We start from the raw sequence: 72,089 nt of genomic DNA on the forward strand, positions 1-72,089 counted from the left end.
GCTAAACCCCAGATCCGTGACGAGCACGGTTGTCCCCGGCGCCGAAATAGCGCTCGAGGTACGTGGTGAGCTACTGGAGCTCCCCTGAAGGGGACTCTTAAAATGATGGGGAAGCATCCAACAGGGTTATGTGACTGTTGTCAGGTGGAGGAGACAGTGGAACATGTTGTGGTTAAGTGCAGGGAATATTCATCAGAAAGGGGGGACATGATGGAGGTAATGGAAAGAGCAGGATTGACAGGGGCAGGGTTGAAGGGTATTGGAGTGTGGAGGAAGTGGACAAGGCAGGAAGTGTTTGATTAGCTTCAGTGGATTGCACTGTGCAACATCTGCATTATAATCTGATCAAAGTTTGTTTCGTGTTTGATATATATTTTGTGGAATTTTGACCTAAATGTTCAAAATAGCAGTTTTGCTCATCAAAAATGTGTTTGGTTTTTTGATGTCCGTGGCAAGGTTGTTTTGGCTTTTATTCCATTGTAATAACCTACTCGATGTCACCGAGCGGCACTGCAGATCTACCCTCCTCTTCGAATTATGAAAAGTGCATTACCGGCCAGATCCTCTCAGGGGCGCTGTCTCGATAATGCAGTGTGCCTTGTGGCAGAACGGTGCATTATTTTTTTTTACTTTCAATGTAGTTTCCAGTAGCTGGATTCTGGATGTGCAGCATAGTAGCTTGGAATACCTTTTGCAACGCCGAATTCACTATGCAGTAAAGGAATATATCATCAGCCAATGGACATATCGATCTACCAGATGGCGATCGATAACTGAGAAATGCTCTGGGGGATTATTACATGCTGATCAGGGCTGGTTTTGATAGCCATCCACCCGATCAGCGAATGAGGCTAATGAGGCTAACGCGGTTATTGGTAATCAATAATCAGAAACGACGTCCCCCGCCCCCCCCCCCCCCCCCCCCCTTTCATGCATTCGTGGTGGACCATCATACCGATCATATGCAGGTTGAGTTTTAACTGTAGCTTCTGTATATCTGAAATGCCAGTGGATTTAACGTTAGTAGCTATTAGCCCTGTATCTCACGTTCCAGGAAATATCCCAGCCGAAATCCCTTATAACGCTTATATTCAAGACGCTATAAAATGAGAACGTATTGATGAAAAAATTCTTTCTTTACGCCATTTTGAAGGGACGGTTTATGGTCTCAATTGACAATGGGTCTCATTCCCGAACGAATTTACGACCAAAAATTTCCTCTTAGGCAGATTTCTGCCCATTTAAGACATATTAGGGCTGGTAGCGCGAGTCCCCAAATTTTCCTGAGATCAGATTTGAGCGTGGCTGAGAGCAGATTTAAGAGTGCTGAGGAGCACACTTGATTGATTGATTGATTGAAAAGTTTATTAACAGATTGCAGAATGGGTACAGTACAGTACAGCTCAATACATACAATTGTTAAGGGCATGCAGACCAGAGAAAGACTTTCGTCTGGTTTACATCAGGGTCCCCCATTTTCAATTCATCATAACATATATGACACACACGACATACAGATAGACAGTACTGTACACTGTACATTGGAATACTGACAAAGCCATACTTGGTCATTTACTGTACAACTGGGTTAGGACATTTGTAGGGGCCAGTTTCTAATTGCAGTCTCCCGTATAATTGATCGACTAATATAACATTTTATTAAATTGACAGACTGTGTTCTCATAGTGATTCCTTCATGTTAACGCTACAGGCCTCCTTGGAATTAATTACTTAATCATAATTAAAATAAATATGACAATATTTGTACGATAAGAAATTACGCATTTGATGTCGGAAAAATAAATAATATGGATTCATCTGATCACAGGGCAGCTGCTTAACCATATCTGAACCAGCTATTTTGGACAAATGTATAATTACTTTAATTACTCAGATATTCAAACACAATTATGCAATTATTGAAAATAATGATTATTGAATGCCTTCTGTGGAATTTGTATTTCTTATTTGTTACACATCTGTTTTAATGATTAATTATATACATTTGAAAGAATGCAGGTCAACATGCAATATATCCCATTGATTGGTATACAATGAGACAGACCTTTGTTTGATTGATTGATTGATTGATTGAAAACTTTAAGCAAAACTGTACATTGGAATATTGACAAAACCATACTTGGTCATTTACTGTACATTGGAGGGGGTTGATATAGCTATAAACCTGCATTCCTTCGAATATATTAATCAATTAAACTTATATTGAAATACACTATATAGCCTATACACCAACACTGAAATGACAGTGGATAAATAAATAAATAAATAAGAACTAAAGCTAATCGCATGGAAATAGACTGCATTAATATTCCATAACAAGTCTTGTGTGCGCCAGTATGGCCTACGTGTCTAATGAACAGTATAGGCTTAATATATTTTAGTTACTTGTTTCATTAGGATTTAGTAGATACTATATATGCTCTGCCTCTACCCTACGTACAGTATAACTACAGACTGTACCTATACTGTACATAGGGCAGAGCATATAGTATCTACTAAATCCTAATGCAACAAGTCATTAATGGAATAATAAGACTATACTGCGTTCATTCATTACGCCGTAGGCATTAATGGAATAATAAGCCTATACTGCGTTCATTCATTACGCCGTAGGCTACAGTATACTGCGTGCGCGCACGTGTGTGTGCGAGCGGTGTGGCAGGTGTACCACGAGCTGTATATGATGACAATACATTAATCTAATCCTATTTCGATGGGTCGCGCAAGACTCGCAAGGCACTTCCGCATCCATTTCCACACAGCTGCGTCATTACTTTGCCTTATAAGGGGCTCTGGAGGCGTTGTTTTGTATGCAAATGACCTGAACAGGAACGCGCTTTCGAGTTTAAGACAGAATAGACTCCAAATGCTCCCAATGTACAAATGGGGATGAAGGGACATTTATGCACATGTACTGGGACTGCCCACCAGTTAAGATATTCTGGAAAGATGTGACCCAACAATTATCAAATCTCTTATCTTGGAATATACCTGTACACCCCTCTGTATTACTATTGAATGATGTTTTTGAGTTTGCAGTACATCCACAGCTAAAGAGATTGGTTTTATCGGGTATCACAGTAGCTAAAAAGCTGATCGCATCACGCTGGTTTCAACCGGAAAAAATGTGCCGGAAAGTTTGGTTTCTTACATATCTCGATGTGATTTATCAAGAAATATCTACAGCAAGAATTCTGGGTCTCAATGAATCCAAAATGACAATGTGGTTAGAAGTGGTGGAGAGAATAAAAGCTATATAATGGTAGTGTCTGGTTAGGAGCGAGGGATAATGGAGGTACTATCCAAAGAGGGGTCCGGGAGGGGGGGGTTCGAGCTGGAGCATATGTGTGTAGGTTTTTAGATAACAGGTATTAGGGGTATATCCTGTATAAGACATTGGTATAAATGGTAATTTTGTTGGATATACACTGTGTATTAATGCTTGTGTATCTTATCGGGTGTTGTCATGTTTGTTTATATGTGTGTTTAAAAAATAATAAAAAAATTAAATACAGTTTAAGACAGAATGCCATTCTCCAAGCAGATATCAGATCATATCACAGCTGTGACCGTTTCAGCCCCTTAAGACATATTACCAGCACGTTCGGGACTCAGAGTGAACTTGTCATTGATTCTGTCTCAGTCGGTTCCAAGATAAGTCTTCCAAGAGAACTCTTTGAAACATTTTGGAGAATGAGACCCAATGAGAATGGACAGATAGCAATACTATAAAGTATAGATTTAGCTCTACAAACAGCCACACGGACTATGCAAGTCTATTATGATATGCTGGCCGTCTACAGTGATTTTAGACGGATCCAAATGGCCATGAATGTGTTAACATTCAGTATTCAATATTGTCTGATTCAATATTAACATTCAGTATTCAAGTAGAACAGCTAGCTAGCCGTTGTGGACACCCACCTTTCCACAGCTAAACCAAGGCATCTTGTTTGAGAAATGCAAGCTTCAGTCTAAGTGTTCTTTAGTCTATTAGTCAGGACTGTTGTTCAGTCCTGTTTCAAGATGCACAATGAGATGTTCGGAGAGAATTGTTAAATATAGATACAAATGTTCTAGAATGTTTTATTATGACATCATACTGTGACATCACAAATGTTTTAGAATGTACTATTATGACATACTGTGACATCATTCATAATTTTCTTTTACATCCTCAAACTAAATCCTCAATTTGAATAAAGTGATTAATCTGATTAAACGGACGTTCGAACCTTCGTTTTTAATAAAGAAATATAAATATTATATATACTCAAATAAAGTGATTAATCTGATTAAATTAGTCTTTTTTCTTTTATGTTTTTGGGATTCAAACTTCGTCAGAGTTTTTCGAACAGACGTTCGAACCTTCATTTTTAATAAAAATAATAATAATAATAAATATTATTATTTATTATTATTAATTTCTCTCCCATTACAGAAGCCGAGACCCTGACACTGGTAACATCGAACCGACTACATGCCAGCTGGACCGGCTACCCTCCCCACTCCTCCAGACCATAGCACCAGACATCCTCCCATTCCTAACTGCAACCATCAACTCTCACTCAACTCGGGGGTGGTCCCCACCTCCCTAAAACAAGCCAGAGACACGCCGCTCATAAAAAAACCAACCCTGAACCCCACTGTCATAGGCAACTATCGTCCTGTCTCTCTTCTCTCCTTCCTTTCTAAAACACTTGAACGTGCTGTATCCAACCAACTTACTGCTTATCTCTTACAGAATGACCTCCTAGACCCTAATCAGTCTGGCTTCCACAGAAACGGCCCCCATTGCGGTCACAGAGGCACTTCACTTAGCAAAAGCGAAAGGCCTCTCCTCTGTCTTTATTCTCCTAGATCTATCTGCAGCCTTCGACACAGTCAACCATCAGATCCTCCTCGCGGCCCTCGCAGGAATGGGAGTGGCTGGCTCTGCGCTGACATGGCTGACACCGCTCCTACCAAGTGTCATGGAGAGGGACCCTGTCGGCCACCCGCCCCCTGCGGACGGGTGTCCCCCAGGGCTCGGTCCTAGGACCCCTTCTCTTCTCCCTCTACACTAAATCACTGGGTAACATTATCAAGTCTCATGGCTTCTCGTATCATTGTTATGCCGACGATACTCAACTCTTCCCCTCCTTCCCTCCCTCAGATATCCACGTCTCTGAGCGGATCTCGGCCTGTCGCTCTGACATCTCCGCCTGGATGACGACCAACCACCTCAAACTGAACCTAAGCAAAACAGAATTGCTCCACCTGCCAACCAAATCCTCCCCCCTGACCGACCTTTCCATCACAGTCGAGAATGCAGCTGTGACCGCGTCCCCGACCGCCAAGAACCTTGGTGTTGTCCTCGACGAACAGCTGAACTTCTCTGCTCACATCGCAGAGACAACCAGAACCTGCAGATTCCTCCTGAGCAACGTGAGAAGGATCCGCCCCTTCCTGACAAAAGAAGCCACCCAACTCCTCGTCCAATCAACAGTCATCTCCCGCCTCAACTACTGCAACGCACTGCTCGCTGGCCTCCCGGCCACTGCCACCAAGCCTCTTCAACTCATTCAGAACGCACTTCTTAGGGACCTGCACTGGCTCCCCATTGCTGCACGAATCCGCTTCAAGGCCCTCGACCTAGCATACCGTGCGGCAAAGGGAACCGCTCCCGCCTACCTCCGGTCAATGGTCTCCAACTACACACCCTCAAGACCCCTACGCTCTGCATCTTCTGGCCGCCTCAGACCTACTCCTATCCGAGCTCCGGGAGGGTCATAAAAGAGAAGCCGCCTATTCTCAGTCCTTGGCTTGCCCCACAATGGTGGAATGAACTACCCACCCCAGTTAGAACAGCCGAAACCCGTCCAATCTTTCGCCGTCGACTAAAGACGCACTTCTTCAACCATTATCTGAAATTAAAATAAAAAATAAAAGAAAAATATATCTAACCCTAACTATAACCTTACTGTCATACACTTGTCCTAATAAACTAACCTACACTGTAGCACCCAACACTTTGATCAACATTGTTACTCAGCTGGGCCGGTCCAGTATGTGGTGACTTGACATCTTTAGCCTCAACGTACACAGGAATCTGAGTAGATACTGACATGTCCTGAAAGAATATAAGCTGCTGATATCATCTTCAGTCGTTTATTGAACATGTCTTTCCATTGTGTATATTTCACCTACTGTATAATGGCCTTGATCCATTTTTCTTTTGTTGGAGGTTCTTGGTGATACCAGAGACGTGTGATCGCTTTCTTACTTGCTGCTAAAAATATTTTTATCAAATATCTGTCTTCTCCTACTAATTCCTCAGGTAAGTTACCCAGGTACAAATAGGAGAAGGTCTCCGGTATCTTAAAACTCAATATATCCTGCATGGTGGAGTGAATATCTTGCCAATAACGTTGAATACCTGGACAATTCCAAAAGATATGAGAGTGGTTTGCCTCCCTCTGGCCGCACTGTCTCCAACATGGTTGCTCTATGCAGGGCCGCCTGGGAGAAATGCGAGGACCTGTGCGAGATTTAAACGCGAGCCCCCCCCCCCCCAAAAGGTAAAAAATAAATAAAAAATAAATAAATAATATTATATAATTTAATTTTAAATTTTTTCATACAGTCAACATATTCTTAAATAATAGCGCTGCCCGAGGCTGGGCATGATACAGTCAACATATAGCAAGAGAGAGAGCGAGAGAGAGCTCCCGTTCTATAGTCAATATACAGTGTTATCGCTGCACAGACCCGGCAATGCCCCTGACCCTCCACCAGAGCAAGGCCAGAGAGAGAGAGAGAGAGAGAGAGAGAGAGAGAGAGAGAGAGAGAGAGAGAGAGAGAGAGAGAGAGAAAGAGAGAGAGCGAGAGAGAGCTCCCGTTCTATAGTCAATATACAGTGTTATCGCTGCACAGACCCGGCAATGCCCCTGACCCTCCACCAGAGCAAGGCCAGAGAGAGAGAGAGAGAGAGAGAGAGAGAGAGAGAGAGAGAGAGAGAGAGAGAGAGAGAGAGAGAGAGAGAGAGAGAGAGAGAGAGACACATTGGAAAGAAACAATCCAAAACCAGAGCAAATTGAAATGCTATTTGGCCCTAAACAGAGAGTACACAGTGGCAGAATACCTGAGCCCCTAAAGGATATTCAACTTTTAATGGAAGAACAAAACAGAAGGAAAAGATAACTTCACAAAGGCAACATGAATATACATAGATCCAAAAGGACAAAGATCAACACTTAAATCCAAAGAGAAGAGGGTCTATCCCAGAGAAAACAAAGTAACAAGGAGCCAACGGCCGACATCAGCTAAATAGGCTAACTGCAAATAGAGTAGCCAGGTACTGACACCAGGTACACACCGTTAGCTACCACAGCTAGCCGGCCCGTTTGTCAATATAACGTTAGCTATGTTAGCTAGCCGGCCCGCTTTGGCTCAATATAACATTAGCTACGACAGCTAGCCGGCCCGTTTGGCTCAATATAACGTTAGCTACGTTAGCTAGCCGGCCCGCTTGGCTCAACATAATGTCTACGACAGCTAGCCGGCCCGCTAGCTCAACATAACGTTGGCTACGATAGTTAGCCGGCCCGCTAGCTCAACATAACATTAGCTACGATAGCTAGCCGGCCCGCTAGCTCAACATAAGGTTAGCTACGATAGCTAGCCGGCCCGCTGGTCCAACAGAACGTCAGCTACGATAGCTAGCCGGCCCGCTGGCTCCACATAACGTTAGCCAACATAACGTTAGCCATGATAGCTAGCCGGCCCGAGAGAGAGAGAGAGATATCTCCACGGCGGGAATAGAATAGAGTGCATTAAAAACTCACCAAACGTCCAAGAGGATGGAGACAACCGAGTGGAGTTGACGAAGTTCATCTGCCGAACGACCGTCCTCTTCATCTTGGCATAACAATGCTGCACACGCTCTCTCTAGGTTAGCTAACGCTAGTTCAAGTTCAAGTTCAAGTTCAAGTTCTTTAATAGTTGTCATACAGAAGTACAGAATACTTTCATACAAAATGCTTCTTACTGTTACGCTCCAGAGACTGTGCTAGACAAGATAGTATCAAATAACATAATAACATAATATAGCATGAATTTAGAAGAAGAAAATGAGGTCACAGTGTTCGGTATAGACATATGTACAATGTTCTGAGTTACCATATAATATACAATACACAATACTATGCAGTGTACTAATGTACAGTACTATCTAGTGCAAAGCAGAAATGGGATGAGGTACAATTTTAGGTACAATTTACAGTAAGGTGTACGAGTTGTAGTGCAATCCTTCATCCATAAATATAAAGTGTGGGGAGTGGGTGCTACAGTGTGTTTGTTTAAAGTGGGTGTGTGCTATAAAGTGTGTGTAGTGGGTGCTACAGTGTGTTTGTTTAAAGTGAGTGTGTGCGTGCGGATGTGTGTGCTATGTGTGTTTGGTGGTTGTTGTTGTGTAGTGTTCATTCATTGTTCGTTTAGCAGCCTGATGGCCTGGGGATAGAAGCTACTTCTGAGTCTTTCTGTGCTCGCCTTGAGACTCCTGTATCGCTTGCCTGACGGCAGCAGTTCAAAGAGGCAGTTGTTCGGGTGGCTCGAGTCCTTAATAATTCTCTTAGCCTTCCCCTTGCAACGCTTGTAGTAAATGTTCTGGAGGGTGGGGAGCCCCCCTCCAATTGTGCGTTCGGCTGAACGTGTCACTCTTTGTAGTCTGCTTTGGTCTTTTGCAGTGCTATTCCCAAACCAGGAGGTGATGTTGCCGGTCAAGATGCTCTCTATTGTACATGAGTAGAAGTTCTTAAGGATCTTCTGGCTGACTTGGAACTTCCTTAGGCGCCTGAGGAAGTAGAGGCGTTGTCGTGCCTTCTTCACCACACTGTTAATGTGTGTGGTCCATGTCAAGTCCTCGGATATGTGGGCTCCGAGGTACTTGAAGCTGTTGACTCTCTCAACCGGTGCCCCGTCGATGCTGAGGGCGCTGTAGTCCTTGACCCCCGACCTCCTGAAGTCCACAATCATCTCCTTTGTTTTGCTGACGTTCAGGGAGAGGCTGTTTTCCTGGCACCATCCCGCCAGGACCTTGACCTCTTCCAGGTAGGCCCTCTCGTCGTTGGCAGAGATCAGGCCCACCACCACTGTGTCGTCAGCAAATTTGACGATTGTATTGCTACTCTGCTGAGCCACACAGTCGTGTGTGTACAGGGAGTAGAGGAGGGGACTCAGAACACAGCCCTGGGGGGCCCCTATGTTGAGGGTGATGGATGAGGAGGTGCAGTTGCCTGCTCTCACCACCTGGGGTCTGCCAGTCAGGAAGTCCAAGACCCACTGGCAGAGGTCATAGCCCAAGCCCAGGTCCCTGAGCTTGGCTATGAGTAGTTAGCCTTTAGCTAAGCTACTAGCCGACATGGCTATCCCGACTGAACCACACGTTAGCACTCGATATTATAACGTAGCTAAAGCTAACTAGCTGTCCCTGCCTTTAGCTAAGCCGACATGGCTAGCCTGACTGAACTGTCTAACATGCAACAACTTTCATCTTCAGTCCATCTGCTGAACGACCGTCCTCTTCCTCTTGGCTGGCATAACCTCCAATGCTGCACGCGTGAAATAGTCAGACGCAGCTGACGCACGCCGGCCGACTGTACACATGTAACCCCTCCCTTCATTGAAACCAATAGTATGTCTGCTGCAGAGCCCCAGAGCTCCAATAGTGTATCTGCAGAGCCGCAGAGCCAGGAACAAGTCAGACACATTCTACAAACGTGTCTAATGTGAAATATATAAGCATATAAGCAAAACTAGATTTTAGGTCTGTGATGAAAAAGGGCCTCGCGGGAAGGGGGGCCTCGCAATTTTTTTTTTTTTTTTAATTAAAAAAATTAATAACCCCCTGAGGCGGCCCTGGCTCTATGCCTACTTGTCGGGATTTGATTTTGGGGGTTATGAAGAATCTGGTCAAGTTTTTCCAGCAGAATTCTCTCCATGTTTTTGAATTAGTCTAGCTACATTTAGTTCTGCACATGTTTTCCCATTCGTCTTCAGTTATTTCAATGTTTGATTCATTTTCCCAATTTGTTCTAATGTAACTTATGGAGTCAGTTCTGGCCTGAACAAAGCTATTATATAATTTAGACACAGTTTTACTCATCTTGTTTTTTGTATGCCTGAATAAATATAATAACACTGTCTATTGGGGTATTGGACTCAGACACCTTTACCTCTTTTAGAAAGTACTGGCGTAGCTGTAGGTATCTGAAAAAGTTGTGTTTTTCCAAACATTATGTATCTTTCAAGGTTTGAAAGCTCACAAGTTCTCCATTTTCTAACATTGTGCAGAATGAGGTAATACCTGAATTGGACTTGATTTAATTTTTATTTATTTGTTCAAGGGGGACACAGTACATTAATGGACACTCAAAATTTAATTACATCAGGTGTAAATGTACCCAATTATAGCTGTAACTGAGGGGTACAATTCCCTGACTGTATTGTTAGATATGATACTTACTACCACTACCTCTTGTACTTTAGACTCTGGCCACCCAGTACTAGGTATGAATATGTTGAACACTCCCACCTGATAAACGGATCCAACACAAATGTACCAAATCGAAAGTTTGAGTTTTAATACATAGCAAAAGGTATGTACAACGATCACTTAATTACATTTATGATTTGAAATAGTATGCACTTTTATGGCAAATGAGTATTCGTAGGTAGATCAATATCGAATGTCCAATCTCTGATTGCGCAGGAAGCAAATATACAACCTGGAATATTTAGGGAACAATAGCAATGATACTTGAATGATTATATAGCTGGATACACTAGGGGAAGGTTCCGACTGCTTGTAGGACAGCTGGAGGGGGGGGGGTAGAGTCTGGCTGTATCCCGTCTGGCCGAGGGTATCCTGGGAGAGCCCACAGTCGTGCGACCCGGTGCCCAGCGATCCTCGATCCACAGATGAAAGCAGTTGGACTCTCTGTGGCCGGCGTCCTCCGGTCCACAATGGAGAGACGTGAGGAGACCTCGTCGTGTAGAGCGTCTTCTCACCTGTCGTCCTCTCCGGGGGGGGTATTTCCAACACACCGCAGTGTTGGCCTTTATCCATAGAATAATCAAAGTACTCAAAGCATAATCCAAGCCGGGGAAGGCTAGCCGTCGTCGGTAGAATAATCCAATATACAGGTCCACTCGCTCTTTGGCCTGGAGCTCCTCGGGTGCAGCTTCACGTGGGGTCAACCACCCTGGATAAGCGTCCAGCTGATGCCCGAAACGATGGGGGTGCTGATTACTATAGAACTCTCACCGCACGAGGCACTACATATGAATAGACTATTATTAGCTTAATAGAATACGTCCAACTCGACGATATAGTGCCAAATATGACTATTCAAATATTAATATACACGATGTCTCAATGCCGATACTGGGCCGAATTGGCCTTACTGCCCACACGTGGTTCGCGGGGAGGCTTTTGCGTCTGTCACTCTGTTGGAGGGTAAGGAACTGGACTAAAAGAAAGCTCTACTTTAATAGCGCAGTATATATACGCACTATGAACAAATAGTACCATTAGTGGTGCGGTAGACATATTCCTACGCGGAACTAGGACTTGTCCATACATGTTGAGCGGTACGATTGAACCTGGTCTGAGGGGTATGGCGACCTGGCACCAAGGTCTCGTCCAATGGTAGAATGGAGACTATTATGGGATGTTCAGTAGACTAGAAGGGATATTCAATGCATATTGTACAAGGAATATACGAGGGATATCAGGGGATATACAAATACAATTAAATATATATATATAAATAAATATATATATTCGGTTCAATCTGATCCTTCAGAACAGCCGCCCCCTAATTGGTCCCAACCCAATTAGTTAAGCAGAGACAGATTAACCGCACTGTCTACCACTCAAGGGTTCGCTGTAAGGGTCAGTCAACTCACAAAGTCATAGGGTCATGGTCATCATCGATTGTGTCTGGGAGTCGGGGCAGTTCTATGAGCCTCGCCACAGGACGGGTGTAAATGCGCCCCTGGACGAGTACTTCAGCTGCTCGGACCTTGCCATCGGCACCGGTGATCACTTTGCTTACGCGGCCAGCCGGCCACATAGCTCTGGGTAGTGACTGGTCAATAATCATGACGACTGTTCCTTCCGTCAAATTGTCTCTCTCTTTTACCCACTTCTGGCGGGTCTGTAGAGACGGTAGGTAGTGCAGTAGGAAACTGCTCCAAAACTTGTCGGCTAATACTTGGCTGTACCTCCACATTCGTCGGCCGTTCGCTTCTTCAGGCCGGTACATTGTCTGGGGTAACGCGGGATCTAGCCGCCCCATCAGGAGGGTGTTGGGGGTGACTGGGTCGACATCTGCTACATCACTGGAGACGTAACCGAGGGGCTTTGAGTTCAATACTCCCTCAATCTCCGTGAGGACTGTCATTAGGACTTCTTCCGCCACAGTCTGGGCCCCAAGTACTGCGTACAGGGCTGTCTTTATAGAACGTACTTCTCGTTCCCAAGTTCCACCGAAGTGGGGTGCGTTTGGGGGGTTGAATTGGAAGTCAATCTGGGCTGGAGCGAGGTGGGTCTTAAGTTCTGGGCCCATAGCTTGGAAGCTCTCCCTCAGCTCTCTTTCTCCGCCTTTGAAGTTTGTCCCGTGATCGGACAATAATGTAGACGGTTTTCCTTTCCGTGATGTGAATCTTCGGAAGGCCATAAGGAATGAGTCTGCGCTCATGGTCGGAAGGAGCTCGATATGTATCGCTCTGGTGGTCATGCATTTGAATACAATACCCCACCGCTTCTCGGTGCCTCTTCCTTTCTTTATGTGCAGCGGGCCAAAACAGTCCATGCCTGTTGAGTGGAATGGCTTGTCGCCGAGTCGGAGGCGACATGGAGGTAGGTCAGCCATCCGTGGTATGCTGGGCTGCGCGCGCCACTTTCGGCAGTCTAGACAGGTTCGCTGGAAGCGTCGCACCGCCTCTCTTCCTTGAAGTATCCAGTAACGACGTCTGATTTCCGCGAAGACTCTCTCTGCTCCTGCGTGGTGTACATCCTCGTCGTATTTCTTTATAATCAGCTCTGTGACCTTGTGTCGGCTGTTCAATACGATCGGGTACTTAATGTCATCCGGTAAATTGGGGGCTCTCCGCAGGCGACCACCCACTCTGATGAGGGTATGTGTGTCACTCTCGGGGGGGGCCAGATGAATCAATCTGCTGTCTGATGGGACGGGCTTTCCTCCCTGTAGACAGTCTAGTTCATCGGGGAACGAGTCTCTCTGGGCTCGTTGCAGTAGAAGCAGTTCTGCTTCCTCGTAGTCAGCTGCTGACATATCAGCGGGGGACTTAATCTCTGGGTGGTGCCGCAGGAATGTCCGTTGCTGCGCACTCTCTATGGTAATGCAATCGTCTATGTTGGGGTCTGCGGAGACAACAGTGCTCAATCCACAGAACATGGGTTTCTTATTCTCAGCCTCCTCGTCACTTGCTTCCCTCGGGGTGGGCGTGGGCCAATCTCCTTCCGGGAGCTTGAGGAATGCTGGTCCGTCACTGTAGATGTTATGACGGGTTAAGTCATCTAGGGACATTCCCCGGGTGATGACGTCAGCTGGGTTGTGTTTTGTATCAACATAGCGCCAGTTTGCTTCTCCGGTTAACTCTCCGGTTAACTCTTGAATCTCAGTGACTCTGACTCCCACGAAGACTTTGTATTTGCATGAATCCGATTTGATCCAGGCGAGTACTGTCGTGGAATCTGACCACAGGATTGTTCTATGCACCGGAATGGTGAGCTCACGTTGGATGAGCGTGGCTAGATGCGCTCCTGCGAGGGCTGCGCAGAGCTCTAGACGTGGGATAGACTGTTGCTTGCGTGGGGCTATTCTCGAGCGGGCGAGGATGAATGCTGTGTAGATCTCTCCCCCCTCTTCTTGGGCCCGCAAGTAGGCTACTGATCCGTAGGCGACTTCGGAGGCGTCACTGAAGACGTGTAGATCCATTTTACATGTCTCTGGCCTCACCGTGGTTGGGAAGTAGCTTCGGCGTATATTAACGCCTGGGAGTGAGTGGAGTTCCATCTCCCACTCTCTCCAGGTGGATGCAAGGTGTGCGGGAATGGGGTCATCCCAGCCCTGGTCCTTGTCCCACAATGCTCGTACAATCATCTTTGCCCTGGTGGTGTACGGTAGTATACATCCTAACGGGTCATATTGTCGGGCGAGTGTTCTGTACACACTCCGTCTGGTGGTCGGTATTGCCGTCGACCTTCCCTGCTCCGTGGTCAGGGGTTTGTGTCTATAGTGGAGCGAATCTGTTTTGAAGCGCCACACTAGTCCTAGTGTCATCTCTTGGGCTTCTCCTGGGATTGTGGCCATCCAGGTCTCGCTGCTCGCTGCCTTGTCCTCGGAGGAGAGGCTGCGCAGTACGTGCGGATCGCTGCTGGCCCACTGCCTGAGATCAAAGCCGCCTTTGATCAGAGAGGCGCGGAGTTTATGTAGGAGAGCCTCGGCTTCTTCCTGGGTCGAAACGCTTTGTAGACAGTTATCTACGTAGAAGCTGTTCTTCACACTGTGTCGGACCTCTTCGTCCGCTGCTGGGTCCTCTGCGACATGTCTCTGTAGTGCAAATGTAGCACAGCATGGGCTGCATGTAGTTCCGAAAGGGAGGACTTCCCATTGGTAGATGGCTGGGTGCTCATCTCCTGGCCTCTCTCTCCATAGGAACCGCAACAGGGGCTTGTCCTCCTCTACTAATCTCACCTGCAGGAACATCCCTTTGATATCCCCGCTGATAGCCACCTTGTCCTGGCGGAAGCGGAGTAGTACGCCTAGTAGGGAGGGGCCGAGTGTAGGACCGGGCAATAGCTCTTTATTCAGATTTTGGGATCCGATCTGGTAGCTGCAGTTAAACACGATGCGGTCTTTGCCGTTGTGATGAACCTTGTGGTGGGGCACGTACCACGATTCAGTCGTCTGGTCGGCCTCTTTAATGTCAATCTTTGTGACGTGTCCCGCTGTGATGAGCTTCTCAATCTCAGCGCGGTATACACTTTCTTGGGCGGGGTCCTTGGCTAAGCGCCGCTCTGTGTTTAGTAGGTACCGCTCTGTGGCGTCTTTCTTTGCGTGAAAGGTAGGCATCCCTTCCCGCCGCAGGAGTGGCGTGGCGTATCTCAACACGCCGCTGACTGGGACTCTCTTTGTTCCCGTCTCGAGGAGGTTAATGGCGTAGATGTCGTCTTTAGAGCGAATGTCTTTCTTTTCGTTCTTAAAGGGCATTTGTTCTAAGGTCCATAGCCTCTCTACATGCTGCAGGAGTGCGGTGTCTCCCTCTGTGACTCGGGAGTGGAGACAGCTAGTGGCTGTGGTTCGGTTGAGAGATTTGGCGAGTGGGCCTTGGAGAGTCCATCCTAGGCGGGTCTCGACTGCTGCAGGACAGCCTCTGGGTCCGGTATGAACCCGGTCTATCGGGACAATGAGGTCTGCATGGTCGGAGCCTATCAACAGTGTCGGGGTAGCACCGTCTATGAGTGGGATCGGTAGCTTGCGTAGATGTACATATTTCTCCATCAGCTTGGCTACGGGGTATGTGTACCGCGAGAGTCCTATTTCTTGGCTGGTGAAAGCGTCTGTAATCCTGTACCGTCGCTCGGGCTGGCCGCTTGCTGCGATAGAGAATGAGACATTCTCGCCCCCCTATATCGTTTTCAAATCTCTTCTTATTGTCCGAATTGTCATTTGGTTTTCGCTCCCCCGCAGCCCTAGCTGGGCCGCAGCGGACGCGAGCAGAAGGGTCTTCTCTGACCCGTCATCAAGGACGGCGTAAGTGTCCATGACTTTATTCTGGTAGCTCAATGTCACACGGACTACCTTTAAGAGCACTCTGGCTCCGCTGCTGCTGGCGGGGTCGATGTACATGACGCTTGCTTTGCTGCTTGATGGTGCGGGTGGAGGCCGCCGTCTGTTACTGTCGTGGAGTATGTCCAGATGGGCTCCATCGCACCGACTGCACTTTTTCTTTAAGCGGCATTCGGCTGCCATGTGTGATCGCGCACAGCGAAAACAGCGTCTGTTGGACTTTATCCATTGACTCGCTTCCTCCGCATTCATCTTGGGGAATGAGTCACATTGTGACAGCCAGTGTTCTTTCTCACAGTAGGGGCACACTATCTTCCACTTCTCCTTTCTTGAGGGGGTACTGTGGCTCCGACTGCTTGGCACTGACTCCGATTGGTGCATGACAGTCACCGATCTTCTTCCATCATTTAGTCTCCTGGTTCCTTCTCTGGAGCCAGGGGTGCTCCGTCCGAATGTATCTAGCCGTAAGCTGCTGACTTCTCTCGCCAGGAAGTCGGCTAGATCGAGGAGGTTCGGTTCGGGGCCATTAGGGTCTCGGTGGTCTCTCTGCCGCCTAAAGCGCTCCTGTCGGGCGGGCGGTAGCTTCTCCAAGATCCTCTCTACATTTGAGTTGGCGTATAGTTCATGCCTACCCTTTTCCCTCTGCGCTCCCAGCATCCCTACTAGGGACTGCACTCTGATGGACAGGTCGTCCAGTGCTCGATTGTCTGTTGCTGGGGGTAGGCGGTCGATGTGCCTGATCTCCTGGATCACGTAATCCCATATACGTCCATATCTCTGGTCCAACGCTACCAGCGCTGCGGTGTATGGGGTCGTGGAAGTGGCGTAGGCGAGCGCTATGTTGTGCGCGCGGGGTACCTTTAAATGCTTCAGTAGTATCGCATATTTATGGCGTTCATCAATGACATCCACCAACATTGTCTCAAGACACATGCGGAGCTCCGTATACTGGGCCCGGTTCTCCTGGGTGAAGTCTGGTACCATAGGTGTGCCAATGTATGACGCGGATTGTTGATACATCGGCGAGCGTTGGGGGAGAGGCCTCCTAGGCGAGTCTCCTCCTGCTCCTTGGCGTGGGCTGGTACCGGCTGTGTACCATGGCCCGCTGGTCCAGGTGCTGTTCCTCGGTGCGGGTCGTGCGTCGTGCTCACCCGTGAATAGCGTCGGGGGTCTGTAGCGCAGCTCCGCGGGGGTATAGCCTGGGCTGTACTGGACCTCCTGGTCCGGTAGAGTACTGTGCTGTCGTCGGGCGTGGTTCTCCTTCTCTTCCTCTTCGTCTTCCGTTAGGTCATCCAGGGCTTGTAGTCTCTGATTTAGCCTCTCCGCAGTGTATGCTGCTCCTTCCCGGTGGCTGGGTCTCGCTTGGACCGGTTGGGGAAGGGGGTCTGCGGGGGGTATAAACCTCGTCTGTTGGTCAAGTTCAGGGTTGCTTACTCGGCTAGGGGATGCCGCCCTGGAGTGATGTCTAGACGAGTTCCTGGAGCCTCTGGTGGAGGGAGGGGGTGTTGTCCTTCTGATCAGCTGTTCTATTAGTTGCGCTTGTGCTCTGTCGCGCTCGGCTTCGCGCTTGGTGAGATCCGATTCTCTCTGGGCACCGGTGGCGGCGCGCTGGGCGTCGGCCCGGTCTCTTGCCATATTCTCTTCCATCTGAATGCGTCTTATTTCCAGGCGTATGTGCTCTTCTTCGCTCCGTTGCTGTATCTGCAATCGATCGCGTTCACCCTGGAGTCTATCGCGTTCAGTAGAGGCTTTCAGGCTGACGAGGAATGCCTGCTGTAGTGTCCTCTCTGCCTCGCTGGGAGAAGACGGTTGTATAGGGGAGCCGTCCCTTGGGGTACTCCGTGCGGAGTCTTGGAGCTCTATCTCCACGGTGCTCTCCTCATCTTCTTCCGTGCCGAGTTCTCTCTCGGTAGTGTTGTCTTCCTCCCGGGACTCGTCGGGGACTACTTCTTCGGTATTGGCGGGGTGTAAAGTCATGTCTGGTTCCCCCTGGTCCCCACCGTGAGCTGGGTCAGTTACGTTAGAACCCATAGGGGCCTCTATGGTCGGGGTAGCCTGGTCGTTAGGGTTAGACATAATTTTACTTTCTAGTTTTACCGCGTTTACTGTTGGTAGAAGACTAGGTTGTTGACTGACAGCGTAAGCCTCTAGGTACTGAGGGAGCTGTCGTTTGCGCCGCGGGCGTTGTTGGTTAGGAGGATCGTTTCGTGGAGTGTTCATCATAGGCCATTTTAATATTAATAACACTATATTAATATTACACTGATTACCCTCCGGCTCGAAGGACCAATTGTAACTGAGGGGTACAATTCCCTGACTGTATTGTTAGATATGATACTTACTACCACTACCTCTTGTACTTTAGACTCTGGCCACCCAGTACTAGGTATGAATATGTTGAACACTCCCACCTGATAAACGGATCCAACACAAATGTACCAAATCGAAAGTTTGAGTTTTAATACATAGCAAAAGGTATGTACAACGATCACTTAATTACATTTATGATTTGAAATAGTATGCACTTTTATGGCAAATGAGTATTCGTAGGTAGATCAATATCGAATGTCCAATCTCTGATTGCGCAGGAAGCAAATATACAACCTGGAATATTTAGGGAACAATAGCAATGATACTTGAATGATTATATAGCTGGATACACTAGGGGAAGGTTCCGACTGCTTGTAGGACAGCTGGAGGGGGGGGGGGGTAGAGTCTGGCTGTATCCCGTCTGGCCGAGGGTATCCTGGGAGAGCCCACAGTCGTGCGACCCGGTGCCCAGCGATCCTCGATCCACAGATGAAAGCAGTTGGACTCTCTGTGGCCGGCGTCCTCCGGTCCACGATGGAGAGACGTGAGGAGACCTCGTCGTGTAGAGCGTCTTCTCACCTGTCGTCCTCTCCGGGGGGGGTATTTCCAACACACCGCAGTGTTGGCCTTTATCCATAGAATAATCAAAGTACTCAAAGCATAATCCAAGCCGGGGAAGGCTAGCCGTCGTCGGTAGAATAATCCAATATACAGGTCCACTCGCTCTTTGGCCTGGAGCTCCTCGGGTGCAGCTTCACGTGGGGTCAACCACCCTGGATAAGCGTCCAGCTGATGCCCGAAACGATGGGGGTGCTGATTACTATAGAACTCTCACCGCACGAGGCACTACATATGAATAGACTATTATTAACTTAATAGAATACGTCCAACTCGACGATATAGTGCCAAATATGACTATTCAAATATTAATATACACGATGTCTCAATGCCGATACTGGGCCGAATTGGCCTTACTGCCCACACGTGGTTCGCGGGGAGGCTTTTGCGTCTGTCACTCTGTTGGAGGGTAAGGAACTGGACTAAAAGAAAGCTCTACTTTAATAGCGCAGTATATATACGCACTATGAACAAATAGTACCATTAGTGGTGCGGTAGACATATTCCTACGCGGAACTAGGACTTGTCCATACATGTTGAGCGGTACGATTGAACCTGGTCTGAGGGGTATGGCGACCTGGCACCAAGGTCTCGTCCAATGGTAGAATGGAGACTATTATGGGATGTTCAGTAGACTAGAAGGGATATTCAATGCATATTGTACAAGGAATATACGAGGGATATCAGGGGATATACAAATACAATTAAATATATATATATAAATAAATATATATATTCGGTTTAATCTGATCCTTCAGAACAATAGCTGTAACTGAGGGGTACAATTCCCTGACTGTATTGTTAGATATGATACTTACTACCACTACCTCTTGTACTTTAGACTCTGGCCACCCAGTACTAGGCATAAATAATTATGGTAAACACTCCCACGTAGATGAAACGATCCAACACAAATGTACCAAGTCGAAAGTCTGCGTTTAATAATAATTAATACATAGCAAAAGGTATGTAGAGCAATCACTTAATTACATTTATGATTTGAAATAGGATGCACTTTTATGGCAAATGAGTATTCGTTGGTATATCAATAGAGAACGTCCAATCTCTGGTGGCGCAGGCGGTAAATATACAACCTGGAATATTTAAGGAATAATAGCAATGATACTTTAATGATTATAGAACTGGATACACTAGGGGGGAATTCCGGTCGCTTGTAAGACAACTGGAGAAGGGGGGGGGGGGGGTAGAGTCTGGCTGTATCCGTCTGGCCGAGGGTATCCTGGGAGAACCCACGGTTGTGCGGCTCGGTGCCTCAGCGATCCTCGATCCACAGATGAAAGCAGTTGGACTCTCTGTGGGCCGGCTTCCTTCGGTCCACGATGGAGAGACGTGAAGCGACCTCGTTGTGTAGAGCGTCTCCTCACCTGTCGTCCTCTCCGGGGGGGGGGTTTCCAACACACGGCAGTGTTGGTCTTTATCCATAGAATAATCACTGTATACAAAGCATAATCCGTGCCTGGGAAGGCGGGCTGTCGTCGGTAGAATAATCCGGTATACAGGTCCACTCGCTCGTCGGCTCTGGGGCTCCTCGGGTGCAGCCTCACATGGGGTCGGCCACCCTGGATAAGCAGCCAGTTCTCTGCCCGAAACGATGGGGTACTGACTACGATAGTATTCTCACCGCACGAAGCACTACATATGAATAGACTATTATTAGCTTAATAGACTACGTCCAACTCGACGATATAGTGCCAAATATGACTATTCAAATATTAATATACACGATGTCTCAATACCGATGGTAGGCCGAACTTGGCCTTACTCCCACACGTGGCGTCGCGGGGAGGCTTTACGTCTGTCACTCTATTGGAGGGTAAGAAACTGGACTAAAAAGGAAGTCCTACTTTAGTAGCGCAGTATATATACGCACTATGAACAAATAGTACCGTTAGTGGTGCGGTAGCCAGATTCCTACGCGGAACTAGGACTTGTTCGTACATGTTGAGCGGTACGTTTGAACTGGGTCTGGGGGGTATGGCAGCCTGGCACCAAGGTCTCGACCAATAGTAGAATGGAGACTATTATGGGATGTTCAGTAGGCTAGAATGGATATTCAATGCATATTGTACAAGGAATATACAAGGGATATCAGGGAATATTAGAGAATATACAAATACAATTAAATATATATATATAAATAAATATATATATTCGGTTTAATCTGGCCCTTCACAACAGCCACCCCCTGATTGGTCCCAGACCTAATCAGTTAAGCAGAGACCGATTAATCGCGTTGTCTATTTACACATAAGGGTTTGCTGTAGGGGTCAGTCAACTTCACAAAGTCATAGGGTTATAGGGTCATGGTCATCATCGATTGTGTCTGGGAGTCGGGGCAGTTCTATGAGCCTCGCCACGGGACGGGTGTAAGTGCGACCCTGGACAAGCACTTCAGCTGCTCGGACCTTGCCGTCGGCACCGGTGATCACTTTGCTTACGCGGCCGGCCGGGCAGTGATTGATCAATAATCATGACGACTGTTCCTTCTGTCAAATTGTCTCTCTCCTTTACCCACTTCTGGCGGGTCTGTAGAGACGGTAGGTAGTGCAGTAGGAATGTCCTTTGTTGTGCACTCTCTATGGTAGTGCAATCATCTATGTTGGGGTCTGCGGAGATAACAGTGCTCAGTCCACAGAACACAGGCTTCTTATTCTCAGCCTCCTCCTGACTGGCTTCCCTCGGGATAGGCGTGGGCCACTCTCCTTCCGGGAGCTTTAGGAATGCTGGGCCGTCACTGTAGACATTGCGACGGGTGAGGTCATCTAGGGGCATTCCCCGTGTGATGACGTCAGCTGGGTTCTGTTTTGTATCAACGTAGCGCCACTCTGTTTCTCCGGTTAACTCTTCGGTTAAGTCTTGAATCTCGGTGACTCTGACTCCCACGAAGACTTTGTACTTGCATGAGTCCGATTTGATCCAGGCGAGTACTGTCGTGGAATCTGACCACAGGATTGTTCTAGACACCGGTATGGTGAGCTCACGTTGGATGAGCGTGGCTAGGTGCGCTCCGGCTAGGGCTGCGCAGAGCTCTAGGCGTGGGATAGATTGTTGCTTGCGTGGGGCTATTCTCGAGCGGGCGAGGACAAATGCTGTGTAGATCTCTCCCCCCTCTTCTTGGGCCCGCAAGTAGGCTACTGATCCGTATGCGACCTCTGAGGCGTCACTGAAGACGTGTAAGTTCATTTTACATGTCTCTGGCCTCACCGTGGGTGGGAAGTAGCTTCGGCGCATATTAACGCCTGGGAGTGAGTGGAGCTCCATCTCCCACTCTCTCCAGGTGGATGCAAGGTGTGCGGGAATGGGGTCGTCCCAGCCCTGGTCCTTGTCCCACAATGCTCGTACAATCATTTTTGCCCTGGTGGTGTACGGTAGAATACATCCTAGCGGGTCATATTGTCGGGCGAGTGTTGTGTACACACTCCGTCTGGTGGTCGGCGCCGCCGCCGGCCTTCCCTGCTCCGTAGTCAGGGGCTTGTGTCTGTAGTGAAGCGAATCTGTTTTGAATCGCCACACCAATCCCAGGGTCATCTCCTGGGCTTCTCCCGGGATTGTAGCCATCCAGGTCTCGCTGCTGGCTGCCTTGTCCTCGGAGGAGAGGCTGCGCAGTACTTGCGGATCGCTGCTGGCCCACTGCCTGAGATCAAAGCCGCCTTTGATCAATGAGGCGCAGAGTTTAATCAGGAGAGCCTCGGCTTCTTCCTGGGTTGAAAGGCTTTGTAGACAGTTGTCTACGTAGAAGCTGTTCTTTACGCTGTGTCGGACCTCTTCGTCCGCTGCTGGGTCCTCTGCTACATGTTTCTGTAGTGCAAATGTAGCACAGCAGGGGCTGCACGTCGTTCCGAAGGGGAGGACTTCCCATTGGTAGATGGCTGGGTGCTCATCTCCTGGCTTCTCTCTCCATAGGAACCGTAACAGGGGCTTGTCCTCCTCTACTAATCTCACCTGCAGGAACATTCCTTTAATGTCCCCGCTGATGGCCACCTTTTCCTGGCGGAAGCGGAGTAGAACGCCGAGTAGGGAGAGGCCGAGTGTGGGACCGGGCAGTAACTCTTTATTCAGATTTTGGGATCCGATCTGGTAGCTGCAGTTAAATACTATGCGGTCTTTACCGTTGTGATGGACCTTGTGGTGAGGCACGTACCACGATTCAGTGGTCTGGTCAGCCTCTTTAATGTCCATCTTTGTGACGTGTCCCGCTGTGATGAGCTTCTCAATCTCAGCGCGGTATACACTCTCTTGGGCGGGGTTCTTGGCTAAGCGCCGCTCCGTGTTCAGCAGGTACCGTTCTGTGGCGTCTGTCTTGGCGTGGAAAGTAGGCATTCATTCTCGCCGCAGGAGTGGCGTGGCGTATCTCAACACGCCGTTGACCGGGACTCTCTTGGTCCCTGTCTCGAGGAGGTGAATGGCGTAAATGTCATCTTTAGAGCGAATGTCTTTCTTTCCGTTCTTAAAGGGCATTTGTTCCAAGGTCCATAACCGCTCTACGTGTTGCAGGAGTGCGGTTTCTCCCTCTGTGACTCGGGAGTGGAGACATCTAGTGGCTGTACTTCGGTTGAGAGATTTGGCGAGCGGGCCTTGGAGAGTCCATCCCAAACGGGTCTCGACTGCTGCAGGACAGCCTTGGGGTCCGGTATGAACCCGGTCTATCGGGACAATGAGGTCTGCATGGTCGGAGCCTATCAACAGGGTCGGCATAGCATTGTCTATGAGCGGGATCGGTAACTTGCGCAGATGTGCATATTTCTCCATCAGCTTGGCGACGGGGTATGTGTACCGCGACAGTCCTATTTCTTGGCTGGTGAAAGCGTCTGTAATCTGGTACCGTCGCTCAGGCTGGCCGCTTGCTGCGATAGAGAATGAGACATTCTCGCCCTTTATCGTCTTCAAATCTCGTCTTATTGTCCGAATTGTCATTTGGGTTTCGCTTCCCCGCAGCCCTAGCTGGGCCGCAGCGGAGGCGAGCAGAAGGGTCTTCTCTGACCCGTCATCGAGGACGGCGTAAGTGTCCAGGACTTTATTCTGGTAGCTTAGTGTCACACGCACTACTTTTAGGAGTACTCGGGCTCCACTGCTGCTGGCGGGATCGATGTACATGACGCTCGCTTTGCTGCTGGATGGTGCGGGTGAAGGGCGCCGTCTGTTACTGTCGTGAAGTATGTCCAGATGGGCTCCATCGCACTTGGTGCACCTTTTCTTTAAGCGGCATTCGGCTGCCATGTGTGAGCGCGCACAGCGAAAACAGCGCTTGTTGGACTTTATCCATTGACTTGCTTCCTCCGCGTTCAGCTTGGGGAAGGAGTCACATTGCGCTAGCCAGTGTTCTTTCTCACAGTAGGGGCACACTATCTTCCACTTCTCCGTTCTGGAGGGGGTACTGTGGCTCCTGCTGCTCGGTACTGACTCCGATTGGTGCATCACAGTCACCGATCTTCTTCCATCATTTAGTCGTCTGGTTCCTTCTCTGGAGCCAGGGGTGCTCCGTCCGAATGTATCTAGCCGTAGGCTGCTGACTTCTCTCGCCAGGAAGTCTGCTAGATCGAGGAGGTTCGGTTCGGGGCCATTCGGGTCTCGGTGGTCTCTCTGCCGCCTAAAACGCTCCTGTCGAGCGGGCGGCAGCTTCTCCAAGATCCTTTCCACATTTGAGTTGGCGTAAAGTTCATGCCTCCCCTTCTCTCTCTGCGCTCCCAACATCCCTACCAGGGACTGCACTCTGATGGACAGGTCGTCCAGTGCTCGATTGTCTATTGCTGGGGGTAAGCGGTCGATGTGTCGGATCTCCTGGATCACGTAATCCCATATGCGCCCATACCTCTGGTCCAATGCTACCAGCGCTGCTGTGTATGGGGTGGTGGAAGTCGCGTAGGCGAGCGCTATATTATGTGCGCGGGGTACCTTTAAGTGCTTCAGTAGGATGGCGTATTTATGGCGTTCATCCAATACATCCACCAACATGGTCTCCAGACACATGCGGAGTTCTGTATACTGGGCCCGGTTCTCTTGGGTGAAGTCGGGTACCATAGGCGTGCCAATGTATGACGCTGACTGTGGATACATCGGCGAGCGTTGGGGGAGAGGCCTCCTAGGCGAGTCTCCTCCCGCTCCTTGGTATGGGCTGGTACCGGCAGTGTACCATGGCCCGCTTGTCCAGGTGCTGTTCCTCGGTGCGGGTCGTGCGTCGTGCTCACCCGGGTATAGAGTCGGGGGTCTGTAGCGCAGCTCCGCGGGAGTATAGCCTGGGCTGTACCGGACCTCCTGGTCCGGTAGAGTACTGTGCTGTCGTCGGGCGTGGTTCTCCTCCTCTTCCTCTTCGTCTTCAGTTAGGTCATCCAGTGCTTGTAGTCTCTGGTTTAGCCTCTCCACAGGATATGCTGCTCCTTCCCGGTTGCTAGGTCTCACTTGGACCGGTGGGGGGAGGTGGTCTGTGGGGGGTATAGACCTCGTCTGTTGGTCAAGTTCAGGGTTGTTTACTCGGCTAGGGGATGCCGCCCTGGAGGTGTGTCTAGACGAGTTCCTGGAGCCTCTGGCGGAGGGAGAGGGTGTTGTCCGTCTGATCAGCTGTTCTATTAGTTGCGCTTGCTGTCTGTCGCGCTCTGCGTCCCGTAGAGCACCAGCAGCTGCTCGCTGGCTGTCTGCTCGGTCTCGGGCCACATTCTCTTCCCTCTGAATGCGTCTTATTTCTAGACATATATGCTCTTCTTCGCTCCGCTGCTGGATCTGCAGTCGGTCGCGTTCAGCAGCGGCGTTCAGGCTGATGAGGAAGGCCTGCTGTAGGGTCCTCTCTGCCTCGCTGGGAGAAGGCGGTTGTATAGGGGAGCCTTCCCTCGGGGTACTCCTTGCGGAGCCTTGGAGCTCTATCTCCACGGTGCTCTCCCCGTCTTCTTCCGTGCCGAGTTCTCTCTCGGTAGCGTTGTATTCCTCCCGGGACTCATCGGGGACTACTTCTTCAGTACTGGCGGGGTGTGAAGTCATGTCTGGTTCCCACTGGTCCCCACCGTGAACTTGGTCAGTTACATTAGAACCCGTAGGGGCCTCTATGGTCGGGGTAGTCTGGGCGTTGGGGTTAGACATACTTTTACTTTCTAGTTTTACCGCGTTTACTGTTAGTAGAAGACTAGGTTGTTGACTGACAGCGTAAGCCTCTAAGTACTGAGGGAGCCGTCGTTCGCGCTGCGGGCGTTGGTTAGGAGGATCGTTTCGTGGAGTGTTCATCATAGGCCATTTCAATATTAATAACACTATATTAATATTACACTAATTACCATCAGGCTCGAAGGACCAATTGTAACTGAGGGGTACAATTCCCTGACTGTATTGTTAGATATGATACTTACTACCACTACCTCTTGTACTTTAGACTCTGGCCACCCAGTACTAGGCATAAATAATTATGGTAAACACTCCCACGTAGATGAAACGATCCAACACAAATGTACCAAGTCGAAAGTCTGCGTTTAATAATAATTAATACATAGCAAAAGGTATGTAGAGCAATCACTTAATTACATTTATGATTTGAAATAGGATGCACTTTGATGGCAAATGAGTATTCGTTGGTATATCAATAGAGAACGTCCAATCTCTGGTGGCGCAGGCGGTAAATATACAACCTGGAATATTTAAGGAATAATAGCAATGATACTTTAATGATTATAGAACTGGATACACTAGGGGGGAATTCCGGTCGCTTGTAAGACAACTGGAGAAGGGGGGGGGGGGGTAGAGTCTGGCTGTATCCGTCTGGCCGAGGGTATCCTGGGAGAACCCACGGTTGTGCGGCTCGGTGCCTCAGCGATCCTCGATCCACAGATGAAAGCAGTTGGACTCTCTGTGGGCCGGCTTCCTTCGGTCCACGATGGAGAGACGTGAAGCGACCTCGTCGTGTAGAGCGTCTCCTCACCTGTCGTCCTCTCCGGGGGGGGGGTTTCCAACACACGGCAGTGTTGGTCTTTATCCATAGAATAATCACTGTATACAAAGCATAATCCGTGCCTGGGAAGGCGGGCTGTCGTCGGTAGAATAATCCGGTATACAGGTCCACTCGCTCGTCGGCTCTGGGGCTCCTCGGGTGCAGCCTCACATGGGGTCGGCCACCCTGGATAAGCAGCCAGTTCTCTGCCCGAAACGATGGGGTACTGACTACGATAGTATTCTCACCGCACGAAGCACTACATATGAATAGACTATTATTAGCTTAATAGACTACGTCCAACTCGACGATATAGTGCCAAATATGACTATTCAAATATTAATATACACGATGTCTCAATACCGATGGTAGGCCGAACTTGGCCTTACTCCCACACGTGGCGTCGCGGGGAGGCTTTACGTCTGTCACTCTATTGGAGGGTAAGAAACTGGACTAAAAAGGAAGTCCTACTTTAGTAGCGCAGTATATATACGCACTATGAACAAATAGTACCGTTAGTGGTGCGGTAGCCAGATTCCTACGCGGAACTAGGACTTGTTCGTACATGTTGAGCAGTACGTTTGAACTGGGTCTGGGGGGTATGGCAGCCTGGCACCAAGGTCTCGACCAATAGTAGAATGGAGACTATTATGGGATGTTCAGTAGGCTAGAATGGATATTCAATGCATATTGTACAAGGAATATACAAGGGATATCAGGGAATATTAGAGAATATACAAATACAATTAAATATATATATATAAATAAATATATATATTCGGTTTAATCTGGCCCTTCACAACAATAGCCATAGGCTAATTTCCGTTGGTTGTTGTTGATTAATGTTTTATGTTGATTGATGATGAATTTGGATGTTTATTCAACTTGCATTTTAATGTTTTAACATGTTTGTTGTTGTTAAGGAATTTGGATGTTAAACAGGTTAAATAATCTAAAAGTGCAGTAAGCAAATCTGGCTTGGCAAGATTTCTTGAAATAAGTAATAAAAAAAAAAAATCTAGCGTTCTCTCTCCCGATTGGATAAAGTGAGAACAGGATACCAGAAAAATAAATGTCTGTTTACTGCAGAGTGGAGGGACTGGGAGACCCATGTCCATGTCTGTCAGAATGTAGAGCTATGTATCACTTATTTGAAAAACAAAACAAACAAACAAAAAACACCACTTACAGTAGCTTTAATCTTTTCTCCAGACTGTTTCTTCTCAGACTCTTACATAATAACATGCTGCTGGATAGTGTGTTATACAGGACAAACCCACCTTAATCAGTGGCGGCTCTGCCACTAGGGGCGCACGGGCGCCGCCCCACCTGCTGTTAAATCAGAGAAGAAGAAAATAAAACTTTTTAGTTTTTTGTTTTATAGCCCTATAAATAATATAAACATGTTTAAAATGAATAATATTTACTCATTTTAAGTATGTTTGTATTTCCAATGCACAATATAACGTTATTATCTAAAATAAAAAAAACACTTGTTTTCCTGAGCAGGAAGTGACGTTTTTTTTAATTATTTTAATTTTTTCGTATTTCTCGGCCCGGGCTAGACGCGATAGCGCTCTGAGTGCGCGTCACAGTTTGATCGCTGTATCCGTCACAGCCAATCAGTGCATAACGCGTTGTGCGTTGAAATATGACTATTATGTTGGAATCCGGGCGCGATTTGAAGCGGTCTAGCCAGTAGCGTCAAGAATTTCTGTAGCCGCATTTCGCGGAGACGCTCTCTGATTGGCCGACGCCAGTATTTTTTTCCGTAGCAGAATTTCACAGAGACGATCTCTGATTGGCCGAATCCAATTTCTAATGTTCCAATTCTAGCTTATTCCTAGGTTGGTCCGTTGGTTGTGTTGTTGTGAGATGCAGGCAGCTGTTTGTCTTATAGCGTGCCGTGACTGCAAGTTCTTTAGACTGTTAAGCTTAGGCACTCTTTCAAAGTTGGTTAAGGTTAGAGTTTGTCTTAGAGCATGGCGATAGAACGCCAGGTAGTTTGCAGTCTGTTCGAGCGGAAATGGACAAAGGAATGAAGTACTTGTGTTGTGTGGTGCTTCTGCTAACAAGCTAACACTTGGCTAACAAGCTATATGGCGGATGCAGTCTGGACACAGTGGACAGTGGTCTGGAATAAATCAACAGTGGATTATATTATACACTACTTTATCAAGGCAAGCCCTCCTGCCCTGGACGTGTCAACTAAACAGTGAGTCTCTCTCTCTCTCGCTTTTGGATTGAAAATACGTGGATTATGGCTTGTTCAATATCGTCTATGTTTGAATGAATGAATGAATGAGAACTTTATTAACAGATTGCAGAATGGGTACAATACAGTACGGCTCAATACACACAATTGTTAAGGGGATGCAGACCAGAGAAAGACGTTTGTCTTGTTTACATCAGGGTCCCAGATCTTCGATTCATATCGATAGTTTAATAGCTAGCCTTGGCTCGTTTAACAATATGCAAAATATGTGTACAGCACTGTACTCATACTGAAGTTATTCTTGGTATATAATAGGTCTGATTGTGTAACGAATCGATTCCACGTCGTGCTGTGTGTGAGAGAGAGAAGGAGAGAGGGAGAGATCTGCGTGTGTTTGGAGACGGAGCGAGTTTTGTTTCTAACTTTTCTATTTATATATTGTGTTTCAAGTTGTGAATTAGACTATACTTTATTTGACTGGTTGTGTGTTGTTGTAGTAACAGCTGAGCGACTCGTTCATAAGAGCCGATTCATTGCCGTGAGCGTGAGTCGAATCGCTCACGTCTTGCCATGAGTCGGTTGCGTGGTACTGTACATATTTGCAAAATGTTTGGTATAGCGCCCCTAGTGGCGAAGCATCCACGGGCCGCCACTGCGCTCAGCTGTTACTACAACAACACACAACCAGTCAAATAAAGTATAGTCTAATTCACAACTTGAAACACAATATATAAATAGAAAAGTTAGAAACAAAACTCGCTCCGTCTCCAAACACACGCAGATCTCTCCCTCTCTCCTTCTCTCTCTCACACACAGCGCGACGTGGAATCGATTCGTTACACAATCAGACCTATTATATACCAAGAATAACTTCAGTATGAGTACAGGGCTGTACACATATTTTGCATATTGTTAAACGAGCCAAGGCTAGCTATTAAACGATCGATATGAATCGAAAATCTGGGACCCTGATGTAAACAAGACAAACGTCTTTCTCTGGTCTGCATCCCCTTAACAATTGTGTGTATTGAGCCGTACTGTATTGTACCCATTCTGCAATCTGTTAATAAAGTTCTCATTCATTCATTCATTCAAACATAGACGATATTGAACAAGCCATAATCCACGTATTTTCAATCCAAAAGCGAGAGAGAGAGAGACTCACTGTTTAGTTGACACGTCCAGGGCAGGAGGGCTTGCCTTGATAAAGTAGTGTATAATATAATCCACTGTTGATGTATTCCAGACCACTGTCCACTGTGTCCAGACTGCATCCGCCATATAGCTTGTTAGCCAAGTGTTAGCTTGTTAGCAGAAGCACCACACAACACAAGTACTTCATTCCTTTGTCCATTTCCGCTCGAACAGACTGCAAACTACCTGGCGTTCTATCGCCATGCTCTAAGACAAACTCTAACCTTAACCAACTTTGAAAGAGTGCCTAAGCTTAACAGTCTAAAGAACTTGCAGTCACGGCACGCTATAAGACAAACAGCTGCCTGCATCTCACAACAACACAACCAACGGACCAACCTAGGAATAAGCTAGAATTGGAACATTAGAAATTGGATTCGGCCAATCAGAGATCGTCTCTGTGAAATTCTGCTACGGAAAAAAATACTGGCGTCGGCCAATCAGAGAGCGTCTCCGCGAAATGCGGCTACAGAAATTCTTGACGCTACTGGCTAGACCGCTTCAAATCGCGCCCGGATTCCAACATAATAGTCATATTTCAACGCACAACGCGTTATGCACTGATTGGCTGTGACGGATACAGCGATCAAACTGTGACGCGCACTCAGAGCGCTATCGCGTCTAGCCCGGGCCGAGAAATACGAAAAAAAAAATAAAATAAAAAAAAACGTCACTTCCTGCTCAGGAAAACGAGTGTTTTTTTATTTTAGATAATAACGTTATATTGTGCATTGGAAATACAAACATACTTAAAATGAGTAAATATTATTCATTTTAAACATGTTTATATTATTTATAGGGCTATAAAACAAAAAACTAAAAAGTTTTATTTTCTTCTTCTCTGATTTAACAGCAGGTGGGGCGGCGCCCGTGCGCCCCTAGTGGCTGAGCGACTCGTTCATAAGAGCCGATTCATTGCCGTGAGCGTGAGTCGAATCGCTCACGTCTTGCCATGAGTCGGTTGCGTGGTACTGTACATGTTTGCAAAATGTTTGGTATAGCGCCCCTAGTGGCGAAGCATCCACGGGCCGCCACTGACCTTAATGCTTCCAGACTGTATCAATACTTGATCCCCTGATCAGGGGCGGGGCTAGGGGGTGGCTACTTGGGCTCAAGCCCCGAATGTTTTCTGAAAAGCCCAGAATCTATTTAAAAAAAATATATATATATATTTTTTTAAATATATAATATAATATAATATAATATAGATAATATATATATTATATATATTATTTTTTTGACAATTAATCATTGTTGCATGAAAATATGTTTGCACCTGTGACAGAGTGGGTCTGTCACTGACGCCAGGGCAGCACGCACGCACACATACACACAACATTCACTCATCATATACATTCATACATAATCAAACATGCATACATATCCATTAATCTAAGCATACATGCATTTATACATACATTCATATATCCATTCATACATATATTTATTTATTGTGTTGTGTATATGTATTTATTTATTGGGTTGTGAGGGTATTTGGTGTTGGAGGTTGTTTTTAGATAATGTGTGTATAGGAAACGGTAATTCAATTGATGTGTAGCACCTGTTTAGTCTTGTTAATTAATTATGTGTGGCACCTGTGGAGGGGGAGGAGTGCAGGTGTCATGAGGGCTGCGTGCCCAAGGTTCTAGGTTCTTGCCCTGCACCAGTTACACTGTAGGTGACTGAGGGAAGTACCGTATGTGTCTGTTAGTCTGTTTGTCTCTGTGGTGGTGCTTCACCAGATAACGGTTGCAAAATGGGTAACTAGGGAAGCGCCACCCAGTAAGTGTTTTGTCTATCAGATGCCGTTATTGTGGAACGCATCTGATAGACTGCAGAGGTAGTATAGTTTAGTTATTTATTTTGTTTATGTCACTTGTTATGAAATGTCACCTCTGCACCTTGGAGGCTGGGAAATAAAACACCAAGACCATTTTTCCGACTACGCCATTGTTTGTGGGAGTTTTTTGAGGAGTCTAGAAAGAACCCTGTCACATATGGTGTCAGAAGCGGGAATTTCCATCTGTAGTCTATCCAGCTGCTAACTGTATTTGAGTGAGTAAAGTCTTGGCGTTATGGTAGACTCAGACCTAAGCTTTAAATCACAATCAACAAGTTGACAAAAACATAATTCCTCCACCTTAGAAACATAGCTAAAGTACGGCCATTTATAAATCAGAAGGACACTGAAAACCAAATCCATGCCTTTATCTCAAGCCGACTCGACTACTGTAATGCACTCCTTACCGGCCTCCCGAAAAAATACGATTAACTATTTTATTGCAATGCACTATTGCATTATTTTATTCTATTTTACTAACTATTTTATCGAGTTAACCCTAGATCTTAGATCCTAATATGATAAACAATGTGATTTAATGTTCTATGTCTTACCTTGACTTTGTCTATTTTACTGCTATCTATTTTATGCTTTATGTCTGCACTTTATGCATTGCTCTTGATCTGCCAATGTTGTGCTCATTTTATGCCTATCTTTTTGTACTGCTGTGAAGCACTTTGAGCTGCAATTCTTGTATGAAAGGTGCTATACAAACACATGTGTATTATTATTATTATAAATTATTATAGTTTGCTTCATTAATTAAAGGGTGTGAATTTAAGTGTTCTCTAGTGCCTTTTGTCCGCTTTAAGATGGTGGTTGTGGTGTCGAAGTAAAAAAAAATCTGTGCCCGCTCACGCGGGCACCTATCTGGGCTAAGCCCCGGATCTCCTACAATCCTAAATCCGCCCGATGTGAGAAGAATAATGACACGATGTCTCAGAGAATACTATAAAATGGGTATTAATCTCACATATTATTACACCCTGAGCAATGGCTGCTCCGACTCCGGGTTCAGATGCATGAGGAGTTTTAGAAATTATCTAGTTTAACTTCTCTTGCTGTTTGTTTTATGAGACTGTTTGATTGATTGATTTGTATTGTGGAGTAAAAGACAGCATCCAAGGGATAGAAACATGAGAAAGTGCAAGCACTTATTTCCATCATGGTCCCTGATTTTGGACATGGACAGAGTCAGACATCAACATAAAACATAGAGCCTCATAATAAAACATAGAGCATCCCCATAAAACATTAACCTGTATTAAACTCCTACACATACTAACAAGAGTGATGTGCTCATTGCACATCACACCAAATTTTTTGGAACTGTACATAGCCATTTTGTTATTCAGTTTCATAGTATAATATCTACATCCTGATCTGCAATGCACACTTTTTAGAACTGTAGTAATCTTGTTTTAGTCATCTTATTTTATTCTATGGTAAATGTATTGTATTGCACTGCACACTTTTTAGAACTGTATTATAGTAATCTTGTTTTAGTCATCTTATTTTATTCTATGCAAAATGTATTGTATTTTATTATTGGAAGATGCTATAGTCCAGAGACCAAAATAAATAGATTTTCACTCTTCTTGCTGTAAAGTACTGAAATCAGAAATCAGAAGAGACTATAGACAGATACGCCCTACCCTCTCCTTCCTAGACGTGGCTATACTCTACATTACACTGGCTAGCCATTTCTTTGTGTCTAAAGCTTCCCCCCCTCTTCAATGCTTTTCAGGGCCCACTGAAAGCTTGTTCCACTCCAATGCCGCAGCATATAAAAAAATATTTGTGCCCATTAATGTGTTGAATTTAGGAAGTATACAATCTGTACTGCTCCTTCTGGTAGAATATGTATGATTGTCACGGAAGCGATTGAAGTAATTGGACAAATATTTAAGTGTAAGACCTAATTTGATATGAATCACCCTTTTATTGACCGGAAGCCAGTTTAGTTGCCGAAAGAAGGCTGGCCCTAGGTGAGTGCGTGGAGGTAACTTAACACATCCAGTGCCGTTCACCAGAGGTCGCTGTGGGCCGCGTGTGCCAGCGCTTTAACTAGCTAACATTTGATATATTGGTTGATGTATATTTGCTCAGATAGCTGGTATATTCAGAATCTTAATACAGGCTTCAATAGGAACGACCGACACCAAGGTCTGGCACCGTAATGGATATTTATTACTATTCCACTGAAGGATTACAGATCCTTAGATCCAGATCTCCCCCACTGTGCATCAGTGACCAAGGCAGTGCAGGCACAGGAATACATTGACCTGATGACCTGTGCTTGGGCACAAGCTTGCCTGGTCAGAACTGCCTTTACAATAGCAGAAAGCCATACTGTATGTTAGCTAATAAATCATCCTCCCTAAAAGATTAACACTTAAAACTGATAGATAAATCAATCTTGAATCCACAATCCTAATCCCAATCCTTTATTACAAAACCATCCTCCTTTGTCATTTTCCCCACGTTCACACCAGAGATGAAAAGTCTGCTCTGGTCAGCAGACAGCAGGAATGCCCAGACACGTTGGCACCATCTCAGATAACACAACGTTGGATTTAGACCTTATGGGCCAAATCTGTCAGATCATAGATCAGTCATCAAACCAGCCGGTCAACCTGCCTAAATGTGTAACTTGCAAGAGTATTTAAGGCCTGTGTGTTTCTCATTCAGCAGCCATTGCCCGCGGAGGGCCTTGGACTCATAGGACTGTTTTTCCTCCCTCAAGCGGAGCATAGAATGCTGGTATTCTGACGTGATGACCCTTCCTTCTTTAATAGTTTCCTTGACTGGAGGCAGGAAGTGAGAGATCTCGTACCCAGACCAACTCTTACAGAGAGATCACTAGAATGCGTGATTACGAAACCAAGCCGCATTTCTCGGAGACGCTCTCTGATTGGCCGACGCCTGTTTCTACACTGGTTAAGCTTAGGCACTCTTTCGAAGTTGGTTAAGGTTAGAGTTTGTCTTAGAGCATGGCGATAGAACGCCAGGTAGTTTGCAGGCTGGTTGGCGTGGAAATGGGCAAAGACACAGTGGGCAAACGCGTCAGTGGCCAATCAGAGAGCGTCAGTCAGTGCCAATCAGAGAGCGTCTCCGAGAAATGCGGCTTGGTTTCGTAAGCACGCCACTAGAATGGCTCAGAATTCAAATAAATACATTTAAAGAATTTGTAACAAATGGCAAAAAGGCTCAAATGGTCGGCTCCAGACACGGGACGTAAATAACCTGCCTCACTGTGCTGCTATGTATCAATACCAATATACTGCAGGCCAAAACATAGACAATATTGAATTTTGTTGAATGTATACATCTTAATTGGGTTCTAAATTAGTTGAGTGGGCCTCAACAAACCAGCCACGTCATGTACCCTGACTTCAAGTTTATTGTGTGCTTAATTATTGTCTGTTGTGTGGACTTCCTGGCCCCATGTTGTCATTATTATCACCATCAATTCATAATCATCATCATGACATCATCACTGCCACCGTAGAACTAGTATTCTAATCCCAGTAGTTAACATCCGCAGAGCTAATGACGCTAATGATGGAGCATCGCAGTCGGTTGTGTGATAGTAAAGGGCTAACCTTCTGTGTATTGTCACAGTGAAAGGGTTAACCGGCTGTCGTGTGGCAGTGAAAGGGTTAACAGCACTTTGTGACTTTGTCAAAAAAAAAGTCAACTTCTGCGCTTTTATTTTTAAGACAACAATAGGTAAACCGGAAGTTGGAGTTGCAGTGTTTTGCTTGACAACACGGGGCCGTTAGCTGAAGCTAGCCGCTTCAACACTGATCTGATCACAGCTATCGATCGCCGGTACATTCAATACAGTTACGTTCACGGTGACTGACTGACCATTTCAACCGTGAGTAGTAAAACGCTCAAATTGAAGAAAAAATAGAGAAAGCCAGCTAACCACTCGAACTATGATCAAATGACATTAGTTGATAGCATCGCAGGTGGATGGATTTGTAATTGATTTAGGCTTTAGGGGAATATCTAACGTTAATTACAGGAAACTGAATCTGCCTCTTTCAAATATAGTTTGATGCCATCTGGGCCAAATCACCATTGGCCCAGATGGCATCAAACTATTTGAAAGAGGCAGATTCAGTTTCCTGTAATTGACGTTAGATATTCCCCTAAATCAATTACAACTCCATTGACATGGTATAACCCCATAGTGCTAGAAAATAATATACGTGTATGCTATATAGTCGTGTGTGTTATCACTCCATAAACAACCCCAGGCCAAAACACACCTTTCAAAACTATACATAGACCTACATAGACAAAAATAAAGCATTCTACTTCAAACTGAATAACTCACCCATATTAATTGAAAATGGGGGAGACCCTGATGTAAACAAGACGAAAGTCTTTCTCTGGTCTGCATCCCCTTAACAAAACAATTGTGTGTATTGAGCCGTAACTGTACTGTACCCATTCTGCAATCAGTTAATTAAAATTTTCAATCAATCAATCAATCTTGAATGAATGAATGAATGAATGAAAACTTTATTTAACAGATTGCAGAATGGGTACAATACAGTACGGCTCAATACATACAATTGTTAAGGGGATGCAGACCTGAGAAAGACGTTTGTCTTGTTTCCATCAGGGTCCCCCATTTTCAATTCATATAGACATTTATGACATACACAACATACATGACATTTATGGCATAGGGACATATAGGTATTTAGTACTGATACATTTGTGACATAACGGTATTCAAATATACAGTACTGTTACCCCTAGATCCTGACAGAGTATATACATATGATGGGGAGGGGACTGTACATTAGGAGGGGGTGGGTGGGTGGGTGGGAGGGAAATATACATACGGCGGGGAGGGAATATATACATGCGGTGGTGAGGAGACTGTCTATTAGGAGGTGGTGGGGGTTTTGGGCATTTACGGTGGCCAGTTTCGAATTGCAGCCTCCCGTAGGTGCTCTTTAAGAGCGGTTTTGAATGTGGGCAGGGATTCACATTCCTTTACAGCTTTGGGTAGGGCGTTCCACATTGTTGTGGCATAATTGCGAAACGTGTTTAGTCCCTTGTTTGAGCCGAATCTGGGTTTAACATGATTTGTTGAGCTTCCTCTGGTGTAGTGGTTGTGGTATTCACTGACCTTTGGGAAGTATTTTGACATGTACATGGGCACCCCGGTCGTATAGTGTATCTTGTAGACCAGGCCCATTGCAAGTTGCTGTACTCTGTCGTCTACTCTAAGCCATCCTAGGTTGGCAAAGTGGGCAGGGGTGAGGTGGGTTCTGGGGTTCAGGTCAAGTAGTAGTCTGACCAGTTTGTTTTGTGATGTTTGTAATTTTGTTTTAAGCGCCTTTGAGGTGCTTTGGTACCATGATGAGGTGCACGCATAGTCATAGTACCCTTGAATGAGTGCTCCTGCCAGAGTCTTCAGGGTATTCTTGTTTACCAGAGAGGAGATCCGGTACAAGAATCTAGTTCGTTGGTTGACTTTTTTTTATTACATTGGATGCCATTTTGTCACAGGAAAGATTTGCCTCTAGGATGGAACCCAGGTAGGTAATTTCGTCTTTCCTTGTGACAATATTGTCACCCACTGTAACTGAGAATCCGTCGGTCTTGCTGAGTTTGTTATTTGAACAGAAGAGAATGGACTCTGTTTTGCCCATGTGTAATGATAGTTTGTTATCAGCGAGCCATATGCAGATTTTGCCTAGTTCCGTGCTGAGGGTTTTTTCAACCTGCAATTTGTTCTTGTCAGAGACCAGCAGGGCTGAGTCGTCCGCAAACAGGAACAAGTTGCAGTCACAGGCTGACGACATGTCATTTGCATAAATTAGGAAGAGTAGCGGTCCTAGTATGCTTCCTTGTGGAACACCACAGCTCACTGTGAGGGGGGGGGATAGAGTACCGTTTACCTCTACCATCTGTTCTCTCCCCTCCAGGTAGGATTGCATCCAGCTCACTGATAAGCTATCAAAACCAATTGCTTTTAGCTTGTCCATTAGAATGGAGTGATTGACAGTGTCGAAGGCCTTTTGTAGGTCCAGCATGACCATGCCGCAGTATTTGCCCGTGTCCACCTCTTGTTTGATGTGGTCGTTCAAATAGAGGAGGCATGTGTCAGTGGAGGGGGACGTTCTGAAGCCAGATTGGAATTCGTAGATTAGATTTTTTTCCGCCAAGTACTTTTCGACCTGTTCATAGACTATTTTCTCCATGACTTTCAAGATGGAGGTAAGAATAGAAACAGGGCGGTAGTTGCCTGGGTCTAATTTGCTGCCCTTTTTGTGTAGAGGGGTCACTCTCGCAATTTTGAAGTCCTTGGGGACGTGCCCCTGTTTTTATTGAAGCTTTGTCTTTGTTGGGAATATCAGACTATATTCTTCTGAAAAACGGTTAAAATTAGCATCTCAAATTTTTTGATCTATTACTGGCAGTGACAACACAGTGACTATACAATACATTACATACATTTAATCAAAATTAATTGTGGCCGGCTGCCTCTCCTAGGCGCAATTCAACAGGCCTGTGATAGAAATCAAGTGTACCTAACACATAGTGTCTGTTGTTCTCAGATGACTGACTGATCGTGTCTGTGTTCTCAGATGGCAGACAGTGACAGCAGTGACCTGGAGGTGAATGTCCCACGGAAGCCTCCATCTAAACGACGCAGAGTCATCAACCCAACATCCATTTCCACAGTGCCCATCTACACCAACAAGGTAATTAACCCTTTCACTGCCACACGACAGCCAGTTAACCCTTTCACTGTGACAATACAGAAGGTTAGCCCTTTACTATCACACAACCGACGGCGTCAATGCTTCCAGGATGTCTATTCAAAGCACAGAGGGAGCATCGTTATATACTACAGTGGAATGCAACGTTATGATGACCTGTCAAGTTCAAGTTCCTTTTATTGCCACACGGCCAGGCCGGTGGAATTCGAGCACGGTGCCGGTGGTAGCTGCGACAATACACCACAGTCCACAAAGACATAAGAAGACACATGGAACATAACATAACATAACATAACATAACAGCAGGGGGTGAAATTAGGAGGAGTTGGAGTTAAGTAGTTGTATGGCCTTGGGGAAGAAACTGTTGTTGAACCTAACCGTGCGACTGCCCAGTGACCTGAACCTCCTACCAGAGGGGAGGTGTTGGAAGAGGTGATGAGCCGGGTGCAGGGGGTCACTGATGATTTTGTGTGCGCGTGTGATGGTGTGATGTTTGTGTATGGAGTCCAGGGTGGGAAGTTTGCCGTTAATGATTTTGGATGCCCTTATGATGATCCTGTCTAGTCTGTGTAGTGTGTGTACTTTGGGTGTGTTGCCGTACCATACAGTGATGGAGAGTGAAATGATGTTTTGTATTATGGCTGTGTAGAATTGTATCATAAGAGTCTTCCTAACCTTGTACTTCTTGAGTTGTCTCAAGTGAAATAATCTTTGATTGGCTGTTTTGAGTAGATGAGTGGTGTGATGATCCCAGTTGAGTTTATTGCTGATGTGTGTTCCTAAGTATTTGAATGTGTCTGTGGCTGAAATGGGTTGGTTATTGATGAGCATGGGTGTTTTAGTGGGTGTGATTTTCCGAAAGTCAATGATGAGTTCCACCTCCGCTTTCGTTGAGTATAAGGTTGTGTTCTCTGCACCACGTTAGTGTCCGCTCCACCTCCAGCCGGTAGTCATCCTCCTTGTTGTTGGAGATCAGTCCTAGGATGGTGGTGTCGTCCGCGTATTTCAGCGTCTTGACTGAGGGGGATGCTGATCGGAGGTTGTTTGTGTAGAGGGGAAAAAAGCCACGGGGAGAGAACACACCCCTGTGGTACCCCAATGTTGGTGGTCAGAGGGAGAGAGGTGAGGTTGTTGTAGCGGACAACTTGTTTGCGGCCCTTCAGTGTGTCCAGCAGCCAGAAACAGAGGGAGGGGGCAATGTTCATGTTGGTCAGGTTTTGGAACAGTATGAGGGGGTCGATGGTGTTGAAGGCACTGCTGAAGTCAATAAAAAGTATCCTTGCGTAACTGTTTTTGGTCTCCAGATGCTGGAGGGTGTAGTGCAGTGCCAGGTTGACTGCATCGTCAGTAGACCGGTTTGTGCGATAGGCAAATTGTGAGAGGGTCCATCAGGGGGGATGTGAGTGTTTTTAAAACTGACAGGACTATGCGTTCCAGCACCTTCATGGCTACTGCCGTCAAGGCCACGGGTCTGTAGTCATTAAGGCTAGATATTTGTCCTTTCTTGGGTATGGGAATGATGGTGGATTGTTTGAAGAGGGCTGGGATCTGCATTTGCTGGAGTGAGGTGGTGAAAATGCCAGTGTAGACTGGTGCTAGCTGGTCAGAACAATAGCTGAGGCAGGCAGGTGAGATGTTATCCGGGCCTGCTGCCTTGCCCTTATCCAGCCTCCGGAAGAGGTTCCTCACTGTATCTGTATCTCTGTCAGACTCCGTCCGACATGGAAGTCGCTGACAAAAAATGACCACACAAGCTCAGGCAAATTAAAGTCAACACTCAGTCATCTGTAGTAATGGGATTACTTAAATTAAGTAGGTTAAAGTGCATTGAGCTGACACGGGCCGATGAGCCAACTAATGCCCTTTCACCCAAATACAAGCTACTGTACAAGCCACAGAGAGAACACTGATAATTAACATCTAGTGAAATCGATCAGCTCCCTAGTACTAGTGTTGATAATAATGCTGCCAAACGGAGATAAACAGCCACACGGTGTCAGGTAACAGTAGTGCTTCCAACATGTCATGATGACACCAAAACAAACCTTGTTTACGCTGTTCAGCCAGGGACAACGATGGACATAAGTGTTGGCTTTTCGTTTCTATCCCTGACAAAGCAAATAGTCATGTGATCTGTATTATGTTTGTTGTCTAAGAAGCCAGCTGACTTTCAATTAACCATGCTCAAGCCAGCTATCGATAGCTTGATTGATTGAAAACTTTATTAACAGATTGCAGAATGGGTACAATACAGTACGGCTCAATACACACACTTGTTAAGGGGATGCAGACCAGAGAAAGACGTTTGTCTTGTTTACATCAGGGTCCTCCATTTTTTATTCATCATAACATAATATGACATACAGGTAGACAGTACTGCTACATCTATACATTTATGACATACCAGATCTACAAATACAGTACTGTTTGTGATACAAAAAGGGTCTAAAAGAGAGAGTATATACTAACGTTACCATGTTAATGATGATGCTAATGATGGAGCATCGCCGTCGGTTGTGTGATAGTAAAGGGTTAACCTTCTGTCGTGTGGCAGTGAAAGGGTTAAGACCAAATACTAGGGCTGTTCCGATTAATACAATTTCTATTTCTATTTTGGCTTTCTTATGTTGTAAATGCAGCGCACCCTTCCTTCACAGCGGTGCGCTCTGCCCGTGTCCCCCTCGAGCCCAAACACTAGTTTCAGTTTGTGTTGAGAGGGAGGAGGGAGTCAGGGCACGTTTCTTTTGAAACATCTTTGGTAACTTGTAGACAACAAGACAACAGTAAGGCAGCCTTTGGTTAAGAAGAAATGTAAAACAAATCCAGTCATCTTCACGTGATGCAGGGCTCGACAGTGCGAGCGTTTCACTTGCTCATCAAACTGGATTTTGTGCAGTGAAAACTCAGCGAGCAATGGGTCCAATGCGTCTAACATGCTTTACATCCTCGCCATTCCTGTATGCCCAGTTTGCCCACGTCGCAAGAATATTGTAAAATCATTAAGTCTGCTATAAGCTATTCTCCCCCCCTCTTAGCTTCAACAATCCTGATTCCTCATCCTATTTTATTCAAAAGGAGGATATTGATTTTATTTATTTATTATTTATTTTAATCATATCACCTTTGCTGGCACAAGCACTACCATGGCGTGGAGTGGAGAGATAACACACAATACATATAATAATTCATGCTGATATACTCAAAAGCTATTTACAATTTTTGACTGGTAAAAAAATCTCTCTGGCTGGTAGTTTTTTAAAATCTAAAGCTAAAAAGTAAATTTGTTCCCTGTTTTTGTATTTGGTTTGATTCAGGTGAACAAATGCTTACAGTTGAAGCAAGAGGCCCGGGTGTTGCCAGACAAGACAGGTAAGGACAATGAGGTCATGTGTTGTCAGACGATAAAAAGACCGGTAAGGACTGATGATGTCATGAAACACAACCTTGTCTAAACAGATACTTACATTTAGTCATTTAGCTGAACGCTTTTATCCAAAGCGACTTACACGTTTTGTACGACAAGTCAGCAGGATGGGTACGACTGAGTAACAAATGTTCATCAAAGTGTTCAAACTTGAGTGCTGCAGTGTTGAGTGTATGTTAGTATATTAGGAAGAGTGCATGACAGTAGAGGACAGTAAGAAGGTTAGTATTTAATTTTATTATTATTTTATTAAATTTTTATATTTATTAAGATTTTATTTATTTTTCATTTCAAATATTGATTGAAGAAGTGTGTCTTTAGTCGATGGCGAAAGATTGGTCGGGTTTCGGCTGTCCTGACTGTAGTTGGGAAGTTCGTTCCACCATTGTGGAGCGAGGACCGAGAATAGGTCTCCTTGATGACCTTCCCATCAGCTCCGATAGGAGTGGGTCTGAGGCGGCCAGAAGATGCAGAGCATAGAGGTCTTGAAGGTGTGTAGTTAGAGACCAGTGACTGGAGGTAGGCGGGAGCCGTTCCCTTCGCCGTGCGATATGCCAGGTGGAGGGCCTTGAAGCGGATTCGTGCGGCGATGGTATAGATATAGTATTCAATATAATAATACAATTATATTAAAATGGAAATGCAGAACAATACTTGTGTGTGAAAGAGGGAGAGGGAGGATGTATGTTGTTCTGGGGGATACAACAACATCTTCGAGAAGTTCCAGTCTGGGTTCCGCTCTGCGCACAGTACTTTTCTTTTTACTTCTATTCATTTTATTATTATTTTATTTTATTTAACTTTTATGTTCTTCCATTTCATTGGTTGTTTTATTCATTTTAATTGTTTTATTCATTTAACTTTTTATCTTTATCTCCTGTAGCACTTTGAGATTCTCACAATATAAAGTGTGGTACAAATTGAATCTATTATTATTATTATAAGGTCTTTGATTGTTCCACGCTCAATTTTCGTTATAGTATTAGGCCTAAGAGCATTACGGAGGGACAGGATCTGGAAAGGAAACTCGGCTGACAGGTCGTCTTTATACTGGCCTGATAAAGCACTTGCGGACTGTCAGACAGATCCTTGTCTGTTGCGCGCAAAAGTTTGTGGGGAAGCAGAAAAGAAAATCGCTGTGCAACTTCGCTCATTCCAACAAATCTATTTTTGAGTTGGGCCAACGACAATATCAATATTTGCGTAAAATACCGCCACTCTAAAATGCTGCCCTGGGTCTTGGAGCCGCTGGTCCTCTGAGCTCTGAAAAGTGCCTCTTTGTGCGCCTTGCGTGTCTGTCTTTGAAGAGATCGTGGACCCCCCATGACACTGGTATGTCATAAATGTATAGATGTAGCAGTACTGTCTATCTGTATGTCATGTATGTCATGTATGTCCTGATGAATAAAAAATGGGGGACCCTGATGTAAACAAGACGAAAGTCTTTCTCTGGTCTGCATCCCCTTAACAATTGTGTGTATTGAGCTGTACTGTATTGTACCCTGTGACGGGGTCCTTTTTCTCCCTCGTCCAAACTCCCAACAATGATGGCGTAGTCGGAATAAGTGGTGTTGAGGTTGCTTTATTGCCCAGCCTTCCAAGGTGCAGCGGTGACATTTCATAAGTGTGACATAAACAAAATAACAAAACCTATACTTCTACCTCTGCAGTCTGTCAGGTGTGTTCCACAATAACATCACGTTGACAGACAAGACACTTACTGTGTGGAGCTTCCCTGGTTACCCATTTTGCAACCGTGGTTCTGGTGAAGCCCCACACAGAGACAAACAGACTAACAACACTTAGGGCGCTTCCCTCAGTTACCTTATTGTAACTAATGCAGGGCAAGAACAAGAACTCCTTGGGCACACAGCCCTCATGAACACCCTGGACTCCTCCCCCTCCACAGGTGCCACACATAATTAAATTAACAAAACTAAACCGGTGCTACACATCAATTAACTTGCAGTTTCCTATACACATTAAAATCAAACAACCCGCAACACCAATACCCTCACAACCCAATAAATAAATTAGCGCTGTCAGTTTATCGCGTTAATTAGATTAATTAATTACACAGCAAATTATCGCGTTATGAAAATTAACTCAAAATTAATTACACTTTAAAAAAAAAACTCATTCATTCCATTAAAACGTAGAATAAACATTTACAGATTTTTTTTTTTAAATGGACCATTTGCATGTTCTTGGTATCTGAATCTATGGATCTCAGGGAATGTATTCCCAGTGCAGAAATACTGTGTCTGTTACTAGGCTTGAGTAAATTGTAATGAACTAAATGAGAATATCAATTCAATTATTATTATTATTTTTTGACTGTTAATAACACCATGCTAAAATTGACCAGACCTGAAAAATCTAAGCTAATTAATAAAGGGAAGATGATTAAACAGAAGGTTTGTAGATACAGTACTGAATTATGCCATCCAGACACATGCTATTTGAAATATGATTATAGAATATAAAATATCAGACCATAAAATGATTATGCGATTAAAATGTGATTAATTAGATTAATTAATTACAAATCCTGTAATTAATTAGATACATCTTTTTAATCGCCTGACGGCACTAAAATAAATATATATACACAACCCAATAAATAAATATATGTACACAACCCAATAAATAAATATATGTATGAATGGATATGAATGTATGGTAATATGTATGAAAGCATGTATGATAAGATTAATGAATATGTATGCATGTTTGATTATACATGAATGTATATGATGAGTGAATGTTGTGTGCATGCGTGCTGCCTCGGAGTCAGTGACAGACCCACTCTGTCACATACCCATTCTGCAATCTGTTAATAAAGTTTTCAATCAATCAATCAATCAATCAATGCCAGCTCTTGCACGTGCGCTTTTAAGCCATCAAACTCTCCTCGGAGTTGGGCAAGTGTGTCGGTTGCGTTACCAAGCATTGCTGTCGCCTGTAACAGGTCCACGTCTTTGTGCTGGAGATAATTATAATGATACACTGTTGCTACTACAGCGTATTGACGGGGACGGGGTGCCTAGCAACATAGCAGGGAGGGGGGCCCCGCCCTCTGCGCCCTGTTCCCGTCATGATCCCGTCATTAGATCTAATCTAATCTACGAATTCCAATCTGGTTTCAGAACGTCCCACTCCACTGACACATGCCTCCTCTATTTGAACGACCACATCAAACAAGAGGTGGACGCGGGCAAATACTGCGGCATGGTCATGCTGGACCTACAAAAGGCCTTCGACACTGTCAATCACTCCATTCTAATGGACAAGCTAAAAGCAATTGGTTTTGATAGCTTATCAGTGAGCTGGATGCAATCCTACCTGGAGGGGAGAGAACAGATGGTAGAGGTAAACGGTACTCTATCCCCCCCCTCACAGTGAGCTGTGGTGTTCCACAAGGAAGCATACTAGGACCGCTACTCTTCCTAATTTATGCAAATGACATGTCGTCAGCCTGTGACTGCAACTTGTTCCTGTTTTTGCGGACGACTCAGCCCTGCTGGTCTCTGACGAGAACAAGTTGCAGGTTGAAAAAACCCTCAGCTCGGAACTAGGCAAAATCTGCATATGGCTCGCTGATAACAAACTATCATTACACATGGGCAAAACAGAGTCCATTCTCTTCGGTTCAAATAACAAATTCAGCAAGACTGACGGCTTCTCAGTTGCAGTGGGTGACAATATTGTCACAAGGAAAGATGAAATTACCTACCTGGGTTCCATCCTAGAGGCAAATCTTTCCTGTGACAAGATGGCATCCAATGTAATAAAAAAAGTCAACCAACGAACTAGATTCTTGTACCGGATCTCCTCTCTAGTAAACAAGAATACCCTGAAGACTCTGGCAGGAGCACTCATTCAAGGGTACTATGACTATGCATGCACCTCATGGTACCAAAGCACCTCAAAGGCGCTTAAAACAAAATTACAAACATCACAAAACAAACTTGTCAGACTACTACTTGACCTGAACCCCAGAACCCACCTCACCCCTGCCCACTTTGACAACCTAGGATGGCTTAGAGTAGACGACAGAGTACAGCAACTTGCAATGGGCCTGGTCTACAAGATACACTATACGACCGGGGTGCCCATGTACATGTCAAAATACTTCCCAAAGGTCAGTGAATACCACAACCACTACACCAGAGGAAGCTCAACAAATCATGTTAAACCCAGATTCGGCTCAAACAAGGGACTAAACACGTTTCGCAATTATGCCACAACAATGTGGAACGCCCTACCCAAAGCTGTAAAGGAATGTGAATCCCTGCCCACATTCAAAACCGCTCTTAAAGAGCACCTACCCCCACCACCTCCTAATAGACAGTCTCCTCTACTCCCCACCGCATGTATATATTCCCTCCCCACCGTATGTATATTTCTCTCCCACCCACCCACCCCCTCCTAATGTACAGTCCCCTCCCCATCATATGTATATACTCTGTCAGGATCTAGGGGTAACAGTACTGTATATTTGAATACCGTTTGTCACAAATGTATCAGTACTAAATACCTATATGTCCCTATGCCATAAATGTCATGTATGTTGTGTATGTCATAAATGTCTATATGAATTGAAAATGGGGGACCCTGATGGAAACAAGACAAACGTCTTTCTCTGGTCTGCATCCCCTTAACAATTGTATGTATTGAGCCGTACTGTATTGTACCCATTCTGCAATCTGTTAAATAAAGTTTTCATTCATTCATGAGGTCCACCCTCCACGTCTTTGTATAATGATACACTGTTGCTACTACAGCGTATTGACGGGAACGGGGTGCCTAGCAACATAGCAGGGAGGGGGGCCCCGCCCTCTGCGCCCTGTTCCCGCACAGTGGGGGCAGGGCCCCCTAAACTCCGGGGCTCCCCCGCACCGCGGGGGCTGCGGGGGGCCTCCCCTACGCCAGTGCTCAGACCCTCTTTGTCCTGTAGTGCCTTCATGTAACCAGTAGATGTCGCTGGTGAGTTGTCCAGATGAGCCGCTGTGCTTCAGTAACTGAAAGCATGTATGTATAGAAATAGAATAGAAATCCTTTAATGATCCCGAGGGAAATTCGGCACTACAGATCGCTCACATTGAACAACAATAAACATTTAGTTAGTCAATAGGACTAAAATAGGAATACGAATATGATGATATTAAAAATAAGAATATAATATAGAATAAAATATGGTCCGGTTACATACATTCTGGTATATACATTCTAAAATCTTAAATATACAACTATCCAGCCAAAAATATACAGAAATATACAGTCACATGTACAGTAATAAGTGTGAAAATAAATGTAAAGTGAAAAGTGTCCAGGAGGATTGTGAGAAGTGTAAAAAAAAATTTAAGTGTCCAGGAAGATTTGGCCAGGCTGTACTGTCACCCTGTGCTCAGTGATGCAGTGAGGCACAGTGATGCATTATAGAGTCTAATGGCTGTCGGAATGAAGGACTTCCTGTGCCGTTCAGTGCTGCATTTAGGGAGTGTTAGTCTAGCACTGAACGTGCTCCTTCTGTCAGCCAAGTCAGTGTGTAGTTTCCTGATGGCGTGGAGCTTAGCAAGGCTCCTCCTCTCCGCCACCCTCGCTAGGGAGTCCAGCTCCACCCCAACCACGCTACTGGCCTTCCTGACCAGCTTATCCAGCCTGTTTGTGTCCCCTGCTCTCAGTCCGCTGCCCCAGCAGGTCACAGCGTACAAGAAGGCACCCGCCACCACCAACTCCGAGAACATCCTTTAATTTAATTTAATTAATTTTTTATTTATTCGTACATGGAATTATTACAGTCCAACATTACATATTAATATGCTCCACTAAATTCCATGGCCGAAAGGAACGGGAAGAAGAACATTCTTATTTGTACCTGGCTACACACATACAGTACACTGATAGACTAAGTGCAATGTTTACCAAACCAAACAAAATGTTCATACTTATTTTGCAGAAATGGAAACATCAACACAATTAAATGAACATACATAAATACATTGTGTATCTATCAGTTAAATTGCATATTTAGGTTAATTCATTTATACACACACACACACACACACACACACACACACACACACACACACACACACACACACACACACACACACATTTATATAATGTATTCTATATTATACTTCTATATAGTATACTATACTATATAATTGTATTATTTTTATTTTATTATAATATAACTAAATCATACTATTTATATTACACTATATTATATTGGTATACAGTATTATACAATATTTTAATATATTATTATTCTATGTTACGCTGCTATATACTATATCCTTGTACAGATGTTGAAGAAACCACTGATTAGACTATTTTTATCATTAGTTAGTGATTACTGTGTTCTACTTCCTGTCCTCATTCAGGTGACAACGCAGAACTCCATCTCAGTCAATCTCAGTCTCCCACAGAACAGATCTTCATTAACCTCCTGTCTGAGGAGGAGGAGGAGGAGGAGGAGGAGAAGGAGGAGGAGGAGAGGGAGCAAGAGTGAGTAGCACCGCTGACGCTGATGTCATCATTGACCCATGTCAATGTTGGGTCACCATAAACACTGCATTGCAAATAAGTATTGGATTTTATTTTAAAGCTCCAATAAGTATTTTTTATTACATTTTCAAAACCTCTTAAATGGTGCATTTTATGTAACGCTTATATAGCGCTTTACAATTAGTTCACTCGCACACATTAATAATAATAATAATAATAATAATAATAATAATAATAATAATAATAATAATAATAATAATAATAATAATAATAATAATAATAATAATAATAATAATAATAATAATAATAATAGATTGAATTTGCAATGCACTTTCTGTTCGCTGGGATCCCAAAGTGCTACACTACAGGGTTAAAACATAGTTAAAAAAAATAAAATAGTTATTAGTAAAACAAATAAAATACAGAATAAAAATAAGATACAAATAGAACATAGTTAATTAAAAACATAGTATAAACAGAAAATTAAAAACAACGGCACAAGAAAATAAAAATAAAAAGCTAACAGTCAAAGGCCTTTTTGAGGCCTGCTTTAAAAGAGTCCAGGCTCTGTGGTGCCCTCAGCTGGGCTGTTCCACAGGCGTGGTGCAGCCGTGCAGAAGGCTCGGTCACCCATGGTGCAGAGCCGGGTATTGGGGACCTGAAGGAGCAGGCTACCTGCGGATCTGAGGGTGCGGGTGTAGTGATGAGTTCCTGAAGGTAGAGGGGTGCGTGTCCGTTTATGCAGTTATGGGTGAGCATCAGGATTTTGTAATTGATCCGGGATGAGACGGGGAGCCAGTGTAGTGAGTGGAGGATGGGGATTATGTGATCGTGTGATCCTGGCAGCGCTGTTCTGGATGTATTGCATCTTTTGGATGCTCTTGTCAGGAATCCCGATGAAGAGTCCGTTACAGTAGTCCAGTCTTTAGGAGATAAAGGCATGGCCAAGCTACTCTGCGTCTGACAGGGTTAGAGTGGGACGGAGTTTTGATATGTTTTTTAGGTGATAGAATGAGGTCTTGCAGAGGTGTTTTATGTGGATGTTGAAGGTCAGGTGGGGGTCAAATCGAACCCCCAGATTTGTGACTGAGGGGGAGAGGGGGATTACCTGGCCGTCAAAGGTGAGATGTGATATGGATGAAGACTGAACCTGGTAGGGGTGGGAATCGCCAGAGACCTCACGATACGATACTATCGCGATACTTGCGTCACGATACGATAGTATCGCGATATTAAATATATCGCGATACGCTGAGTATTGTGAATTTTTTTATTTTTTATTTTTGGATCCAATTTAATTTATTACCTTTTTTCAACTGCAAAGTAAAACTTTGTCAACATGTTTTATCTAATAAAATAAAGTTCAGTCTGTTCATCTCACTTCAATCATTTTTATTGCAGAACATGGTATTTTCTCAAGCAGACAGATGTAAACACTGTAATCTGTGTTGCATGTACCTGACAAACTGAACTGTTCGTATTATAGTCATATTCAACTTAACTGAATGCACATGTGTGTGTGTGTGGACTACTGTACTATTACAGGTATTGAAATGAACAATGCAATTTCCTTATACAAAAAAATAACAAATACAAAAAAAATTATTTATTTGTTATTTTTTATGAATAATTAAATATCGATACTTGGCGTCCCTGTATCGATACAGTATCGCCACGCAAAGTATCGCGATACTACTACGTACCGATTTCCCCCCCCACCCCTAGAACCTGGTGAGGGGTGCCAATTAGAAGTGCCTCTGTCTTTTTGCTGTTTAGTTGGAGGAAGTTGCTCTTTAATACTATAATACTATGACTTAACTATTTAATACGATAATACTATGACTTAACTCTTTAATACTATACTAATACTATGACTTAACTATTTAATACGATAATACTATGACTTAACTCTTTAATACTATACTAATACTATAATACTATGACTTAACTATTTAATACGATAATACTATGACTTAACTATTTAATACGATAATACTATGACTTAACTATAATACTATGAATGAACTGTTTTAGTTTTGTTTACACCAGTTAATGTATCTCTCTCTCCAATATATTTCAGGGTCTACAGTTCCTCTTCTCCTTCACCTTCAGAGAGCCCCGTTAGGAAGGTGTCCCAGAGGGTCAACCGTACGATAAAGTGAGTTGGTAAAGTCTAACTACATGTCTTTAAAGTCCGTCTGACTGATGAGTTAAAGTCTGTAACTACATGTCTTTAAAGTCCGTCTGACTGATGAGTTAAAGTCTGTAACTACATGTCTTTAAAGTCCGTCTGACTGATGAGTTAAAGTCTGTAACTACATGTCTTTAAAGTCCGTCTGATTCATAACTGATGAACTCTGTTAAAACAAGTCAGTATAATTCATCACTGATGAACTCTGTTAAAACAAGTCAGTATAATTCATCACTGATGAACTCTGTTAAAACAAGTCAGTATAATTCATCACTGATGAACTCAAGTTTCAAGTTTCAAGTTTCTTTAATAGTTGTCATACAGAAGTACAGAATACTTTTGTACAAAATGCTTCTTACTGTTGCGCTCCAGAGACTGTGCATGACAAGATAAGTATGAAATAAAAACATAGTAAAAATTAGAAGTTAAAAAAAGAGGTCACAGTGTTCAGTTTTGACATATGTACAATGTTCGTAGACGTAGTTACCATACAATATACAATACTGTGCAGTGTACTAATATACAATACAATATAGTGCAAGGCATAAATGGACGAGGTGCAGTTTAGGTACAATTCACAGTAGGTGTACGAGTTGTAGTGCAAATCCTTTATCAATAAATATAAAGTGTAAGTGTGTTTGTGTGATCTAAAGTGTGGAGAGTGGGTGCTGCAGTGTGTTGTTTGTTTGAGTGAGTGTGTGCGTGTGGGTGTGTGTGCTGTGTGCATTTGATGGTTGTTGCATAGTGATTATTGTTCGTTTAGCGATTATTTTCGTTTAGCAGCCTGTTGGCCTGGGGATAGAAGCTCCTTCTGAGTCTTTCTGTGCTCGCCATAAGACTCCGGTATCGCTTGCCTGACGGCAGCAGTTCAAAGAGGCAGTTGTTCGGGTGGCTCGAGTCCTTAATAATTCTCTTAGCCTTCCCCTTGCACCGCTTGTTGTAAATGTTCTGGAGGGTGGGAAGCCCCCCTCTAATTGTGCGTTCGGCTGAACGTGTCACTCTTTGTTATGTTATGTGACCGGTGGATATGAGCTATAATCTGTGCTGGATGGACCGTGTTTGTAGATTAAATTACACCTTTACTTCATCCTTTACTTCCCCTCCTCCTTCTCTCACTCACTCGCTCGCTCACTCGCTCGCTCACTCTCTCTCTCTCTCTCACTCACTCACTCTCACTCACTCGCTCACTCGCTCACTCACTCGCTCACCCACTCACTCACTCACTCACTCACTCGCTCACTCGCTCACTCACTCACTCACTCGCTCGCTCGCTCGCTCACTCACTCACTCACTCACCCACCCGCTCGCTCACTCACCCACTCACTCACTCTCTCTCACTCTCTCTCACTCACTCACTCACTCACTCGCTCGCTCGCTCACTCGCTCACTCACCCACCCACTCACTCTCACTCACTCACTCACTCACTCACTCACTCACTCACTCACTCACTCACTCACTCACTCACTCACTCACTCACTCACTCACTCACCCACTCACCCACTCACTCACTCACTCACTCACTCACTCACTCACTCTCACACCCACTCACCCACTCTCTCACACGCACTCTCTCACTCTCTCTCACTCACTCACTCACTCACTCACTCACTCACTCACTCACTCACTCACTCACTCACTCACTCACTCACTCACTCACTCTCACACTCACTCACTCGCTCACTCACTCACTCACTCACTCACTCTCTCTCACTCACTCACTCACTCACTCACTCACTCACTCACTCACTCACTCACTCACTCACTCACTCACTCTCTCACTCTCTCACTCTCTCACTCTCTCACTCACACGCACTCACTCACTCTCTCTCTCACTCACTCACTCACTCACTCACTCACTCACTCACTCACTCACTCACTCACTCACTCACTCACTCACTCACTCACTCACTCACTCACTCACTCACTCACTCACTCACTCACTCACTCACTCACTCACTCGCTCGCTCTGTGTCTTAGGGAGCTCAACAAGAAGATAAGTGCGGTGGGTCCCCCTCCTGAGTCCAGGGTTAGGCGAGGCAGGCCGGGCCGAGGCCGCACGCCCTCCCCCTCCCCCTGGGTCTGCCAGCCGGAGGAGTCCTGCACCAGGGTTAGGCGAGGCAGGCCGGGCCGAGGCCGCGCGCCCTCCCCCTCCCCCTCCCCCTGGGTCTGCCAGCCGGAGGAGTCCTGCACCGCGCCGCCGCCCCGTCAGATCCCCCTGAAGTTCCGCTGCCGGACGGAGCTCCACAAGATCCATGTGCTGTCGGTAGGTCCGGAACATTCTGCTCCTCTCAGGCCCCCACACACACACACACACGCACACACACACGCACACACACACGCACACACACACACACATACACACACACGCACGCACGCACGCACGCACACACACACACACACACACACACACACACACACACACACACACATGCACACATGCACACATGCACACACACACATACACATACACATACACATACACATACACATACACATACACATACACACACACACACACACACCTAAAGGACCAGGCCAGTCTGTTTGACATGTGGGTTCTATGTAAGGCTGAGACGATGTGCCATTTTGGAAGAATCTATAAATCGGGACAAAATTATCAATAAGTGACGCCACTTATCGATTTCACGCAGTTATCGATAAATCGATAAGCGATCTCAGCCTTAGTTCTATGTCTGTTACTGTTACTGAAAAAGGTCATCTGCTGATTCACCACCACAGGCTGCCATTGTATCTGCGAATGTGTCCTAAATGCCACGTAAGCCACCACAGCTGTCTTAACACAATGATCGCCAGATGGCGCTGTGGGCATATGGCCGTTTGTGGCAGCGCTTTGTTCAATGGGATAATGCCGGTGTTTGCAACTGCTAAAACTATATTAAATATTATAGCTATGGCTCTAATAACATTGTCGATTGTCACTGGGTTTCTTCCGGTCAACATGCAAAAAACAGATAATTTCTTCATCCGTACATTTCCGTTTTATACCGTGGTCAATATGAGTATAGTTTGAGTGATTCTGAGTAATCCCAGGACAAGACGCGAAAACAGCGTTTTAGTGAAATTCACAAAACACGTTGCCATTCTTGGATCAACAATCAATCTGAAATCAATGCTAGATTATCTGTATTATCTTTCATCATGCACGCATGAAAGGGAGACGGGGACGCAGGGCCACTCCGTGCTTTTGATCGCTACCAACACACACCACCCCGACGCGCTTCGATCGCGGGGAAAGAATTATCGGATCAATGCAAGATCGATAACATATAGTCCTTACCTTGTCTATGATGTACTGCAAAAAGAATAATCCAATTATCTGATTGCTATTCCAAATACTGCGCATCATTGTATCCAGCGTTATCCAGCATTGCATATGAAAGGCGGGGGGGGGGGCCTAGTTGATGCATCGATATAAGCCGGAGTCTTGCCGGAGTGTATAGACCCCGCCTGCACGGCTCAGCTCGGCCGAGAAAAGAAACCACATAGTTTCAAATGGGGTGCAATAGCGGCCGCAAGGCGTTAGGCGGCGGTATCGGACCGCTGCGGTCTCAGACAGAGTGTCACCCAGTCCTACAGCACAGCAGGATGAATTATGAGTGGAAATAGCGAATAAAAGAAAAACGGATCCAATAACGAGTTCTGTATCGTTAGTGGCTTAGCTTGGCATCGCCTTCTGCACTATCTCGCGTACGTGCACGCGTACTGAATAAACCACAAATGTACCTCTAATACCAGTATTAGTCTGACCACACCCCTCATCAGCTTACCTTCATAAGCAGGTGTGTGGTCACCTGCTCTCCTCCTTCTCGCTTTCACCACAAGGAAGAGGTGCCTCGGTAGATTCCCACACTTGACACCATGATGGAAGAAATTGGATTAGGAACAGCTTGGGAAACAAGGATACGTTGACATCATATCTTTATTTTCTCTCTCACTATTTTCGAGAAAATACGGCGATATTGTCTTCGTACTGGAGTGTCTAGAAGATGATGATCATTCTACAAACCCTCCACCGGTTTTCGTATTGGGAGCACGCCGCTGCATGCTTCTCAACTGCAGTTCCTTGCTGTGTTTGTTGGGGTGAAACCTGTCAGGCCACAGCTGAACTGTCGGACATGCCGCTGTTGTGAGGAGCGGTGCGTTCCAGGTTGGGTGAGTAGTGTTTGCTGGCGGGCTCCACTTGTCTGTTAGTGCTATGGGGGCTACTAGACAAAGTTTATGGAAACCGGCCCCAGGCTAGGGTCCTTTGTTTAGCCGTCTAGGCGACAGAAGGCCTTGGTCTGGCGACCATTATAGTTTTAACTAGTGGGCCGCGACCATTGACACTGGTGATCCCTGTGTGTTCTGGACGAGTGGATTCTCTCTGTCACCGTGTTAAGACCCCATCTTTCATATCCAAATGAGAGTATTCCTTCACGAGGGGATATGTGCATGTAATGTGCGATAGCGGCAGATTCATGTTCAAAGTCAGCTATACAGGCCAGTTGGTACTGTGCTGATTCCGCCGGACGTGTTAATGTCACCGTTGTGAAGCGGTGTTGACGTCTTGTTTTCTCTTTTCTCTTAAAAAGTGAGGAGGGTTCAGAACGGCGGCCTGTCTGGGTGAGTGTTATGTCATTGTTTACATGTTCATAGCTTACGGTTAGCCGGTCGGTGGCCTGGCGCGGGGTAGCTTGGCTTCTCGCGCGCCGCCGGGAGCTCGCTCCTGATCGCGTGCGTCGTAGATCGGCGTCTCGCGAGCGGAAGCGATAGCACCCGGACGGTTGGAGCAGCCGTTAGCTTGATGCTATTCTGTTGAACGTGCTTTGATTTTTAACATGTTTTACACTCTTGACCACGACGTCATCCTTGACAGGGGATGTTCGTCAACCCTGCCTGAGCCTAGACGGGGATTGCGTCAACAAAGAGGGCTGTGTTTTCTACGGTGGCTTGTGACTGCACTTCGCTGATCTGCGTTCCGGGCAGGTACGGGGTTGGCCAGACCCTCATAACACGTCTTCTGGTTTTACCTTGCTAAATGTATTGTGAATGACGGTGTTTTTTCCCAAAACGTGTGTTGTTGCAATGCATTTGAGATACGTTGCGGGTTGTGTGTGAGCTGTTTTTGTCACTGGCAGTAGCTTCTCCGTGCAGGTCGTGATGTATTGATCTGGTTGTTGTGTGAGAAACATCATGGTGTTTATGTGTACCGTGTACTCACTACTAAGGCAACTAACCTATGAAGCTATGCTTGGTGACGAGTGAGTAAAAGAATGTTCTTTCTCAGACTGTAATGACAATGGACAGTGAGTTCACACATTAACAGGTTTTCCTGTTTTAACTGGCCGTATTGAGGGTAAAATAGGAGGATTGTGTTTTTCCCCCCCCGGTTCCCTGGGGACTTTATCACCTCCTATCAGACATGTTGTGCATTAATTGTGTCTTTTGTGTGGTAGGGATACGATGTAACTCTCAGCTTGATTGCTGAGGTTGTGCTAAATCTGCTGGAGAAACTTATTTCCTAAAGGGAAATTGGTTTGGTTGCTGTCATGTGTGTTTAGCAAGGCCTGTGGTCGATACTAATCAAGAATGATGTATTCTCTCATTGTGATGATGATGGGTTGTGTGTGTCATGTGACCTACAACTGGGTTGTACTGGCCACAGAAGCACATGTGTATGTTGGACCGGGGTTCTTAGAGCCCTCTCTATTCTGTGTTTTTCCTTAGTAAAAATCAGATAGCAGGTTAGCTCGTGCGCTGTGTGGAGCTGTGAAACGCTTCATAGAGCTGACTATGACTGTGTCATATTCTCTTTTTGTCGTTACGTCGTATCATGGGTGTGGGGTCGTAAAGGGGTGAACTGGTAACCTTTCCTCTCCCCATTGTTCTGTCGGTCAGGGGTACACCCCCTGTCCTTCAAGGTTCCCGTCACGTGGCGGTTCGGCACGTTACGGGGGGGGGGGGGGGGGGGGGGGGAGGGAGTTCCTGGTCCCACGGCCTGGTATATTGGGCGTGTGCACCGCAGGAATTCCCCCGCCATAGAGTACGTCACCGTGCGCGTCTCTGTTGGTAGGACTTCCGTGTGCTGTTCAGGTCCATGTGATGGATCTGTTTTCAGGGGGGGTGGTCAGGGCTCCTCCTCACCAAGCGCCTACTCAGGCCTTCTGTGAGTTCGGACTCCTTCTTCCATGTGATCCATGTGAGGAAGCCTCCATCAGAGTACAGAGCCTTCCTCCTCAGATTGTCAAAGTGAGTGGACCCTCTAGAAGGGTCCTTTTCTATTGTATGTATATTCGATTCAATTCGTTTATTGAGTGTGTATGGGTTCGGTGCCTCTTCCCCGGAGGCCCTAAAACCAGTTTTTTACATGGCTCAAGGTGCAATATATTCTTTTCAATCTGTACAGCTCGCGTGGGAAGTCTCTCTGGGGATCCCCGTCTCTTTCCTATGGGAGGGTGGTGGGATGTAAAAATGTGAACATTTTTTACCCCGGCTGTGTAGACTGGGATACATACTGTTGATGCTTCCTTCTTTCTATTCCAGAAGTGTTGGAGTTAGGGAGTGTCACACCCCTCTTGTCGTTCCCCTGGGCGCCTTGGGGATTCAATGACAGGTCTAAATAGCCTGTTCATTGATGGGGGTGTGTCCCGACGCACGTATAGTGCTAGCTCGCTGTAAACAGGCGATTGACTGGCACGCCTTAGTTGCTTGTGGTTGAAACAGCGTTTTTATAAAGCAACTGAGATGGGGGTTTTTCCTCTTCCGGCGACCACATCCCATGACCTGGGTGGGTTGTCGACGGATCCTCGTTCATGTCTGGGGGATGATGACGGGATGGATCTGAACATATGTAGTGGGGTCTCACGCCCTTGGGGTGGGCCACCAGGCGCGGTTCGTCCCGACGTCTGGGTGGCGCCTTCTTTTCATGTTAAGATCAACACGCATATCTGCCCTTCTCCTGGAGTAGGCATGTCGGCGTGGTTAGGGCACGGGACTGGTTCTGGTCACGCTGGTCCAGATCAGTTGAACCCGTTGTCCGCCGGGGATGCAGATCTGCTGTTCTGGTACCCTGAGGGACTTGGGCTTTTTTCAGGGGGAAAAATGCCAGGTCGGTCTGGGTGTCACAGGGTTAAGCGCTATGGAGACCCTGGTTGGGTATGTTTTTACTCAGCACTGTCGTCATGGCTTACAGCCATGCCATTCTGTACGCGCTCGATCTCGTCGGATCTCGGCCGCTACACAGGTTGGTCCTGGTTAGTACTTGGTTGGGAGACCGCCGGGGAATACCAGGTACGGTGTGCTTAGGGGCTGGTTCTCCATTGTTTTTCGCTCCTCTCTCACGCATGGCGAAGAGGGGCCTGTGGGGGTGGTTTTTTGACCTCCTCTGGTGACCCTGTGCTTCCCGTACCGCCAGGCCCGGTCCGAAGTGATGTTTGCGACCCGTAGGCCTGGGTTAACCCTTTTTGGAAACTGAAACACTTGTACTGCGGTATAGCCGGTGTATACCCGCAGGTGTGTTTTGGAGTTTTTCTTGAGGGGTTATAGGAACAACCACCGCATTGGGTAACACCGAGGTGGTTGATTCCCTGGTGTGTTGGAGCAGTGTCAACTCCCGGGTTCACCGGTTGAGGGTGCCCCTGCACGTTCATGACGTCTGCCAATCGTGTCGGCCTTCTCTGCCTCGACCCCTCTGGGTGGGGGTTGTTAAATGGAGGCTTGGTCATGCAACACCGCCAGCTTACGCTCCTTCCGCCGGGGCGGCTGTGTTCAGCTGTCCCCTCTGGCGCCTGTCTCGTCCGCAGTCTCCAGGCTAGGGTTAACAGCCTGTTGCCTGGTTTTTCCCCGGTGCGCTGCCTGCTTCCGTTGGTTAACCTTTTTTGTGTGCTTACGGCCATGCTGACTGCCTATTCTGCAGGGTCAGTGTGCCAGGCGGTGTACTATTGGGGGGACGGGGCCCGCTCGGCTTACTGGCCTGGTTGGTTCCGCCTGGGAATACCAGGTGCAGTAACTGAGGGGCCTTTGTCCGAATACGCTGGCGATGTGGGGGGCGGGGCACTACGTGCCCACCTGGTGGGGTCTTGATGCTGGCATCATGGACTTCTCCGGGCCCCCATTCCAGGGAGTCCAGTCCTTTTGGTGGGTCTGGGTCTTCCTTCGTGCTCCGCTGCTACGGCCTTGCCACGGGGTTGGGTTTGCCCTTGACCCCGTGATTCTGGGGGCAGTAACGAGGTTGTTCCTCCGTTCGTTCCCGGGTGGCATGCGGGTTGTGCGTGTGTGTAGTCGTGGGTCAAGCCACGGTCTGCTCACCCTGTGCGTTGAGTTGCTTGAGTGCCTCTTCGCACGGTCGGGTCCGTCGCCCTCCCGTGACGTCCCTAATAGGGGGGCTACCCTCCATTAGGGGGGGTCGGGGGGGCTCGGCCCTCCCTGTTCTGATGGTTTTGGGGGGCTGTCAGCGGGGTGTATTTGTCAGCCAAGTGGCTCCGCTTGGCCTCCCTTGTGCAGAAGGCGATGCCAAGCTAAGCCACTAACGATACAGAACGTTAGGTTATGACTATAACCAAGTTCTGTTAGTTAGGGGCGATGCTTGGCATCGGACGCCGCTGCAGCCCTTGTCCTCACCTTGTGGTGAAAGCTTGGGAAGGAGGAGAGCAGGTGACCACACACCTGCTTATGAAGGTAAGCTGATGAGGGGTGTGGTCAGACTAATACTGGTATTAGAGGTACATTTGTGGTTTATTCAGTACGCGTGCACGTACGCGAGATAGTGCAGAAGGCGATGCCAAGCATCGCCCCTAACTAACAGAACTTGGTTATAGTCATAACCTAACGTTTACTTGTTGTTGGCGGCCAACGTTTGGCGGGCTATAACGAGTTAACTTGTTTTTGGCGCAGAAATGGTTAAACGCCACGTAAACCACCACATCTGTCTTAAACGGCACGTAAACCACCACATCTGTCCTAAACGCCACGTAAACCAGCACATCTGTCTTAAGGCCTCTACATGCTACAGCAACTTCAAAGCAACTTCAACACAACATCAGCGCGATTTCAACGCGGTTGTTGCAGAGGGTCTTGTAGACTGTGTTGCGAGGACGTTGCGTACCTGTCTCCAAAATCGAATCTAAACAACCGTTGCGTTGATATTGCGTAGCAGTGATTGGTTGGTTAGCGAATGGGGGCGGGGCTGTCATAGAATGAATGAATGAATGAATGAATGAAAACTTTATTTAACAGATTGCAGAATGGGTACAATACAGTACGGCTCAATACATACAATTGTTAAGGGGATGCAGACCTGAGAAAGACGTTTGTCTTGTTTCCATCAGGGTCCCCCATTTTCAATTCATATAGACATTTATGACATACACAACATACATGACATTTATGGCATAGGGACATATAGGTATTTAGTACTGATACATTTGTGACATAAACGGTATTCAAATATACAGTACTGTTACCCCTAGATCCTGACAGAGTATATACATATGATGGGGAGGGGACTGTACATTAGGAGGGGGTGGGTGGGTGGGAGAGAAATATACATACGGCGGGGAGGGAATATATACATGCGGTGGGGAGGAGACTGTCTATTAGGAGGTGGTGGGGGTTTTGGGCATTTACGGTGGCCAGTTTCCAATTGCAGCCTCCCGTAGGTGCTCTTTAAGAGCGGTTTTGAATGTGGGCAGGGATTCACATTCCTTTACAGCTTTGGGTAGGGCGTTCCACATTGTTGTGGCATAATTGCGAAACGTGTTTAGTCCCTTGTTTGAGCCGAATCTGGGTTTAACATGATTTGTTGAGCTTCCTCTGGTGTAGTGGTTGTGGTATTCACTGACCTTTGGGAAGTATTTTGACATGTACATGGGCACCCCGGTCGTATAGTGTATCTTGTAGACCAGGCCCATTGCAAGTTGCTGTCGTCTACTCTAAGCCATCCTAGGTTGTCAAAGTGGGCAGGGGTGAGGTGGGTTCTGGGGTTCAGGTCAAGTAGTAGTCTGACCAGTTTGTTTTGTGATGTTTGTAATTTTGTTTTAAGCGCCTTTGAGGTGCTTTGGTACCATGAGGTGCACGCATAGTCATAGTACCCTTGAATGAGTGCTCCTGCCAGAGTCTTCAGGGTATTCTTGTTTACCAGAGAGGAGATCCGGTACAAGAATCTAGTTCGTTGGTTGACTTTTTTTATTACATTGGATGCCATTTTGTCACAGGATTGCCCATCAGAAGTGAAGGATGTCTGTTTTTCAATGTGTATATAATGTATATATATCGGTGGGTTTCTACTGTGTCTCTACTGTTGACGTGTTTCTACTGTTGACGTGTTTCTACTGTGTGTCTCTACTGTTGATGTGTTTCTACTGTGTCTCTACTGTTGATGTGTTTCTACTGTGTCTCTACTGTTGACGTGTTTCTACTGTTGATGTGTTTCTACTGTGTCTCTACTGTTGACGTGTTTCTACTGTGTCTCTACTGTTGATGTGTTTCTACTGTGTCTCTACTGTTGACATGTTTCTACTGTGTGTCTCTACTGTTGACGTGTTTCTACTGTGTGTCTCTACTGTTGACGTGTTTCTACTGTTGATGTGTTTCTACTGTGTCTCTACTGTTGACATGTTTCTACTGTGTGTCTCTACTGTTGATGTGTTTCTACTGTGTCTCTACTGTTGATATGTTTCTACTGTGGATATGTTTCTACTGTGTCTCTACTGTTGATATGTTTCTACTGTTGACGTGTTTCTACTGTGTGTCTCTACTGTTGACGTGTTTCTACTGTGTGTCTCTACTGTTGATATGGTTCTACTGTGTCTACTGTTGATATGGTTCTACTGTTGATGTGTTTCTACTGTGTGTCTCTACTGTTGACGTGTTTCTACTGTGTGTCTCTACTGTTGATGTGTTTGTACTGTGTGTCTCTACTGTTGACGTGTGTCTCTACTGTTGATGTGTGTCTAGTCTGTCTACTGTCTCTACTGTATCTACTGTATACTACCTCACTGCCTCAGTAACACTTGGTTTTCTCTACATTCACAGTCGGAGCCTCTAAGCAAGGCAGTGGACGAACTGTCCGTCAAGCTCAACGTCCCGCCCTCCCGCATCCTGCTGCTGAGGGACGACATGGCGCTCTCCACCCACTGCTCGGTCACTGAGCTGGGGCTCGGCATCGCCGACATCATCGGTGAGGAGGAGCCGCCTTGAGCCCTGCTGCTGGGGACACAGGGACACAGGGACTAGGGCTGGGGTACTTTAGTCTCAAAAAATGTAATCTACCTACTCGTTTACTCGTTGTGTAAAAAATGTGTCCAAACTTCAAATTATTTATTATCATTATTATTTATTTAGAACAATTTGTTAACTTATATATATATATACACACGCATATCTTTAAATAAAAAATAATGTTTTACAAAATAACAAGTTTAAAACGATTAAACAAAACACTCTAGCAGCAATGAACTATTCTGCTGAACTAAAAGGTATACATATCTATATATTTAAATAAATATACCTGAAGATGTTGAGGCCTCAGTGTCGTCAACGGAGGGCTCTTCAATGCTGGCTGCAGGCTACCCTGCCCAGCTTTGCATTTTGCGCTACAAATATTGCAGCGAGCGTTGTCTGCATCTAGCTTTGTAAAGTGTAACCACACTTGCGACCGCTTTCGGCTTGCCATTGCCCCGACTGCTTTGTTGTTGTTGAATCAAGTCAAATCCTAGGTAAGCGTGTATTGTGCGTTGGCGTGAACGTGCGGCACACTTCATAGGTTTCGTTTCACGGTAAACAAAACGCTGATGTCATCGGACAAAAAACATAATTTTTTTTGCATTACCGAAATGTGGCACCGGTGGATCTCACGTGAATCGGTACTCGGTAGTACTGACGTGATTCGGTCGACACCCTTAGAAGTAGCGGATTCGGTACCCATCCCTAACGGGGACACAGGGACACTTCATGGTTTCTGTGTTGACATCGATGACTGCTGTAGAACAATAGAGCAGCAGCTCAGATAGTTAAATAAGTTGGGAATCTGTTTCCTGTAGCAGCCATGTTTTTAAATGTGAGGTCGGAGTGCATGGTCTTTATGACATCATGACAACCGGAGTGCATCGTCTTTATGACGTCATGACAACCGGAGTGCATCGTCTTTATGACGTCATGACAACCGGAGTGCATCGTCTTTATGACATCATCACAACCGGTGCAGTGAAGCCCAACAATGGCTTGAATTATCATTTTCCACACGGTAACATCAGATGTGCTTTTGCACAATTCTGAGAAAATATTATTGGTAAAATGTCAGCAGTAGGTTTGTCTTTGTTTACTGTTAGACATACTAGTCAGCAGTAGGCTTGTCATTGTTTACTGTTAGACATACTAGTCAGCAGTAGGCTTGTCATTGTTTACTGTTAGACATACTAGTCAGCAGTAGGCTTGTCATTGTTTACTGTTAGACATACTAGTCAGCAGTAGGCTTGTCATTGTTTACTGTTAGACATACTAGTCAGCAGTAGGCTTGTCATTATTTACTGTTAGACATTAGGGCTGAGCCCAAACGTTCGAACGTTCGTTTGTTACGTTGGCATTCGAATTCTAAATCAACATTCAAATTCTTTATTTTTAATTAAAAAAATTCTTTATTTTATGTGTATTTATTCTGTTTAAACCAATGGGGTTTTTCTTCACAGTTGCAGATAAAGATTAGGCTACACTAATATTATAGTATTAAAAACTGATGAGTTATATTCATTAAAGAAAGTTGATTTAATAAAAAAAAAATACTAATTTAATCAGATTAATCACTTTATTCTAGTGCTGTCAATCGATTAAAATATTTAATCTGATTAATCGCATGATTGTCCATAGTTAACTCGCGATTAATCGCAAATTAATCACATTCTTTTAATTTGTTTTTTTTATCTACCACGGGTCGGGGCGCTAGAACGCCAGCGCTGTAAGTCAATGGGGCGCTTTTTTCACTTGCGAGTCACAGTGCTTAGAATTAGAATTATCGGCCTACTGATATTATCGGTCGATATTGGAATTAAAATTAATTCATTAAATTAAAATGTGATATCGGAAATTATCGGTATCGGTTATCAAAAAATAAATAAAAAAATTTATAATTTTTATTTACCCAGGCAAGCAAGTAAGAACAAATTATGATTATATTTTTTGTCAAAAGTATGCATAATGTTGTGTTAATTCCACGACAAGAGATATGTAATGTTAATTACCTGAAATTATTATATTAATTATATTATTCCGTTTTTTGGGGGGGGGGGGACCCTGCATATATCGGTATCTGTTGATATCGGTATCGGAAATTAAGAGTTGGACAATATCAGTATATCGGTATCGGTAAAAAAGCCAATATCGAGCATCCCTAATATATTTAAGCATTACATCACACGCAGGAGTGGTTTGTGACCAATAAACCATGCCTAGGGGTGGTTGTTAGGCCCGAGGCGCAGCCGAGGGTCGTTAGACCCCCCTAGGCATGGTTTATTGGTCACAAATCACGACTGCACGTGGTGTAAAGCTTTTATACAACTGCCAGATTCATCCAACCTTATTTCTATACAATAAACACACATTAATCGAAGATTTATTGAAAAAACCATCCGCCAGAAAAAGTAGTTCCCACAACTCCATGTGGAAGCAGCTTGAAGTGCATCCAACCAAACTAACACATCCAACTGTGTATTATTGGAATGATTGAGAGAAGTTGCCTCATGTGGAAGCAGCTTGAAGTGCATCCAACCAACTAACACATCCAACTGTGTATTATTGGAATGATTGATTGAAAATTTTATTACCAGATGCAGAATGGGTACAATACAGTACGGCTCAATACACACAATTGTTAAGGGAATGCATAGGAAAAAAACGTTTTCTTCGCCCTATTTTTTTATTTATTTCTTTTAGCCTAAACTTAACCAGTTGGAAACCAGGGGTACAGTAATAAAATTAGCAATCAACCAATCAATCAATTCAATAGACCATGCTCACTTAAAACAGCGCTGCTTCTCTCTCAGTCTGACTCCCCCGCTGTTGCAGACAGGAGTGTGTGTGTGTGTGTGTGCGTGTGTGTGTGTGTGTGTGTGTGTCACAGTGTGTGTGTGCGTGTGTGTGTGTATGTGTGTGTGTGTGTGTGTGTGTGTGTGTGTGTGTGTGTGTATGTGTGTGTGTGTGTTTGTGGGTACGCCAGCGTCGGACAGTGAGAGAGAACGCTGCAGTCAGTAGCAAGAAGGAAGTAGAAATTTAAATCAATCAATTAATCTATCAATCAAACCGCGATTTTTCTTTTGTTCTAGATTGCCTCAAGACCCATCAATTACATCATCCAACATTGTTTAAAGGGCTAACACATTCCCCTTGACAGAATCGCTTCATATTTAGTCGTTTAGTCGCCATTAACATATCCATTTGTAAATATTATTGGCCACCTTCTTGTGATCCGGCGGAGTGATGTGATGTGGGTCGGTTGTGGGCGGGTCCTGGGCCAGCAGCGTGGATTGTTGCCAATAAAGACGTGTAAAATGACTGTTTCAGCCAATCAGAATCGAGAAATTTGCATGCCGTTGTATAAATATTATTAACACAATGGCGCCCAAGGACGGATACATCCGTGGCAAGTTGTGTTGTGGAAAGGTTGTTTAACACAGCAGGAGACGATATTTCCAATTGTAACAAATAGGTAATTTATTTAAGAAAAGAAGTTCTTTAACAGCAAGAGCTATGGGTCAAAGAGGATCACCACGGCTTGAACAAAAAACACTCTCCCCTGGATCCCTTTGCCTGTCCCTAAATCCCCTCTCAGTCCTGCCCCCCCATGACAGATATGATGACGTATCACATCATGTCAGATCTGACATGACGTACATTAAGATGATACGTAGATTTAACATCGGAGAGAGAGAACATGAAGAGAGATAAGCAAGATATGATATCCACACACGATATGATGTAGAGAGTGAGATGTGTGTGTGTGTGTGTGTATGTGTGTGTGTGTCTGTGTGTGCGTGCGTCTGCGTACAGACGTATGTGTATTGTATGTGTGTATTGTGTATGTGCGTGTCCGTGTGTCTGTGTGTGTGTGCTGTGCCTGTGTCTGTGTGTGTGTGCTGTGTATGTATGAAAGAGAGAAAAGAACAAGATAAGATTACCAGCACACAATGTGCCGTACTGAAATGTCCCTCTGTCCAAGTTGTTTTAAGAACGTCAGCCAGACGTCTTTCAGCACTGCTAGTTGACCTATATTAAACTAGTCCACCTCATACACATTTTCCCCAACATTCCCCCATTTGGGGCTATCCCTAGTCCCACCCAAATCATATAACCAAGAAAATGTGAACGTCTAACTAAACAAGAAACCTTACTTCATTCACTGGACCCCTAACGGACCAACAAAGGCTGACTACCGTTCTCACAATAAACACAAAACCGCTCAAAACAAGAGTAATAATAAAACATCAAAAAAAATACCCCAATTTATAATCCTAACCTGACAGACAAATCCCCCCAACCTCCACCGCTTACCAAATGAGCCACAGTTCCGGCCGGAAACCGCGACTCTCATCAGGGAAAGGAGAAGTTGACCGTCAGAACTAAACATAGAACATCCCTCCCAAAAAAAATGACATTGTCTCTTCCATAACATTGAGTCCCAGTGTCCATCGCTCAGCCCCCCTTCCATGCCCACGCCATAGTCTCCTCACCGTATTGCCAAAAGTCACATTTTGCCAATACAGCAACCACCACGCCACACCTCCAGTCCTCGTAGAAGCATGTCCCCATGCCTGGACGGGAGGCGCTGGTACCGACCTCACCACGTGTCCCCCCATCTTCGACGGGAGGTGCCCATCTTGCCCACTGCGTTAGCCCCCCCCTTTGTCCCTCCAGTCCCCAGAACCGATCCCCCGACCACTTCTTCTCAATGCTTCCTCAGGCTCAGAACCGACACTCTGCCGATGCCCCTTCCCATTCCGGTTTGACCAGGACCACAAGTAAAATAAACAAAAAATAATAAAAAAAATAAAAAACAATGCAATGATTTTCAATGGTTGCAATCTCTATGCCGAAGGATCATTAGAAAATCAGACTAAAATTCCTAGTTAAAGGAATAAACCAACAAAACTGCACTCAGACCATCCCCCGTCACTCTTAAAGGAAAGAACCAACAAAAAGAAAATGTCCCTACCTCACCATACCCCTAATCCTCTATCCCCTCGTCTCCCTCTAAGGCAGCATAAAGCTGAGGATATGGCCCGATTTGTGGCTCAATCTCTTTCTGTCCCACCATCAGCATTTGGCTCGTTACGTGTGAAGTTACCAGCCTACCCAAGAGAGGCATACCACAACAGAAAATGAGAACCAATATCAACCCTGCCACCCCGATGGATATCCCCGTCTGCATCACTATGCTTCCCCACTGTCCCAATCTTTCCAACACCCCACTCCCCCACCATTCTTCATTCCGGCCAGAATTCCCCCTCAACTCCTCCCTCAAATCCTTCAGCTTAGCCATGGCCTCGGAGAACTTTCCCCCTGGCCCCACATTCGTCGGAATGAATGTGCAGCAGTACTGTCCAAACATGGAACAGACTCCACCCTTCTCCGCCATTAACCAGTTCAGAGCCTGTCTATTCTGCCACGCCACCGTACTGGTCGCGTGCATCTGGTCCCCCATTGCATCCAACGCCTCCTCGGTGTAATTGAGATACCGCTGCTGATTGTAAAACAAATAGTTGATCCACCCGGTGTTCTTATTGACCGATATCCATGGCAGAATAGACTCAAACCCTGCCGCAATCTCATTCTTAGCCATGAACTCGGCTGGAATGCCCCTTGGCTGTCCTATGCTGTCCAGATACACCCTTGGGTCTGCCTTGTAGCTACGCTTCGTTCGAGAGATAGGAGACTCAGAAGGTCCTTCCGTCACTGATAATGGTAGGACCACCATTGGCATGATCGCCTGAACCCGGGCACATCTACCTGACCAATCTAAAGGAAGTGTATTCCTCAACCTCCTACCGCCGCAGAGCCAGTATTGGTCCGCCAGTGCCATATCCTGGACATGAAAAGGGCAAGCTACAGGCCGTGGGTTGGTATCCACTCCCTTTAACACGACCCCGTGTCCACACTTTCCTTCTTTCGTACAGTTAGTCGTGATGCTCCAAATAGTAGTGCACCGCCCCTCTGCCACCTCCCCTACATCCCGGGTCCCCTCCTTTTGCAAGCACTCGAAATCCTTGGTCAGCCATAGTTTGACACCTCTGGGTATTGGCAACCCCGTCGCTACCCCCTGCACACGTACATCCAATTTCCTACACCGTTCCCGCATAGTGACATCCTTGAAATCCGTGACGTTTCCTGCCGCCTTAAAACGACTAGAGCCGAGAAACCCCAAACACTCTGCCTCGCACCAAGGGCGACTATTATGGGGCCCCTCCCATGCCTCTGCGTCCCTGTCACACTGAGCCCAACTGAACTTCGTGCCCTTCACCAGCAGCCTATCCAGACGTGCCTTGGAGCAGACATAACAATCCTCTATCTGATTCTGCGCGCTCGTGTACTGGACCCACTTAAACCACTCATTCCCTAAAGCCGCCCTATACATCGGGTCAGCCTCCGGGTCTTCCTCGTCATAGTCATAGTCGCCCCCATCTTGTTCCCCGGAAGGAAGCAAACCCCTCAACCTGGCCCAGAGTGAGCCCACTGAGTCCCTCAACGTTCCGGCTGTCCTCTGGAACATATCCTGTCCCCCCACCTCTTCCGACTCAGTGTCCTTGACCTCCCTTTTTCCCCTCACCCCTGTCCCCTGTGATTGGTTCGGGACAGGCTCAACTCTCCTATCTACCCCCACAACCCGATGCTCGTTAGTATAATGGTAAGTATCCCCGCCTGTAACGGGGGAATGGTCAAAATCAAAAACATGCCCTTGCGGTCCTACGGGAAACACCCCGTTTGGTTGTAGTCTTATCTTCTCCCCCCCTTCCTCGATGGAGGGAAAAGGGGGCGCCTGATTCTGAGCCTGGTCATGAAAGTCTGCTGGTACTTGAGCCTGAGCGGGACCCCGTGGGACTCCTACCCACTCAAACCCGTCATCCTCAAGGACGGGTCGACCGTGACGGTTCTTAATGACGTCGTTGTGCCCGGCCGACCGTCCGCACACTGCTGCCAACATCTGCGGGAGCATCAGCAGGCACTGCACCTTCCAGTTGCCGTCTCGGACCCTCCATGTCGGGTTCTGCATAACTGCGATCGATTGTATCCCCCAAGAGATCGCCGCTGGCCTTTATGCAGTGATTGAAGTGGAACCAGGTCGCTGATCCCTTGACTTGGACTGCCGTTCCAGTCGATCGGATCACCTCGTACGGGCCCTCTCTCCGGGGTGATGACCACTTTCTCTTGTGGACCTTTACGAAGACCAAGTCCCCAGGGATCAGTCTCGGTTTGGTGGCTTCCTTCTCCGCCTCCTTCTCCCCCTTTCTCTCCTTTCTCTGCTCCTGTCGAAACACAGCTTCATGTATTTTAGTCACTTGCTGAAGATATTTTTTCAGATCTTGCTCAAAAATATCTAATGCCGGGCCCCTAGCCAGGTGTCTAAATGGCGGTGCTGGCATGCTGCGGCCTGTAAGCATTTCATGCGGTGTTAGCTGTGTTTGGCGGTTTTTACGCTGCTTCTAATAGCCATCAGAGCAAGTGGCAAAGCATCAATCCAGTTAAGCTTAGTTTGCATACAGATTTTCAACAGTTTGTTTTTAATGACCAGATTGGCCCTTTCCACCTTCCCCTGCGACCCGGGACTATAGACACAGGAAAGGCGCTGTCTTATACCTAATTTCTGCATCAGCCCTTTAACCACCTTGTCGATGAACTCGCGGCCATTATCGCTTTGTAATATCGTGGGAATTCCAAATCTCGGAATGACCTCGCGACACAGGAACTTGATCACTGTGTCCGCGTTCTTGTGTTTAGATGGAATGGCCTCAATCCAGCGACTAAAGCAGTCCTCTACTACCAGGAGGTATCGTTTGCCCTGCACTGGCGTTATCATGTCTGTATAGTCCATAATCAGATGTCTGAATGGTCCCTCAGGGAGGGGTGTGTAAGCCGCCACTGTCGGTACTCCTTTGCGCACATTGCCCTGTAAGCATGTTAAACACCTGGCTAGTGTAACGTCAATTTGTGCCTGAAGCTTTGGGGACCAAAATCCCATTTTCGTGATTCGTTTCAGGGTCTCTGCTCTTCCACAGTGATCAACACCATGAGCCTCAGGTATCACTAAGGACAGAAGATCGATGGAGGCGACTATCAAACCGTTATGACTCCTCCACAGACCATCTGCCCCCCTTACAGCCCCCCTCTCCGTCCACGACTGTTTCTCGGCCTGCGTGGCTGAGTCCTGAAGATCACTCAAATTATCCTCAGTTACCTCAGTCGTCAGTTCGGCCGCAAACATCAGAACAGCCGTGGACGGCACCGCAGCCGCCGCCTTCGCGGCCTCGTCCGCCGCGTTGTTTCCCGTCGTCACAAAGGACAGGTCTTTTCTGTGTGCCTGGCACTTTACGATAGCAATGCTTTTGGGCAACTTTACAGCCTGAATAAGCGCCACAACCTGCTTGTGGTGAAGGATCGGTGAGCCGTCCGATTTCTTAAAGCCTCTTGCCTTCCAAATGGCCGCGAATAGGTGGCATACGCCATGCGCATACGCAGAGTCTGTAAAGATGTTAACCGTGCGATCTTTAGCTATTATGCATGCTTCTGTTAGTGCTATTAGTTCTGCAAGCTGGGCCGAACATGGTTGCATGCATTGTCCGGCCTTTCTTGTTAGTGTTTCTCCGTTAGGTTTGCACTGTACGACGGCGTATCCTGACCTTACATTTTCCCCCTCCCGATAGCAGGACCCATCCACAAAAAGTGAGAGTTCTGCTATCGCGAGCGGGTCGACTCCCAAATCAGGACGGAGTTTCACGAAAGCCTGTACCTCCACCTCACACTCATGCGGTTGACCCTCGCTCGGGAGTGGTACCAGATCCGCCGGGTTACTGCCGTGGCATGTTTTTATCGTAACGTCCGAGTACTGCAGGAGCCTCATGTAAGCCTGTTGCCGTTGGCTGGTCAGAACAAATTTGCCTCTTTCAATCAAGTTTGCCAATTTGTGATGTGTCCAAATGCAAATGTCATATCCCATTGTCACGGCCGTTGCCTTCTCATACATCAAATGTGCTGCGGCCAGGGCCTGATAACAAGGTGGCAGACCCTGCTCTACCGGCGAAAGAGCTCTAGAGTAATATGCTATCGGTTGTTTTTTCCCACTCCCCCCCTGTGTTTGAGTCAGGACAGCTGTCGCATGCTGCGCTCTATGTGAGACGAATAGGTGGAAACACTTCTCATAATCCGGCAGCGCCAGGGCAGGGGCCTGTAACAACAGACGCTTAATGTTTATGAACGCGTCCTCCCCCTCCTCGGTCCATGTCAAGGGAGCGCGAAGCTTGTCTGTACCCGCCTCTTTTATCATCATCCTCAACGGCGCTGTCGCTATCGTATAGTCCTCCACCCACTCAGAGCTGTACCCAGTCATCCCTAAAAACGTCATCATCTGTCGGACCGTCAATGGCCTAGGTGCCTTGGATACAGCTTCGAGCTGCGTGGGTGAGATGCTTTTTATGCCCTTTTGAATGACGCGAGACAAGTACTCAACTTTTGGCTGGCAGTACTGCAGTTTTGAACGGGATGCCTTGTGGCCTCCCACGGCTAATCCACTCAAAACTTTGATGGAGTCCTCATGGCACTGCTGACGTGTATCCGAGCAGATTAGAATGTCATCTGCATACAGTAAAACCGTGCTGAGTAGTGTGTCGCACACTCCTTGCAAGTCTTCCTTGAGCGCCTTCGAGAAGTAATGCGGCGAGTGCGCAAACCCTTGTGGCAACCGGGTGTAAGAGTATTGTTTCCCCCTGTGGGTAAAAGCAAACAGATACTGAGACTCTTTTTCCAATGGAACACTGAAGAATGCCTGCGTGAGATCAATGACCGTATAGTACTGCGAGCTACTCGGGATGTTTGTCAGGAGGGTGTGTGGATTAGCGACTTCCGCCTCTGGTCCAGACACCACGTCGTTCACCGCCCTCAAATCGTGTACCAGTCTGTACCTAGCCCTGTCCGCCTTTAGCACTGGGTGGATAGGTGTATTACATCTGGATTTGAAAGGGAC

Source organism: Notolepis coatsorum, assembly GCF_963971535.1.
Source record: "Notolepis coatsorum genome assembly, chromosome: 1".
Classification (NCBI taxonomy): Eukaryota; Metazoa; Chordata; class Actinopteri; order Aulopiformes; family Paralepididae; genus Notolepis; species Notolepis coatsorum.